General features: G+C 41.6%; 1 non-coding gene across 1 annotated transcript; it reads right to left on the bottom strand.

The window, feature by feature from the left end:
• Positions 1 to 13,821: 13,821 nt before the first annotated feature.
• Positions 13,822 to 13,959, bottom strand: LOC119944879. Its single transcript, XR_005456021.1, has one exon. It is a non-coding gene; the product is annotated as a small nucleolar RNA SNORA7 (small nucleolar RNA).
• Positions 13,960 to 72,089: the final 58,130 nt, after the last annotated feature.

Consider the following 72,089-nt stretch of genomic DNA (forward strand, 5'->3'; position numbering starts at 1 on the left):
GTGAGGGGTGAACGAAAGAGCAGAGTTGAGGATGACACCAAGGTTGCGGGCTTGTGAGATGGGAAGGATGGTAGTGCCTCAACAGTGATGGGAAAGTCAGGGAGAGGGCAGGGTTTGGGAGGGAAGATAAGGAGTTAAGTCTTGGACATATTGAGTTCTAGATGGCGGGCAGACATCCAGATGGAGATGTCTTGAAGGCAGGAGGAGACACGAGCCTGAAGGGAGGGAGAGAGAGCAGGGGCAGGGATCTAATTGTAGATCCAAACTTATTTGTTATTCCTGAGCTTTGGTTTGCTCTGTTTCTGTGGCCCTTTTGATGATCACATGTTTTAATCCACCCGAAGTGGTAAATGATGCCTTTTTTCTCAACTGTATTTTGTGCAAAGCACAGCAAGGACATCTAGAGGTGGCAGAGATGGGAAATGATAGGGAAATCCATCTTTCGAGACCCTCTAAAAATCATATCGAAGGCTTTCCAATATCTTGAAATTGTGTTTCAAGGTACACCGTGAGTACGTTCACATATATGTATGTAGTTACACATAGAGAGGCAAAGCTACACATGTATTCTTGCATTTAGCAAGCAGAGGAGATAATCAGTAAGATCATTTCTTATGGTTTTCTCTTCATTCACTCAATCATATTTATTGATCGCTTACTGTGTGCAGAGCACTGTTTCTCTTGCATTTTAAACCTCTCATTTCACAATACATTGGTTCGATGAAGGTATCGTTGGGTGTATACAGAAGGATTCAGTTTCATCTTCTGTAAAAATGGGGCTAAGACATTTGTTCTCCCTTCTTCAGACTGTGAGCCCCACCTGGGGCAATCAATAAGTCCCATCAATCATATTTATTGAGCGCTTACTGTGTGCAGAGCACTGTACCGGTGCTTGGGACAGGGTCTGTGTCCAATCAGGTTATAGCATATTTACTTCAGTATGTACAACAGTGCTTGGCATACAGTAAATGCTAAACAGATACCAGAATTATTATTAGTGCCATTTATTAGTGCTGTGTGCTAATATCATTAATAATAATAATGATAATAATAATAATTCTGGTATTTGTTTAGCATTTACTGTGTGGCAAGCACTGTACACAGCACTGATATGGATACAAACAAATTGGGTTGGGCACAGTTCCTGTCCCACATGGGGTTTACAATTTTAATCCCCATTTTACAAATGAAGCAATGGAGCCACAGAGGAGTCAAGTGACTTGCCTAGGATCACACAGCAGACAAGTGGTGGAGGTAGGATTGTCTATTGTCAAACATTGTTATTATTAGAGAAACAGCATGGCTTAGTGGCAAGAGCACAGATTTGGGAGTCAGAGGATGTGGGTTCTAATCCTGCCTCTGCTACCTGTCTGCTGTGTGATTTTGGGCAAGCCAATCCACTTCTCTGTGCCTCAGTTCCCTCATCTGTAAAATGGGGATTAAGATTGTGAGCCCCACGTGGGACTACCTCAACACTTAGAACTGTGCTTGGCACATAGTAAGTGCTTAACAATTACCATGATCTATTTTTTTAAAAAAATATTATTAAACTGTGTGTAAATCGATGCATGGCCTGACTCAAGATTACACCAGATCCAGATAACGTATGATCTGGACCCTTCTGGTGAGCAAGTTATGGGGAGTCAGTCAATCAACCAATCAATCAGTGGTATTTATTGAGTCCTTACTGTGTGCAGAGCACTGTATTAAGCCCTTGGGAGAAGGTGAACAAGCAGGAGCCTGAGAGTCAGAGGCCCTGAGTTCTAATCCCAGCTCCTCCACTTTCCTGTTGGGTGACCTTGGGCTAGTCACTTCACTTCTCTGGGCCTCAGTTCCTCATCTGCAAAATGGGAATTCAATACCTTTGCTCCCTCTTACTTAGACTATGAGCCCCAGGTGACCTGATTATCTTGAATCTGCCACAGCGCTTAGTACAGTGCTTGACACATAGTAAGCACTAAGCAGCTACCGCAAATAATGCTATTACTACTACTAACTGCTACTAATGATAATAATGGTATTTGTTAAGTACCTACTATGTGCCAAACACTAACCCCTGGGGTATATGCAAGTTAATCAGGCTGGATACAGTCCCTTTCTTACAGTCCCTTATCCTTATTTTACAGGTAACGATAATAATAATAATTATGGTATTCGTTATGTGCTTACTATGTGGCAGCCACTGTATTAAGCACTGGGGTGGATACGAGCAAATTGAGTTGAGAAGTGAAGTGACATGTCCAAGGCCACACAGCAGACAAGGGGTGGAGCAGATATATGTTGCCGACTTGTACTTCTCAAGCGCTTAGTACAGTGCTCTGCAAACAGTAAGCTCTCAATAAATATGATTGAATGAATGAATGAATTATACTGTTGTGGTGATGGATAGATTATTATTATTATAATTTTTATTATTAAGAGAGTACAATGTAACAGAGTTAGTAGACATGTTCCCTGCCCCCAAGGACTTTATAGTCTAATGCTTAGTAATAATAATAATAATAATAATGGTATTTGTTAAGCACTTAGTACGTGCTACGTGCAAAGCACTGTTCTAAGCACTGGGGAGGTTACAAGGTAATCAGGTTGTCCCACGGGGGGCTCACAGTTTTATTCCCCATTTTACAGATGAGGTAACTGAGGCACAGAGAAGTTAAGTGACTTGCCCAAAGTCACACAGCTGACAGTTGGTGGAGCCAGGATTTGAACCCATAACCTCTGACTCCAAAGCCCGTGCTCTTTCCACTGAGCCACGCTACATTTCTAAGGACTTAGTACAGTGCTCTGCACACAGTAAGTACTCAATAAATATGACTGAATGAATAAATGGAAGCTTTAAGGATCTGCTCGCACTTTGGATCCTCTCCCTTCCTGAACCCCAGCTATATGTAGCACTGGCATCAGTAATGAAAGGCCTATGTGCTAGCTTCCCCTCTCTCCTGGCCCTCTCCAGAAACCACTCTTGATTGTAGATACAACACCCCAGGCACACAGAGAGAGAATGATATCAGGAGCAGGCTTTGCCCAAGGATGGGAGTGGGAAAACCTGAAAATAGACACAATTTTGCATTAAAAACACACTCCTGGTAATGATAATAATAATTGTGGCATTTGTGAAGCGCTATTACGGTTAAGTTCATGCTCTAGACTGTAAACTCGCTACGGGCAGGGACTGTGTCTATTTATTGCTATATTGTACTCTTCCAAGCACTTAGTACAGTGCTCTGCACACAGTAAGCACTCCTTAAATATGATTGAATGAATTGAAAGGATACTATGTGTCAGGCACTCTACTGAGCACTGGGGTGGATACCAGGAATTTGGGTTGGGCACAGTTCTAGTCCCACCTGGGGCTCATATTCTTAATCCCCATTTTGCAGATGAGGGAACTGTAGTCCAGAGAAGTGAAGTGACTAGCCCAAGGTCACAAAGCAGACAAGCGGCAGAGCAGGGATTAGAACCCAGGTCCTTCTGACTCCAGACCATGGCTCAAATGGCACTTTCAAAATCCCAAGGAAACACATTTTGGGGGTTAGTTTTTTTTTTGTTTTAGTCAATGGACTGCATGCGATTCCTTCAGTGAGAACACTCATCTGAGGAGTTCGCTGCCTAGGTTTGGCTGGACTCATACTTTTCAGCTGTAAATGGTTCAATTAGCAGACTCATTTATTAGCCACCGAGATGTGAAACTTCAAAGTGAGGTTAAAGTTTCATCAGGGGTAGCTTCATCACTTCAATATCATTGCCTTAAAAGGCGCTGACCACAAGAAGCAGATGACCTCATTTCAAAATTATTACAGGCCTGAGAACTCGGTTTCCACATTATAATTCATTTTCCTATGGGATATTTCAAATTTACTATCCGTTTCCTGACATAGAATGGCTAATCGTTAAGAAGAGCCACTTTAGCATAATATGAATACACATTTCTCCAGAGGTAATACAACAATTCCTGCATTAGCATTATTGACTAAGGTGCATTTAACATCTTCACTAATACTTAATGGAAGGTTAATGCAGAAGTCAGAAGATTAAATGGCTTTTACTTAAAACAAGTATATTGATTAAAATAACTTAGTGAGGTTTTTAAAGCTGGTGATATAAAAATAGTCACACTTTTAAATATTTTACTCAATATTCAGAGTAAAACGTACTCTGCGACAGACCAAGATTACTGGAAGTTATTGGACTAATTGTACTTTGTGCTAATGATTGCTCCTCATTAGCAAATGGCTATTTCACGTTGAAGGGTAGCAAATTATCCCACTAAAATCTAGGGTGCCCTAAATTAACTCTATTTCCTTACTCCAGAAATTAGCCTGGTTCCTGAAGAAATGCCCTTGAGAAACAACTGTTGGCATTATATATCAGGCACCTTTAAAGGATAGATTGAAAGTTAGGTCTCGCCAGATTGTGACTTCCTAATAGCAGTCTAATAACTACTCTGTTAAGCATTCTAATAACTCTAATAACCCGGAAGAGCCAGGTTCTAATCCCAGCTCTGCCGCTTGTCTTCTGTGTGACCTTGGGCAAATCACTTCACTTCTCCGTGCTTCAGTTACCTCACCTGTAAAATGGGGATTGAGACCGTGAGCCCACATGGGATAGGGACTGTGTCCGACCTGATTTACTTATATCCACCCTAGCACTTAGTACAGTGCCTGGCACATAGTAAGCGCTTAACAAATACCATAATTATCGATATTAATAATGATCATTATTCTACTCCCCCATGTTCTTAGTACTGTGCTCTGTGCCAGTGAGCACTCAGTAAAAAACAGTAATGGATTGATCGACAGAGTAGCATTCCAAGTGGGAAACACCTTTTCAGGGTAAGTGAAATGAAATTCTAGTTTCTCTTTGTGCCTCTTTATTATTTACGGGAACACATTAAATGCACCAAATGCCTTACCGTACTTTCTCTAATGTTACAATGCCACTGATAGATAATTCCACCATAGCCATTTTATTTCTTTGCTTAAAGTCTAATATTCCACCAATGTAGACTATTGCAATCAGGTGACTAAGTGGCCTGAAGCCTTTCAATTCTTTGTTTCTGTTTCATCCTCGGAAAAAACATGCCTCAATCTAAATATTGATCCTCAAGGCAAAATAGTTTCACATGAACTTTACGCCAATCTCTGTGCTGAGTGAATTGGTCTATTCAAGGAGAACATGCTAGTTTATGAGGATTTGCTCATACGACCGGAAAGTTAAGAAAATCTTGGTTATCAACCGGTCACTACAGTGCTCAGAGCTTAAAACAGAGGTGTGGCGTGGCCTAGTGAAAAGACCACTGGCCCGGGAGTCAGAGGGAGAATCCTGGCTCTGCCACTTGCCTGCTGGGAGATCAGTCACTTCACTTCTCTGTGCCTCAGTTTCTTCATCTGTAAAATGGGGACTCAATGCCTGTTCTCCCTCCTACTTAGGCTGTGAGTCCGATGTGGGATGGGGACTGTGTCCGCCCTGATTAACTTGGATCTATCCCAGTGCTCAGAAGTGCTTGATGTGTAGTAAGGACAACAAATTTTTAAAAAAGAAAATTGACAAGCGAGCAGGTGGCCTAGTCAGGCCGATTCTTCACTATACAGATACTGACAAGGTGACACAGAATGTCAAAAGTAACACCGTGAACCGCTACCTCAGGTGGTGGCAAAAATCATGTGACTTCACTGCATTCCACTGATGTCAAGATCCTTACTAGAATCCTTCTGGACTGATCCCAAGGATTATCTTTGACTGCATATACATAGAATTGCAAGAGGCTTCAAACTCTAGCGTAATAATAATAATTACCATTATTATTATTATGGTATTTGTTAAGCACTTACTATGTGCCAAGCACTGTTCTAAGTGCAGGGGTAGATACAAACTAATTAGATTGTCCCACGTGGAGTTCACAGTCTTAATCCCCATTTTCCAGATGAGGTAACTGAGGCACAAATAAGTTAAGTGGCTTGCCCAAGGTCACACAGCAGACAAATGGCGGAGTTCGGGCTCTTTCCACTAAGCCAAGCTGATACTATTAATAATTATGGTAATTTTTAAGTGCTTACTATCTGCTAAGCACTGATCTAAGCACTGGGTTAGATACACAGTAATTAGTTTGGACACAGTCCCTGCCCCCCATGATTCTGTATCAGGGGATAGCATTGAGACCTCTTGGAAATTTTCATAGACTTTCCGAAAAAATTCAAGCTTAACAGTAGAAGTGGACTTCCAGAGCTTAAAAAATTGACTGAGAACTTCATCAGATTCTGCTGCTCTTCCATGACCCTGGTTGCGTCAGAGATGTGTGTGTGTATGGGCAGAGAACATGTCTGCCAATTCTACTGTATTGTATACTTCCAAGTTTTGCACATTAATACTCAATCAACACCACTGATTGAATAAAGTAACACACAGCTCTCGCTCTCTCTCTCTCACTCTCTCTCTCACACACACACACACACACACATGCACGCACACACACGTGTATTATGGAGATAGAGTTGTGAAATTTGGACCCCAAATAACCTCCATAACTGACTCCTAGAGCAGTTAATAATGATAATGATAATAATAATAATGGCATTTATTAAGCGCTTACTATGTGCAAAGCAGTGTTCTAAGCTCTGGGAACGTTGCAAGGTGACCAGTTTGTCCCTCGGAGGGCTCACAGTCTTAATACCCATTTTACAGATGAGGTAACTGAGGCACAGAGAAGTTAAGTGACTTGCCCAAAGTCACACAGCTGACAGTTGGCAGAGCCGGGGTTTGAACCCATGACCTCTGACTCCAAAGCCTGCGCTCTTTCCACTGAGCCACGCTGCTTCTTCCATCTTCATCACTTAAGAAGAATATCCGAAATCAACTGGCAAGATTACAATCCACAAAATCTTGGAAGAAAACAGTCTCCTAGCACTGAAGCTATGATCACATAACATACCCTTTTAGGTTCACTGAACTAAATCAGATGGAGAATGTCCTCCTCTTATATTTTAACTATTACTATCTAGATTACAAAGATAAGGATAATGTTTCTCTGCTTAGTTCTTGATTTTTTAAATCATATTTAATGAGCGCTTACTGTGTGCAGAGCTCTGTACTGAGCGCTTGGGAAGTACAAGCATTAGAGTTAATAAAACAAGTTATGACGTGGTATTCAGATGTTTCAGTTTTTTTTTTCCTTTTTGCTTTTCAGTAACAAAAATTGGGCACAGATATTCATCTTTATTAGGATAGGAAAAGACTCTGTCAAAATGGAGCAAAGAAAATCCTGCTGAAGACTTCATTTACCAAATATAAATATAATATTCAATTTTCTTACTTATTTGAGAATGTTTCATTATTTCAGCATGGAAAAAGGCCATCTTTGTAGCTTTTTAATATGACAAACTGTATTTTTTGAGACCTTTCCCATAGCAATAAAATACACTTTTTGTTGCACTCATGGTAAGCATGGAAAGTTTCAGCAGAAAAGGAAACATGATTGGAAAGTTATGAGTCAAAACTGAATGTTACCTTATTTGCAACCACAAACTCTAATATATTGAAACATCCTGGAGTTTGTCCAGAGGAATTAAAGAAAGAGGAAACAAATACTTTAGGGGAAATTTCAACTCTTATTATAAGATTTAAGGCATCTCAAACCTTCAGTTTTATTCAGCCACAGTGCTTTCTTACAAAGAGCGATTTAAAACCTCTTTAAAGGGTGAAGTTATAAAGTATACAGATGGTTATGCGCTCGACTGCCCTTTTACTCTCTGGACAAAGCTGAACTGAACAGATGCTAGGCTTGAAATAAAGTAGTTCCCAAGATGTGCTCTCCTAATGTTTTAATGGATTATAAAAAGTATTATTCCTTAGTAGGTAATAAGGTCTTAAATCCACAAAAAGTCTTTTATGAAGAGTTTGTGATATAAAGATTTTCCCTCTACAATCAATCAAGCCCTTCTTCACTCCAAGTGTTTACAAGACAGCCATCATGTAATCCTGGGCATAGAAATGGCACTCAGTCAGTCAATCAAATTTATTGAGCACTTACTGTGTGCAGAGCACTGTACTAAACACTTGGGAGAGTACAGTATAACAATTAACAGTCACATTCCCTGCCCACAGTGAGCTTACAGTCTAGATGAGCAGTAAGAGCAAAGGGATCTAAACTTGTGGGCAGATAATGTGTCTGTTCACTGTTATACTGTACTATCCCAAACACTTGGTACAGTGCTCTGCGCACATTAGGCGCTCGATAAATACAACAGAATGAATGAATGAATGAATGAATGAATGAATGGAAAAATGGAAGCTGACAGCAAGTATATCAGTGGGTGGTTTAACCCATGGTTATCCTGGGAGCAACCAGTCTAGATGACCCTAAAAAACACTGGCTCCACCACTTATCAGCTGTGTGACCTTGGGCAAGTCACTTAACTTCTCGGTGCCTCAGTTCCCTCATCTATAAAAGGGGGATTAAGACTGGAAGCCCCATGTGGCACAAGAGACTGTGTATAACCCAATCTGCTTGAATCCACCTCTGAGCTTAGTACGGTGCCTGGCACATAGTAAGTGCTTAACAAATACCATTATTATATTGTTATTATTATTATTATTCTCATCTTTCTACTGCCCAGATTTTTGCTTGAATACTTGAATACCCTACAAACTGTACTGTGCTCTCCCAAGCGCTTAGTACATAGTAGAGTCTTATGCATGTAGTAAGTGCTCAATAAATACCACTGAGTGATTGGATGATTGCCTTAGCTAGTATCAGAGTTCCCTGGAATTCTGTTCTCTGACTGCCTCCACTTCTATGTGGGGAGAGGTCAGTTGTATTTCCTATTTAAATCAATCAATCGGTGGTATTTATTGAACTCCTACTGAGTGTCAAGCAGTGGAGCACCTCCCCCTTCTAGACTGTGAGCCTGTTGTCGGGTAGGGACTGTCTCTATATGTTGATGATTTGTACTTCCCAAGCACTAAGTACAGTGCCCTGCACACAGTAAGTGCTCAATAAATACGATCGAATGAATGAATGAGCTTGAGAGAGTATAACAAGAGTAAAAGACACTTTTTTTATAGTATTTGTTAAGCGCTTACTATTTGTCAGGCACTGTACTAAGCACTGGGGTGGATACAAGCTATCAGGTTGGACACAGTCCCTAACCCACAGGAGACTCACAGTCTTAATCCCCATTTTCCATATGTGGTAACCGAGGCACAAAGAAGTAAAGTGACTTTCCCAAGGTCACCTAGCAGAGGCCCTCAGGGGGCTGACCATCTAATACAGGATGCAGATGGATGCAAATTATTTATAAATAGAGGTGTACTTTGAATAAAAGATATAAAAGGTAGCGTTTGGATGGTAATTCTTGGAAAGTTGGCATTATAGTCTTGTTTGCAAGGGGCTGGCATGCTTGATGAATATACATGTTGGATAAAACAGTGTTCTGGTCTGAAGAAGTCAGCATTAATGTAGTGCTAATGCATTACCTGACTAAGCCCTCCTTTCCTTTCCTTTTCAACTCTCCTCTGCATTACTCTAAGTTGCTCCTTTTATACATCCCCCCCACCAACCCCAGCCCCGCAGCATCTTATGTACAGATCTGTAATTCATTTATTTATATTAATGTCTGTCTGCCCCTCTAGACTGTGAGCTCACCGTGGGCAAGGAATTTGTCTGTTATATTGTTATATTGTACAACATATATTGTTATATTGTACAACAGTTATATTGCACACAGTAAGTGCTTGGCAAATATGATTGATTGACTGACTGATAGCAGGCAATGTGCCAACAATACGGGATCAACCCCATCGAAGCAATTCTTCACTGGTCCTCCCAACTCTGGGAATCTGAGGTTAATACCTTGGTCCGATTTATGTTGATTTCTTGCTCCATTAGAAGCCTTGTGGCCACAGGCCTGGAAGTCAGAAGGTCATGGGTTCTAATCCCTGCTCTGCCACCTGCTGTTTGTGCCACCTTGGGCAAGTCACTTCACTTCTCTGGGCCTCAGTTCCCTCATCTTTAAAGTGGAGATTAAGACTGTGAGCCCTATGTGGGACAGGGACTGAATTCAAGCTGATTATCTAGTATCTACCCCAGCACTTAGAATGGTGCCTGGCACACAGCATGCACTTAACAACAGCCTTTATCACTTGGGCACGTCACAACTTCTCTGGGCCTTAGTTTCCTCATCTGTAAAATGGAGGGTCAGTGCCCATTCTCCCTCTGCCTGGGGACTGTGAACCTCATGTGGGACAAGGACTGTCTCCCTCTCTAGACTGTAAGCTCGCTGTCGGCATGGAATGTGAATGTTATATTGCTGTACTATGCTCTCCCACGTGTTTAGGTCAGTGCTTTGCACACAGTAAGCACTCAATAAATATGATCGACTGACTGACTGAGTCCAGTCTGATTAGCTTCTATCTACCCTGGCTCTTGGCCAATAGTAAACACTTGCCAAATGCACAATTATTAGTATTAATCATTAATTAAGCTTAATTAAGTAGGGTTTTTTCTCAGTTGGTGAATGCTGCTAAACTCCTTGTACAACTTATAAAAGAGTGAGATAATGCTCTCTTAATAGGACATGAATTTACTATCATATCAATGCTTATTTTTCCTCCAAATCAACCAATAAAGATTTGTCTCAGGAAATATCAGCATTTTCATAGGAGATTTAAGCATTTCTAGGGGTCATTTTGTCCCTTGTCATACTTACAAAATGTCCAACGTGATTACCTGGTACTTAAGTAATGTCTGACCTGACTATCTTGTGTCTGCCCAGGATTGAACAAAATGCTTGACACATAGTAAGTGCTTCATGAATACTATCATCATCATTTCTGCCCATTTAAAATACATGTATCGACTCTTTGCAGTTCTTTTTACTTTGACTTGAAGTCTTATCTACCAGGGAAATGAAGACAGTTGAATACAACCAATTGAGAAACAGTGTGGCCTAGTGGAAAGAGCACAGGCCTGAGATTAGAGGGCCTAGGTTCTAATCCCAGTTCTATCACATCTCTGCTGTGTGACCTTGGACAAGTCACTTGAATTCTCTGTGCCTCAGTTACTTCATCTGTAAAATAGGATTTAAAAGACTGTGAGCCCCATGTGAGACATCATGTTCAACCTGATTAGCTTGTGTCTTCCCCTTCAATTACTATAGTACCTGGCACATAGTAAGCACTTAAAGAATACCCTTAAAAAAAAAAACCTTTGGCAATTTTCAATACTTTCTTATTGCCTATAGCCTAACCATAAAAGAATAATAAGGCTACTGCCACTAAAGCTTAATATCAAAAAATTTAACTTAAAAGTCCAACTGAGTCATCTAAAATTGATTTTCATTTCATTAAACTCACGCTCAGCATCTCAACATTTCTTTCAGATATCGTGTCTTTTTCACTTGCTCCAGTAGACCTATATTTCAGGAGCCATTATCACCTTCTAAGAGTATTTGGAAAGGCATTTGCTGAGATTTAGAGGAAAGGATATAATTCTCAGTTTTAATAATTACTTTATGAATAGAACCTTTGCCCCAATTATCATTGAGAGTGTAAGAATACAATATTTTGAGGTCAATTGCATTTATCACCTTGAGTTAGTCATTGTGTTAGGAATCTTTGAACTATATATAAAGCTAAGATAAAGGAAATATATTTCCCCGGAAGGAAGCCTTTTGCTTCAGTGCTAGAGAAATGAAGATAAATAATGACTAAAAGTGGTATTGAAAAGAATTGACTGGTAAATGCTTGAAGGATAGCCACATTTAAAATATGGTAAAGGAAGAGATTTTTAAATTTGTTATACACAGTGAAAATTCCTTAGGAAAAAACTCTGTTTTAGGCTAGTTCCTAAACATTTGAGAAAGTAGTCCAAAACGCTTTGCTAAAAATCAAACTCCACTAGATTGTCCTATCCCAGGGGGTGAAGCACAGATTGCACGTGTTTTATTCCTTCCATGTGGTCTTTCTCCACAGTCAATGGTCTAAGTACAATAAACCTGTCTTAGTGGCAGTCGGAGAGACTAAATTCTGGTTGCCCCTTTCTTTCACTTCTAGGATCCAGTTTTCATGATTAAGTGTGGGATGCTGGTTAGAGGTTACGGTTCTTTTTCAGTGCTGATGCAGAAGAAAGCTATTTCAGGTAAGCGTGGAATTGACAAAGAAAATTACCCAGCCCCAAAGCCATTACAGCATAGAAAAAGGTCTAAGAAACACATGCAAAGACACTCTATTGTCCTAACAGATGGGAGTGAATATGAAACCATGTAAAAACGTCATGAGGGTGTTGGGCTAAGTTTTCTTGCTCAGAATTCTAGCAGGTGGACTTGTTGAACAAAGCATGTCTTAGTGGTTTAGGCACCAGCAATTTTCCTTGTATTGTCTAGTAAATTGAGATCTGAACATAGTGTCCAACAGGAAAGTCAGACAGACAGACAGGCACACACACACACACACAAACACATCATCCTGGATATATCTGTTTATAGTGTTTCAGACTGCTGTTCGGGCATTAGGGAGCATTCTTCTGACAGCCAGCATCTACAAGAAACCCAACACGATGTGGGAAGAAACGGTTGGGCTCAGGTGCATGTTCATATCTACCCCAGCGTAAAGTAAATAAATAAGAGTGACAATCCCTGCCCCCAACGAGCTCACATTCTAAAGCGGGGAAGACAGACATCAATACAAATAAATCATATTACAGATATAAACAAAAGTGCTGTGGGCCTGGCAGTTGGGGGAAGAGAAAAGGGAGCAAGGCAGGGTGACACAGAGGGGAGTGGGAGATGAGGAAAAGAGGGGCTTAGTCTGGGAAGGCCTCTTGGAGGAGATGGGCTTTCAGTAAGGCTTCAAAGTGGCCAGGAGAATAGTTGTCTGGTGGATTTGAGGAGGGAGGGTGTTCCAGACCAGAGGCAGGATGTGGGTCAGGGGTCCTGGCCTCAAGGAGCACTAGAGGAGCTAAGTATGCATGCCGAGTTTCAGAAGGAGAGAAGTGAGATGAGGTAGGAGGGGGCAAGGTGATGGACTGCTTTAAAACCAATGGTGAGGAATTTTTGTTTGATATGGAGGTGGATGGGCAACCACTGGAGATTTTTGAGGAGGGGGGCAACATGTCCTGAATATTTCTGTAGAAAGATGATCCGGGCAGTGGAGTGAAGTATAAACTGCAGTGCGGAGAAGCAGGTGGTTGGGAGGTCAGCAAGGAGGCTGATGTGGTAACCTAGGCTAGGTGGGATGAGTGACTGTATTTACATGGTAGCAGTATGGATGGAGAGGAAAGGGCAGATTTTAGCAATGTCGTGAAGTCGTGAAAGTGAGACCGACAGGATTTGGTGATGGATTGAATATGTGGGTTGAATGAGAGAGAGGAGTCAAGGATAACACTAAGTTTATGGGCTTGTGAGACGGGAATGATGGTGGGCCATCTACAGTGAAGGAAAAGTCCGAGAGAGGACAGGGTTTGGTTGGGAAGATAAGGAGCTCTGTTTTGGACATGTTAAGTTTGAGGTGATGGGAGGATATCCAAGTAGAAATGTCTTGAAAGCAGGAGGAGATGCAAGCTTTGAGAGCCGGAGAGAGATCAGAGGAGGAGATGTAGATTTGGGTATCATCTGCGTAGAGATGGTAGTTAAGCCATGGGAGCAAATGAGTTCTCCAACAGAATGAGTGTAGATGGAGAATAGAAGGGGGCTGAGAACTGGAACTTGAAGGACCCCCACAGTTAGGGGGTGGGAGGACGAGGAGGAGCTTGAGAAGGAGACTGAGACTGAGTGGCCAGAGAGATGGGGAGAACCAGGAGGGGAAAGAATCAGTGACGCCAAAATTGGATAATGTTTCAGATTGCCTCCCACTAGCTAGCCACTGTCCAAGCAAGGAATGGAATGGGTAGGCCTCTGCTTGATTCTCCCTCCTGTTACCGAAACTGGTAGAGTTCTGGAAACTCTCCAGGTGCGATTCTAAGATGGGTAATGGTACTTTTTGAGTGTTTATACTGTTCAGAGCCCTGTACTAAGCACTAAGCACTTAGTAAAAAGTACCATAAATGCAAACATAAATATCTATAAATGTATTATTCATTTGGAAAAAGGGTGGTATTTAAATCCTTTCCAGAATATGCAGTCCAAATCTCCTCTCTGTGGCTCAAAGGGAAGTAAACACTCTCAGGAATTGTGGAATGATGAGCAGATTTCTTTCAGAGTCTTTTTTTTTATGGTACTTGTTAAGCACTTGCTATGTGCCAGGGACTGTTCTCCACGCTGGGGTAGATACAAGGTAATCAGGTTGGACACGTTCCCTGTCTCACCTGGTACTCACAGTCTTAATCCCCATTTTACAAATGAGGGAACTGAAGCTCAGAGAAGTTAAGTGACTTGCCCAAGGTCACAGAGCAGACATGTGGCAGAGCCAGAATTAGAACCCATGCCCTCTGACTCCCAGGCCTGTGTTTTTTTCACTAGGCAACCCTGCTTCTCTGTGTGCATTGCTGGAACATTTCTGGAATTGATCAAACTGGCTCCCAGGTATTTTATCCCCAAACTCTGAGCTTTAAATGCTCGTCTAAACCATCGTTATCTATCGTATTTATCCTCCCAAATTCAGTGTCTCAGTCCTCGCTCCTTAAAATAAGCTTGTCCATTATGTGCACTAACTGAACTCAATAGCAGCTGAATTCACACTTCTAGAGTTAGCTTGAATACCATTTATCAAATGATGTGATTTCCCAGCATGCCGAGCAGTCGCTTTTTGAATTTGAAAAAGTTACCACCTTAGGTCATCTAGGTAGGAAAAAATACCTTAAAACATTCTTCCTCTGAAAGGCATTATTTCATTACGTGACCAGCTGTTCTGAACCAAATCTGAATGAGGGAGCCGGCATCCCAGCCGGTGGCGAAGGTCGTTGGCAGGTTTCTTTTTGCCGGTTCCATGTGGGGAATTGTGAGGAGGGTGGTTAAGGTGCTAGAGTTGGTATGTGATTTGATGTGAGAATGGTGAGGAGGGAATAATTTGGAGGATCTCAGTGGGGAAGCCAAGGGACTATTAGAGCAGGGTCACTCAGGATGCAGGAGAAGAGGGAAATGTCAGGGGGCCTGACATCATGATAAAGGGTAGGAATCAGGCATGAAATTGAGCTTGATTCCTTTTTTTTTCTTTTGCTCTGTTTTTAAATGTTGATACAGACAAAAAGCATTTCTACCCAATTTTCAGGGCCATTGGATTGGGAAGTGGGGTGTCCAAGTGTTCCCATTGCCCCCCACCCCGATCGCCCCTTCCGCCCTACCTCCTTCCCCTCTCCATAGCACTTGTATATATTTGTACATATTTATTACTCTATTTTACTGGTACATATTTACTACTCTATTTTATTAATAATGTGCGTATAGCTATAATTCTATTTATTCTGATGGTTTTGACACCTGTCTACATGTTTTGTTTTGTTGTCTGTCTCCCCTTCTAGACGGTGAGCCCACTGTTGTGTAGGGAGTGTCTCTATATGTTGCCAACTTGTACTTCCCAAGAGCTTAATATAGTGCTCTGCACACAGTAAGTGCTCAATAAATGTGATTGAATGAATGAATGAAAGAGGCCAGGACTGAGAGTCGGTTGACCTGGGTTATTATCCCGGCTCCACCACGTGCCTGCTCTGTGACCTTGGGCATGTCACTTTACTTCTCTATGTCTGTTTCCTCATCTGTAAAATGAGAATTAAGTGCTCATTGTCTCTCCCCCTTAAACTAGTGAGCCCCATTAAATCTACCACATTGCCTAGCAGTGAGTTAGTCAGGAATCAATCATATTTATTGATCACTTACTGTGTGCAGAGCACCGTACTAAGCACTTGGGAGAGTTACACTATAACAATAAACAGAAACATTCCCTGCCCACAATGAACTTATAGTCTAGAGGGGCATACAATAACCTCTCAGTAAAGACCACTACTATTAGGGCATTTTATGCAGCCCCCAAAAGCACTGATGTGTGAAAAAGATACAATCACTGTGTGCATATACAAACACATAATAATAATAATAATAATTATTATTATTATTGTTATAATGGCATTTGTTAAGTGCTTACTATGTGCCAGGCATTGTTCTAAGTGACCACATAGATACAAGCTAATCAGGTTGGACACAGGCCCTGTCCCACTCAGGGGTTATGGTCTTATTCCCCTTTTACAGCTGAGGGAACTGAGACACAGAGAAGTTTAGTGACTTTTTTTTTTTTTTTTTTTTTTTTTTATGGCATTTGTTAAGCGCTTACTATGTGCAGAGCACTGTTCTAAGCGCTGGGGGGGGATACATGGTGATCAAATTGTCCCACGTGGGGCTCACAGTCTTCATCCCCATTTTACAGATGAGGTAACTGAGGCTCAGAGAAGTTAAGTGACTTGCCCAAGGCCACCCAGCAGGCATGTGGCAGAGTCGGAATTCGAACCCATGACCTCTGACTCCAAAGCCCGTGCTCTTTCCACTGAGCCACGCTGCTTCTCTTAGTGACTTGTCCAAGGTCATCCAGCAGACAAGTGGTGGATCAAGATTGGAACCCAGGGCCTTGTGACCCCAGACCCTAGGCTCGTGCTTTACCCCCATGCCATGCTACTTCTTACTAAGCACTGGAGTAGATGCAAGATAATCAGGTTGGAAACAGTCCATATCACACATGGGACTCACAATCCTAATCCCCATTTTACAAATGAGGTAAATGAGGCACAGAAAAGGTAAGTGACTTGCTCAAGGTCACACAGAGGACAGCTGGCAGAACCTGGATTAGAACACAGGTCCTCTGACTCCCACACCTGGGCTCTTTCCACTAGACCTCACTGCTTCTCCTACTTCTCCACTGCTACGGGTGATGTGTTCATTGGTTCCAATCAAGTGCTTAGTACAGTGCTGTGCACACAGTAAGAGCTCAATAAATATGATTGAATGAATGAATGAATGAATCTGTGGGTATGGAGCTTCTAAAATGACTCATTTCAGAGAAATGAAGTGAAGGTGATCTTTAAAAAGCATTCAGAGTTCCAAATACACAACATAACAAAGGGCAAAATGTCATTATTATTTCATGCATGCATATCTAGACAGACAGGAAATTAAAAGCAGAGTGGTCACTGAATAATATTCATTTAAAAAATTGTGATAGCTCTGTTTAACTCTGTGGTCCTAAATGACAGGTTTATAAAAACTTGGTAGTGTTCTTTATGTTAAGTAAAATTTATAATCTCCTTTCTAAAAAAAATACACTTTCCATGCAACCTGAGTCAAAATTATTTCATGTTAATAAAATGGACCTTTGAGGCTTTGCATTTCCTCTTGTAGCATGGCCTAGTGACAAGAGTACAGGCTTGGGAGTCAGAGGACGTGGATTATAATTCTGGCTCCACCACTTGTCTGTTGTGTGACCCTGGGCTAGTCACTTCACTTCTCCATGCCTCAGTTACCTCATCTGGAAAATGGAGATTAAGGCTGTGAGCTCTATGTGGGACAGGGACTTTGTCCAACCTGATTCCCTTGTATCTACCCTAGCACTTAGAGTGCGGCACATAGTTAAGTGCTTAACAAATGCCACAATAATTATTGTAATTATCATTATTACTACTACTACTAGGCATTTTACTTGGGTATGGTTATCAGGGTGGCCAAACTTTGGGAAGAAACATGTACAGAAGAGTTGATTTAACTTGAAATTCCCAATTCCTAACCACAACAGGGAGGGACAGCAGGCCTCCACCCAATTTCTAAGGAGTGTTAGAAATCTTAAAGAATAACTATATTATTGAATTAAAAGTCATCCATATATAGTCCAATTCAGAAAACCGGGAAGCTGAGGATATCTCATGGAAGTAAAAATATAGTCAAATTTGATACACATTCCATTATAAAATAGACATAAAGATGAGGTAAAATTACAATTTAATTTTTGATCTCCTGAAAATGGGGTGATTTTATCTTTCCCCCTCATTAATTCAAAACTAAATACAAAAAATATAGTAAAATATTAAAATTCCACCAAAGTTCTTATTAGTGTGATAAAAAATTCCAAGATAAACTTACCAGTCTGTCTTTAGGTCACATCCCATTCATTCAACTCTTGGTGCTATTTTAAGCTAAATCAGTCTTCATTCATAGAGATTGCATTCTTATCCCCTCAGATTATACTCCATTCATAGATATCACCTCCTTACTCACAAATAATCCACATTTTATGAGTATTAATAATGGACCACTGGGCTTCCAGTCACACTTCCAGATCTACTCTACTGAAGTATGGATGAAAACAATTCAAGCCAAAGGGGTAGAAAAAGCTTTGACTATGTTACTGTGAAGCCTAAAGAAATGACTGTTAATAGAACTTTAACCTAGAAGGATTAGGAATTGATTATTGACTCTCCCTTGGAAATATGTGTAAAGCATAAATAATTAGCACTGAGCAAAACGAGAGATGCCGCTAAAACAAATTGAAACCCAACAGTTCATCCTAGAAAACAGAGGAGACCCAAAGTATAGCAGAGGGTTACTCTATGAGAACACATGCATCAAACGTCCACTTAATTTACAAGAGTTCAGAGGACATTCAGTTTTAACAGAATGACATGGAAAAGGATAGTAAAAATATCTTGTCAAACGGCATTATTGTGGTCTAGCTTTTTAATAGTAGCATAATGTTAACGCTATTAGTGTTTCCACTAAGACTTGCGGAGGTCAAGGATGCAAGAGGGGGAAAATGCTAGATTGAAAAAAGAAAGATTATATGTGCTAATTACATTCCCTGGGGTTTAGCATGGTCATGTGATTCTTTACTACTGAACCATATTAATTCTTGAATTTACAGTTGGGCAATGCCATTTCAAAAGAGGAAAACAATCCAAAGTGAGTAGCTGAACGTGATTTATAGAGGTTCACCCAGGGATCTAACTGGAAAAGCTATGTAGAATTTGAGGTTTTGTGAAATGTCCTTCAAGAAATCTTAGCACGTAGGACAATGTAAGGCAGACAGAGCACAGACTTGGGAGTCAGAAGGACCTGGGTTCTAACCCTGCCCCTGCCCTAGGTCTGCTGTGTGACCTTGGGCAGTTCACTTCACTTCTCTGTCCTCAATTCCTTCAACTGTAAAATGGGAATTAAAACTGTGGCCCTTGTGAGGTGCATTGACTGAGTCCATCCTGATTATCTTGGATCTACCCCAGTGCTTAGTACAGTGCCTGACATAGAAAATCCTTAATAAATACTATCACTATTAATTATTGTTACCATGACTTTTTAAAAATATATTGTTTGTTAAGAACTTACTATGTGCCAGGCACTCGACTAAGCACTGGGGAAGATACAAGGTAATCAGGACGGACACAGTCCATGTCCCACATGGGGCTCACAGTCTTCATCCCCATTTTATAGATGAGGTAACTGAGGCACAGAGAAATTGCCTCAGTCCTAGTGGGAAGATCACTGGAAGCCAGGGTTTTAAACACAGCTCCGCCAATTGACTGCTGTATGTCCTTGGGCAAGTTATTTAGCTTCTCCCTGCCTCCATCTCCTCGTCTCTGAAAATGAGGATTAAATACTCATTTTGTCCTTCCTCTTGAACTGTGAGCTCCATGTGAGGCAGGACTACCCAATTTGATTGCATTGTTTCATTCGTTCAATCCTATTTATTGAGTGCATACTGTGTGCAAAGCAAGTTCTAAGACCTTATCAAATCCACAGTCATTATTAGAGAGCCTGAGCTGTTTTCAGCTCCGCTGGCTGAATTTTCCTAGTGCTCATCCAAAATCGAGATATTTTGCAGAATTCATTTTTTTAATGCTTTTGCTGCTATCTGCTTTATTACCAAGGATCAGTCTGCCAGCCAAAGAGTTGGAGATTGGAGTTTTATGGGGCTTATTGCTTTTCTTTTTTTAACAAATACCATTATTATTATTATTACAAGCAAATCGAGCTGGACACAGTCCCTGTCCCATGTGGGGCTCACAGTCTCAACCCCCATTTTACAGGTGGGATAACTGAGGCACAGAGAAATGGGTTCTAATCCCAGTTTGCCCATCTGCCTGCTCTGGGACCTTGGCCAAGTCTCAACTTCCCTTCCCTTTAATCTGGGAGTCCCATGTGGGACAGGGACTGTTTCTGACCTAATTATTTTTTATCTTCCCCAGCCCTTAGTAGAGTGCTTGGCATATAGTAAAGTGCTTAGCAAATGCAACAATTCTTCCAAGAGTCTACACTCAGGAATCAAAGTCATTAACAGCTCCTGTTAGGGTGTCCTGCTTAGATACCACTTTCTGATGAAAGTTGTCAAAATCCTAAAGACATTTATAACAGCAACAGGAGATGGGTTAACACATGTAAATTATTCTGTTACACAGGTCTGCTTAAGGAAGAGATAACCTTTCCATGTCAAAACCAGAACTCCTTTATCTTCCAACCCTGTCCTCTCCCTGATTTTCCCATCACTGTAGACAGCCCCACCACCTCCTTGTCTCAGAACCTGTAACCTTAGTGTCATGTTCTGCTCATCTCCCACATTCAACCCACATATGAGAAGTAGCATGCCCTAGTGGATAGAGCACAGGCCATGAGTCAAAAGGACCTGGGTTCTAATCCTGGCTCTGCTACTTGTCTGCTGTGTGACCCTGGACAAGTCACTTAACTTCTCTGTACCTCATTTACCTCCTCTGTAAAATGGGGATGAAGACTGTGACCCCATGCGGGACAGGGACTCTGTCCCACCTGATTTGCTTGTAATCCACCTCAGAGCTTAGAACAGTGCCTGGCACAAAATAAGTGCTTAACAAATACCACAATTATCTTAGTCAATCTGTCACCAAATTCTGTTGGTTGAACCTTCACAACATCATTAAAATCTGCCCTTTCCTCTTCACCTGAACTGCTACCACATTAATCCAAGCACTTATCCTATCCTTCCTCCCTTCAAGGCCCTACTGAGAGCTCACCTCCTCCAGGAGGCCTTCTCAGACTGAGCCCCCTCCTTCCTCTCCCCCTTTTTCCCCCTCCATCCCCCCTGCCTTACCTCCTTCCCTTCCCCACAGCACCTGTATATATGTATATATGCTTTTACATATTTATTACTCTATTTATTTATTTTACTTGTACATATTCTATTTATTTTATTTTGTTAATATGTTTTGTTTTGTTCTCTGTCTCCCACTTCTAGACTGTGAGCCCACTGTTGGGTAGGGACCGTCTCTACACTGTTGGGTAGGGACCGTCTCTATATGTTGCCAACTTGTACTTCCCAAGCGCTTAGCACAGTGCTCTGCACACAGTAAGCACTCAATAAATGCGATTGAATGAATGAATGAAAATCCTGCCTTGATTATTTCACCAGCCTCCTCGCTGACCTCCATGCCTCCTGTCTCTCCCCACTCCAATTGGAACTTCACTCTGCTGACCGGCTCATCTTTCTACAAAATCATTCTGTCCATGTTTCCCCACTTTTCAAGAACCTTCAGTGGTTACCCGTCCACCTCTGCATTAAACAGAAACTCCTCACCAACGGCTTTAAAATACTCAGTCACCTTGCCCCCTCCTACTGTACTTTCCAGATTTCTTACTCCAACCCAGCCTGCATATTTCACTCTTCTAATGCCAAGCTACTCACCATACTTTGATCTTGCCTATCTCACCACTGACCTCTCACGCACGACTTGCCTCTAGAATGGAACACCCTCCCTCGTCATATTTGACAGACCCTAAATAAAAACACATCTCATAATAATAATAAAAATGATGGTATTTGTTAAGCGCTTACTATGTGCAAAGCACTGTTCTAAGCGCTGGGGGGGATACAATGTGATCAGGTTGTCCCATGGTGGGGCTCACAGTCAACCCCCACTTTACAGATGAGGGAACTGAGGCCCAGAGAAGTTAAGTGACTTGCCCAAGGTCACACAGCTGACAAGTGGCGGAGCTGGGATTTGAACCCACGACCACTGACTCCAAAGCCCGTGCTCTTTCCACTTAGCCATCTCATCCAAGAGGCCTTCCCTGACTAAGCAGAAGCAGCGTGGCTGCAATGTAGAAAGAGCATGGGCTTGGGAGTCAGAGGTCATGGGTTCAAATTCTGACTCTGCCACTTGTCAGCTATGTGGCTTGGGCAAGCCACTTAACTTCTCTGTGCCTCAGTTACCTCATCTGTAAAATGGGGATGAAGACTGTGAGCCCCACGTGAGACAACCTGATCACTTTGTGCTTAGAACAGTGCTTAGAACAGTGTTTTGCACATAGTAAGTGCTTAACAAATACCATCATTGTTATTATTAGTATTAAGCCCTCATTTCCTCTCTCCCACTTCCTTCTGCACTGCCCCTACACTTGGATTTGCTCCCTTTATTTGCCCCTCCCTCAGCCCCACAACACTTATGTACATATTCATAAATTATTTTTTTATTAGTGTCTATATCTCCTCTAGACTGTTAGCTCAGTGTGGGCAGGGAACTTTGTCTACCAACTTTGATATATTAAACTCTTCCAAGTGCTCAGTACAGAGCTCTGCACACAGTATGTGCTCAATAAATATGATTGATTGATTGATTCCATCATGGTATCTTCTGATTCTCCTCTCTCACCACTGGTCCCTTGAGCCTATTTCAGTCTAGAACCTACCCTAAGAACTCTCCAGTGTAACTAGAGTCTGGCAGTCAAGATGGTGGCTGGAAATCTAGAAATGCTGTCAATCAAATGAAAATTTCAAAATTCTGTTTCCTGGACCAGACTAGTGATAGATTGTTGGACAACAGTTGGCTTTGATTATGAGAGATTCCTGTTAATGCTAACTCACCAGACATCATTCCTAAATACTCCCAAATAAAACTTTTGTTTCCTGCAGACATAGCCACTGTAGTAGTAGTGGCAGCAATGTTACTTTTTGGCCATCTTCTCAATGCAATGCGCAGAACTAAGTGCTTGAGGAATTACCAAAAAAAGCATAAAATATATTTTCTGCTCCCTAGGAGTTTAGATTATCCCAGAGGGAACAGACACAAAAATATTTGTGTCAAATAAATATAGAGAAGCAGCATGACTCAGTGGAAAGAGCCCGGGTTTGAGAGTCAAAGGTCATGGGTTCTAATCCCAGCTCCACCTCTTGTCAGCTGGGTGACTTTGGGCAAGTCACTTAACTTTTCTGTGCCTCAGTTACCCCATCTGTAAAAGGGGGATGAAGACTGTGAGCCCTGCGTGGGACAACCTGATCACCTTGTATCCACCCCAGCACTTAGAACAGTGTTTTGCACATAGTAAGCGCTTAACAAATGCCATTATTATTATTATTATTATCATTTACTATCTACACAGTTCTAAAAATAAATCCTCTGAACTGGAAGCTGTTGAAAAGAGAAATACTTGTCTGGAAAATCTCATTTTCTATTGTTTTCACTAACTCTGGAGGGTTGCCTTCGTCCAGCTAGCTACAAAGAAAATAGTCCAATAAGTGGTGGTGGAAATTCTGATGAAAATCCAATCCTGTGTCACAATTGCTCATGGAAAATAAATACTCGGATGAAGAAAGTTGCTCTTTTGTTGCATTTGTTTCTCTTCAAAGGTGATCCAAATCGAAGTTGATTTATTCAATCGTATTTATTGAGCCCTTACTGTGGGCAGAGCACTGTACTAAGTGCTTAATATCACTTGAAGTGCTTAATATCACTTGAAGTCAGTAATTTAAAGAAGCCTGAAAAACTCCTTATTCTGAGTGATTTTAGCCACATTAATAGCCATATCTGTCCTCAGAGTTATAGATATTTGCGTTTGTTTGGAGCTGATATGGCCTAACAAAATGATCCTGTTGCAAAATGAAGGAAGAATAATTTTAAAATATAAAAGATGTATCTGCATTTCCATAGTTTTCTAAATTTTCATTTTAACCCTCTCTGGCCTGACCCTTGGATATAGGCCAATAATATTTCCAGCCAATAATTTTTTATTGTATTTGTTAAACACTTACTATGTGTCGAGCACTGTTCTAAGCGCTTGGGGTAGGGACGAGTTAATGCAATAATTATTGTTTCTTCTGAACCCCTACAGCAGGTTACATTTTCATCTGTTTCTGTGACTTATGTAATTATGCTAGTTGCTTCTTGCTTCATAGCATCCAAACATTAACAAATAGGGCACCTGGATTCTGAAGAGTATCTTCACCCTACGCTGGGAAATGCATTGAATCTGCCTTTCATCACTCGACTGATCATACAAATTTCAAGGTGTATGTTTACAAACATTTTGTTGTAATTCTTTTGCCATTAGCAATCTGAAGCTTGCCTCTTCCAGGTTTCCATGGCAACCTTTGTACCACACATTCATTAGAAAGAAGTTCTGTTTAATTGATCTACTAATGTATCGCTTAATAGTAACTGTTAAGCAGCCTTTTGTTTCCAGGTCATGTTTAGGGTTCATATATTTGCATAAAAACATTTCGTTAGCTGAAACCAATCATTACTAGTCATTTTCTTTCTTTAGTTTAAAATAACGAAACCCTCATTGAGCTTTTCTGAATAGCAAATATTTATATCTTACTGAACAGGCTTTCCGTATGAGCCTGATTGATTTGTTTCGGTGAGCAGCAAGAAAATTACAGAGCTTGGAAATTTTGATCAGCTAGACAAGAGGAAAGTACCTCTTTCTCTAGCTGAAACTCTGAGACCTAGGAAAGCAGTCTACAGCCAAGCCAATAATGTATAATGTTATACCTTATAATATATAATATGCTACAATATGTCCATATTATAATTATAATATTTATATATATAATATATCAAGGTAAGGAATTTTAAAATTACTTTTGATTTTATGTTCAAATGTATTTGAAGGTTATTTTTGTTTTTTGTTTTTTTATTGAGGAACCTTTCCTGATTGACATTCTAGGGGCAATGCCAATGACAGGGATAGGTTTTGATTTTAAAATACATTAGTGAATAAACCAATGACTGTTGCATTGTGCATGTACACTGAATCTCAGCACGAATTGTTCTGAGTAGAAGAATTCTTTCCAACAATTGTAAAATTAAAGGCAAAAATGATGGGCTGCATTGGCATTCAATTTTAGATCTACCTACATGCCATCATTCTGTCTGCCCCAAATAAAAATAATGTAACAACTGGGGTATGTGTTAACATCAAAACACTTCTCTTGATGTGAAAAATACACATTGAGTTCAGAAAAGATCATACCTAGAAGTCTCTCAAGTTGAGGGAACTCATCCTGGAAGTCAGAAGGTTATGGGTTCTAATTCCAGCTCCACCACTTGTCTGCTGTGTGACCTTGGGTAAGTCACTTCACTTCTCTCGGCCTGTGTTTTCTCATCTGTAAAATGGGGATTGAGACAGTGAGACCCTTGTGGGACAGGGACTGTGTCCAGCCCAATTTGCTTCTATCTACCCCAGTGCTTAGAACAGTACCTGGCACAGAATAAGCATTGAACAAATACCACAATTATTATTATTATTATTATATTATTATTATTTGTAGGCCCCAGCCTGACTCTGCCACTTGTCTGCTGTGTGACTTTGGACAGGTCACTTCACTTCTCTGGGCCTCAGTTGCCTCATCTGTAAAATGGGGGTTAAGAGTGTGAGTCCCATGCGGGACAGGGACTGTGCCCAACCTGATCAACTTGTATCTACCCCAGGACTTAGAACAGTGTTTGACACATAATAAGCACTTAACAAGGATCATAGTTATTACTATTATAATTTCAACCACATGGATTGAAAATATTTATTAGGGTATGTTCCCCTTGTACCCTTCTCAGGTTTCCAGTACTCTACCAGTCTCAGCTACAGGAAGGAGAGTCAAACAGAGGCCCACCCATTCCATTCCCAGCTTGGGCAGTGGCCAATTTGTGGAAGGCAAGCTGATACAACACAAAACTCACCTGTGCTGGGAGACAGGGGAGAGAAGCAAGGGCGGAGGCTCGAGTTGACTGCTCAGAAGGAAACTATGATGAACCATTTCTGAATTTTGACCAAGAAAATTCTATGGATCCACTACCAGAAAAATTGCAGTTGGAGGTGGGGCATTCTGGGAGAGATGTGCCCATGACGTCGCTATGGGTCAGAGAGGACTCGACAGTTTAAGACAAGACATGATCTCCTTGTGGGCAAGGATCAGGCTCTTCATTCTGTATATATTCCCCAAGCATCTAATACAGTGCACCGTACCGTGGGATCACTCAGTGAATGGTACTGCTCCACTGTATTTACATCCAAACAACAGGAAGAAAGTCGTTCTGATAGCTAAGGATTCAAATGGATGTTTAGAGGGACTGCCTAAGGTGAATATCGAAGTAGTGAAAGAACTGATAGAGAAACACAATTAAAGTCTGGATTTCCTTCTGTTCACTTCAATGAGCTGTCATTTTATTTATATAGAAACTTCACTTTGCAGCATGATTAGCTGCTTTTCCACCAGTAGTGGAATGTACTATTTTCTCAGTAGGTGGTAAGAGTAGCACTTGAAGATACTTAGATTCTCTGACTGTGCACAGCCAGAACAAGGGCTGAAGAGTAGAAGAGAAGTTATCAATTACCCAAAAGCCAAATAGAGTCACTATCCCTGACTCCTCCTTACATATTAAAGAAGTTTATACGCTAGTGCTATCGCTGTGATCTACCGAATGGTCAGGTGGCACCTTAATGTCAATCCATTCATTAATTAGAGAAGCAGCTTGGCCTAGTAGATAGAGCATGGGCCTAGGAGTCAGAAGGACCTGGGTTCTAATCCTGCCTCTGCCACTTCTCTGCTGTATGACCTCGGGCAAGCCACTTACCTTCTCTATGCCTCAGTTACCTCAACTGTAAATAGGGGGTTAAGACTGTGAGCCCCATGTGGGACAGGGACTGTGTCCAGCCTGGTTTGTTTAGTACAGTGCCTTGTGCATAGTAAGTGCTCAACAAATACCACAGTTATTATTATTATTGATAATGGCACTTATTGAGCTCTTACTGTGAGAAGAGCACTGTACTAAGCCTTTGGGAGAGTAAAATAGAAAGGTAGACAAGATCCCAATCTGTGAGGAGCTTACCACTAATAATGGTTTTGAGCCCTTACTGTTTGTTTGCAAAGCATCATCATCACCAGTGGTATTTACTGAACACTTATTCTGGACAGATCACAATACTAAAGCTCTGTGATAGGTACAATATAATCAGATTGGACATAGAAGGAAAGGGGAGAGAGTGGACAGGTCTGACTCCTCACCCTGGGCTTCAAGGCTCTCCATCACCTCGCCCCCTCCTACCTCACCTCCCTTCTCTCCTTCTACTGCCCAGCCCGCACCCTCCGCTCCTCCACCACTAATCTCCTCACTGTACCTCGCTCTCGCCTGTCCCGCCATCTACCCCCGGCCCACGTCATCCCCCGGGCCTGGAATGCCCTCCCTCTGCCCATCCGCCAAGCTAGCTCTCTTCCTCCCTTCAAGGCCCTGCTGAGAGCTCACCTCCTCCAGGAGGCCTTCCCAGACTGAGCCCCTTCTTTCCTCTCCCCCTCGTCCCCCTCTCCATCCCCCCGTCTTGCCTCCTTCCCTTCCCCACAGCACCTGTATATATGTATATATGGTTGTACATATTTATTACTCTATTTATTTACTTATTTATTTATTTATTTTACTTGTACATTTCTATCCTACTTATTTTATTTTGTTGGTATGTTTGGTTCTGTTCTCTGTCTCCCCCTTTTAGACTGTGAGCCCACTGTTGGGTAGGGACTGTCTCTATGTGATGCCAATTTGTACTTCCCAAGCGCTTAGTACAGTGCTCTGCACATAGTAAGCGCTCAATAAATACGATTGATTGATTGATTGAGTCTCAGGTTACAGAGTAGGGAACTGAGGCACAGAGAAGTTGAATGACTTGGCAGAAATCACTCAGCAGGCACATAGCAGATAAGGCCTTGGGAGGGATTATTATTCTTAGCCACAGTGATTTTGCAATGCAGAGGGGACGGCAGACATTTATATAAATAAATAAATTATGGATAGGTATGTAAGTGCTGTGGGGCTGAGGGAGGGGTGAATAAAGAGTGCAAATCTAAGTGCCAGACCAACTCTATCCTTTCCTACTCTATTACTGTCTCCTATCTGTGCTCTATTTTAGCATCTTATTACCCTGCTGGGGAATCCTCTACTTGAAAGGGGATTATATCTCCTAATTCTATCGTTTTCTTCCTAGGGTTTAGCACAAAGTAGGTGCTCAATAAATTGTATTGATTGATTGTTTAAAGTGTGGTCACTTGCTCACCCAAAACCATCTGATCCCGGGGCTCAGATTTCCTTCAAGAGGACTTGGACAGCTGAGTGAGTACATACTTGTGATGGAGGGAGGGGAGAGAGATTGGGAAAGTCAGATGTAAAGCCCGCAGCTCCATATAACACTGTTTCCCAGAGTGTGCTCTTTCCTATAATCAATGAATCATATTTACTAATTGTGTGCAGAGCACTGTACTAAGCACTTGGGAGAGTACACCATAACAGAGTTGTTATACACATCCTCCATCCACACGATCTTACAGTCTACAAGGCAGAAGAAAGTTTCCTCATCTGTAAAATGGAGATTAAGACTGTGAGCCCTATGTGGGACAGGGACTGTGTCCAACTGGTTTACCTTGTATCTACTCCAGTGCTTGGAATAGTGCCTGGAACATAGTAAGTGCTTCTCCCTCCATCCAGACTGTGAGCTCATTGTGGGCAGGAACTGTCTCTCTTTATTGATGCATTGTACTTTCCCAAGAGCTTAGTACAGTGCTCTGTACACAGTAAATGTTCAATAAATATGACAGTGACAATGAGTGAATGAATGAAGTGCTTAATAAATACCATCAAAAAAATAAAAAATAAGTGATGGGATGAGAGAAGCTGAGGAAGAAATGAATCAAATATTCAGAGTATAAAAAAGGAGGGGAAACCAACAGTAATTTTTTTGGGCCAGATCAAGGCAGGGAGATGATGTCAGGATAAAGTGAAAGTGATATACATACATACACACACACACATATATGTGTGTGTGTGTGTGTGTGTGTATGTACATATGTATTTTTTTACTTATATTAATGTGTCTCCCCCTCTAGGCTGTGAGCTGGTTGTGGGCAGAAATGTTACATTGTTGTTACATTGTACTCTCCCAAGTGTTTAGTTCAGTGCTTAGCACACAGTAAGTGCTCAATAAATACGATTGAATGAATGAGAAATTTGACTGATCGACAATGAATGAATGAATATAATTTTTGGGAGAAATATATGTATAGCTTATCATTGAACTAGCATCTGATTTAATTTGTCAGTTCCCAAAGCTCGGACGTGGGGAGGGGAAGTCGACGGGGGTGAGATGGGGACTGAGGGAAGAATTTAATGAGATGCCAGGAGGCTCCTTGGTAGACAAAGCCTGGGGGCCTTTGGGTGCCACGAATCAAGCTGATGAGCCGTCAAGACTGACTCAGCCTTGGAACAGTCACCGTCCCCCCGAAGAAACTATCAAAAAAATGGAGATTCCTGTCACTTGTCAGCTTCCAAATTGAGACTTCCTTCCCCCTCCCCCTACTCTTCCTTTCCACAGTCCTTGCATTCTGTTCTTGCAGAGATTGAGAGTACCAGTAGGTACCATTATTACTATTAATAATATTGATAGTAATAATACACCCCATCTCTCTCCTTTTCCAGTCCAATTTCCATGAATGGGATGTATGTTTATGTTGCTGTCTTATGTTGTTGAGGTCTGTCTGACCCATAGCGACACCATGGACACATCTCTCCCAGAATGTCCCATCTCCATCTACAATCGTTCTAGTAGTGGATCCAGAGAGTTTTCTTAGTAAAAATCCATAAGTGGCTTACCATTGTCTTCTTCCTTGCAGTAAACTCGTGTCTCCACCCTTGACTCTCTCCCATGCTGCTGCTGCCCAGCACAGGTGAGATTTGACTTGTGGCAGATTGCCTTCCACTGGTTAGCCACTGCCCAAGCTAGGAATGGAATGGATATGCTTCTGCTTGACTCTCCCTCCCATAGTCGAGACTGGTAGAGGACTGGAAATTCTCCAGGTGAAACCCTGTGAGGTGCAATGAGATGTATATGAGATGTATACACCCACTGAATTCACTCCCTCTCCACTGTCTATTGGACCCATGGCAATCTGGTTTCCTCTCCCTTGACTCACTTAGTTCCATTGACCACCTGGCCAAATGTAATGGGTTTGCTAATCTGTCCTAATCTCGTGACCATTTCTGATTATTCTTGAGATTGTGAGCCCCTTGAGGGAAAGGGTCTGTGTCTAATTCCCACTTGTATACTCTTTCCCAGTGCTTAATACAATGTCTGCACATGGGAAGTACTAAATACTATTACTACTACTCTCTAACACTCTCCAAGCTTAGTCCTGCTGTTATGATACTCTCCATGTCCTCCTCCTACTCATTTGGTCAGTAAGACATATTTATTGAGCCCTTACTGTGTTCAGAGCACTATACTGAGAGCTTGGGACAGTATGATGGAGCAATATAACAGACACGCTCCCTGTCCACAATGAGTTTACAGTCTAGAGGGGAAGACGACTGCAGAGACTTAAGTATTCACTGTGTAGGAGAAGGCAATGGCAAACCACTTCTGTATATTTTACCTAGAAAATGCTATTGATAAAAACACCAGAACGAAGAAGACAGGGTGCTCTGGAGAGGATATGTCCATAAAGTGGATATGAATCGGAAACAACTCAACGGCATCTGAAGAGAAGATGACTCTGCCAAGCACTTAGTACAGCACTATGCACGCAGTAAGTGCTCAATATATATGATTGAACTTCTCTCTGCTTCAGTTACTTCATCTGTAAAATGGGGATTCAATCCTTGGTCTCCCTTTTCCTTAGCTTGTGAGCCCTGTCTGGAACAGGGACTGTGTCTGACCTGATTATCTTGTATCTTTCCCAGCACATACAACAATGATTGATACATAGTAAGTGCTTAACAAATACCATAGTTATAATAATAAGAATAATAATCTAACTCTTTTTCTCCACCTTGCTAATCTCCTACTACAAACCAGCCTGCATACTTTGCTCCTCTAATACCAACCTACTCACTGTACTTCAATCTCATCAATCTCATCTTCAACCTCTCACCCACATCCTGCCTCTGCCCTGGAACACCCGACCTTTTCATATCCGTCAGCAATGACTCTCCCCCGAATTCCAAATCTTATTGAAAGCATATCTCCTCCAAGAGGGCTTCCCTGATTAATCCCTCATTTTCTCTTTTCCATTCCTTTCTGCATCGCCCTGAATCACTCCCTTTATTCACCCTCTATCCCCCCAACCCGTACACATCTGTAATTTATTATTTTATATTAACGTCTGTCTCCCCCTCTAGACTGTAAACTCGTTGTGGGCAGGGGACGTGTCTACTGCATTGTTGTGTTGTACTCTCTCAAGCGATCAGTACAGTGCTTTGCACTTAGTAAGTGCTCCATAAATACGATTGATTGAAGAACAGAGGACACAGGTCCTCATTTCGGCAAGTTTCTCCAAGAGAATGATCTGAGCCAATAAAATTAACCACACGCTTTGGATTTCTTTTTCCAGAGGGCATAGGAAATGTCTAACCCACCTCTAAACTGTTTCTACTGAACTGATTAAACTGTTCTCAGCAGTCGACCCACCCCAGGATTCTTTCTGTATTGGAAGAACACTCTCCCTGCCTCTTCTTCACCTTAATAAAGAAAACACCTCAAATTTTCTGTAGATGACAAAACTAAAATCTTGAGTTAACATGGCAAACCTGATTTAGTTTTAATTCTAAGAGTGCCAACAGGTGTCATATAAAATTACTTGTTTACAATAACAAAATGATCAAGATGTTAAAACTACTGAACAATTACAGTACGGACATCTTCTATGATTTACACTGATACAATTTTAAAAATCTGTTGTCACCTGAAACATGGAAAAATTGTCTTCCAAGGCATATTTATTTGATACTGAATGATAAAAACAGCAAAAAAAATTTGAACTGGGTGACAGTGACTCATATAGCCAGTCATTACATATGTACCCAAGTGCTATACCAAATGCATTTAAATATCCTTAATGCTGCAAAACTTGGAAAGGCAATTAGTGGCAATAAAATTTGTATTGAATTTGGATAAATTTTAGACAATTAGCCTTCGTCTAAATGTGATTTCTGGTCAGGCAATCCACAGGGACATATGACTTATCCACATTTATTACTCATTACAGCAGAGTAATTCCTGTCATAGTTGAACATCAAGGGATTTATCATCATAAATTCCGATCGGCTAATGGACTGGATAACCCTTTTCTCTTAAGCACAATCCCTAGGTAAAATATATGAAATATAAATTGACCGCAGCAGTAATTCTAATTTGTGCTGGCTTTGGGCATGTGCGATACGGGCTGGGCAGCTTCACTCTTGAATAGGCTTTTCTGGTAAATTGCTGGGGTTGGTTGGTCTGTTGAGGATGGATTTCATTTGTCTTTCCTAGAAAAATGGTGAGTCTCTTCTCATTTCAGGTGATGTAACCCTCTTCCCCAAACCCCTCAAGCACTATCTACCAAGTTCTCCTCCTGTTGCTGAGAAAATTACCCATTACACTCAACCCCTGGCAAAGAAAAGTCTCCCTGACAACCTTTGCCAGGATTCTTCTCTTTATTCATACTGCATATCAGAGTTATTCCATTAATAGGTCTGTATTCCTCCCTAAGCCCCTCTCAGGATGTCACCTGGTGAGTTTCCAGGACTCTACCAGTCTATGCTATGGGAGGGAGAGGGTGGCATAGTGGATAGAGCACAGGCCTGGGAGTTAGAGGGTCATGGTTTCTAATCCCAACTCCATCAACTGTCTGATTTGTCACCTTGGGCAAGTCACTTCACTTCTCTGTGTCTCAGTTACTTCACCTGTAAAACGGGGATTGAGATTGTGAGCCTCATGTGGGACAGGGACTGTGTCCAGCTCGATTTGTTTTTATCCACCCCAGAGCTTAGTACAGTGCTTGGAACACAGTAAGTGCTTAACAAATGCCATGATCATTATTATTTTACCCATTCCATTCCTAGCTTGGGCAGTGGCTAGTGAGTGGAAGGCAACTTGCTACAAGTCACAGCTCGCCTGTGCTGGGCAGCAGCAGCACGGGAGAGTCAAGAGTGGAGACTCAAGTTTACTACTCTGGAAGAAGGCAATGGTGAACCACTTCCGGATTTTGACCAAGAAAACTCTATGGATCCACTACCAGAACAATTGCAGATGGAGGTGGGGCATTCTGGGAGAGATGTGTCAGTGGAGTCACCATGGGTAGGAAATGATTCAGCACAAGACAAGACTCTTTCCTAAGGTCTAAAGGATTGCCTTCTTTTTCCTCCCACAACAGAATGTCCTCCAAGCCCAGAAACTTCAAACACGAGAAAAACGTTTCTACATATTCATAGAGCTGAAGGTCACTTTTGTTTATTTGTGAGATTTTATTTTCCTTCAGCCTTGGGGAGTGGGAGAGTGATGAGTGAGAGACAGCAGCTCCCTCCCTTGTTTCCTAGCAATCACATTCCTGTCAGCAACAGGAACATCCCACCAAATTCAAACCAAATCTAAACCGTATCATTTCTGTGTCTGTGGGAGGAAGTCAATTAAACTCTTTCTCTAGTCATTTTCAGTTCTGTGGATTTTTCCCCTCCCTTCTGAGATGGTGAAAACACCCAGAGCAAGACTGCTTTCTAGTTTATCCAAAAATGTCATTCTCTTCGATATAGGAAGAGATGGACAGTTTACTCTGGGGGCTCATTCAAGATGGCAGCCTGATGTACGGTAACTGGAGATCTGGAGATAAATTTCATAAGGTGAAGCGGGTTATTTCTGTTAATAGTCATTCACTGTCCATAGATAGGCTTTTCCTGTAAGCCCTCATTTCCTTTTCTCCCAGTCCCTTCTGCATCATCCTTGGACTTGGATTTGCTCCTTTTATTCACCCATCCCTCAGCCTCACAGCATTTATGTTCATATCCATAAATCATTTATTTACATTAATGCCGTCTCCCCCTCTAGACTGTAACCTCATTGTGGGCAGGGAACTCTGTTATACTGTCCTCTCCCAAGCACTAAGTACAGTGTTCTGCACACAGTAAGAGTTCAATAAATGTAATTATTATTGTTAATAATAATGACATTTGTTAAGCACTTACTATGTGCCAAGCACTGTTCTAAGCACCAGGGTAGATACATGGTAGTCACATAATCCCACCAGGGGGTCCCAGTCTTAATCCCCACTTTACAGATGAGGTAACCGAGGCACAGAGAAGTGAAGTGGCTTGCCCAAGGTCATGCAGCAGACAAGTGGCGGAGCCAGGATTAGAAGCCATGTCCTTTGACTCCCAAGCCTGTGTCCACTAAGCCACAATTGATTGATTAACTGAAATATAGGGAGCCCCCTCCTGTCCCCCACCTTGCCCACTACCAGCTCTGCATTTTGACTTATGGCAGCCTCCCTCGGAGTCTTCATCAGCTTTCCGGCACCTTTTTACCCGGGGTGCATAAGGTCACAATTGTTGCCAGGGCATCAATAGAACACTAACCACTCACGTTTCCCTGAAGAGCAGCAGGTCACATGTCTCCAGCTCTGCCCTCCCTGATAGTAGGGAGGGAGGCTTGGTACCCCTTTCTTTTCCTAGGCCGAGAGGGAGAAACTCACTGTAGAGGTCATGTCTAGGATCGTTGAGCCACTCACTGCTACCTCCTCTTCCCCCTGTCAGATTCCTCTCCTCAGATTACTGCAGGATGGGGAGAGAAGAGTGAATGGAAAGAGAGGGAGATCTTTTCTACTTTCCCCTTCCCTTCTTCACCTACTTCCCTCCTTTCCTCTTTCCTTTCACTCTTTCCCCCTTCTGCTTAGTACAGTAAGCGCTCAATGAATACCATTGATAGATTCTCTTCTTCCCCCTCCCTTCTCTTTTTCTTTCTCCTTCTACTCCTCCTTTTTCTCAATTCTTCCCTCCTCCAACACTCCTTTTATATGGTATTTGTTAAGTGCTTACTATGTGCCAGGCACTGTAATAAACCCTGGGTTAGATACAAACTAATCGAGTTGGACACAGCTCACATCCCATTTGGGGCTCACAGTCTTAATCCCCATATTCCAGATGAGGTAACTGAGGCACAGAGAAGTGAAGTGACTTGCCCAGGGTCACACGGCAGACAGGTGGAAGAGCCGGGATTACCATATACATCCTTCTGACTCCCAGGCCTTTGCTTTATCCACTAGGCCACGAGCTTCCCTCCCTTTTTCCACAACTCCCCATGTACTCTGTCTTCCAGCTCCTGAATGAGTTTGCCTCGGGAAAGGGGGCAGATGTTGATGATGATCATGCTGATGATGATGGCATTTGTTAAGTGCTTACAATGTGCAAAGCACTATTCTAAGCACAGGGGAGGATTCAAGGTAATCAAGGTTGTCCCATGTGGGGCTCACAGTATTAATCCCCACTTAACAGATGAGGGAACTGAGGCACAGAGAAGTGAAGTGACTTGCCCAAAGTGACACAACTGACAATTGGCGGAGCTGGGATTTAAACTCATGACCTCTGACTCCCAAGCCCAAGCTCTTTCCATTGAGCCATGCTGCTTCTCATTGACTGATCAGTCAATCAGTAAATCAGTCAATGGTATTTATTGAATGTTACTGGATGACAAGTATTGTACTAAGCTGTTGGGAGAGTACTGTACAGTTGCTAGTGAGGAGGCAGATAGGATGGGAGAGGGGAGATGTGGGTTTTAGAGAATTTCTAGTAGCTGCAAATGCTTCTCCTGCTCCCAACCCCTCTCCCCTGGGGAATTATGCCCTAATGAGCTCTGCTCCTGTTTACTGAGCCCTTGGCATTGGCTACTACTGATCCAATAAATGCCACAATTCATGACCAGAGGACCTGGGTTCTAAACCCACCTCTGCCACTTGTCTGTTCTTGACAACTAACAATTTCTCTTTACCTCAGTTTTCTCATCTATAAAAATGGGGATGAAAATATCTGTTCTCCCTCCCTCTTAGACTATGAATCCAATGTGTGAGAGGAACTGCATCTGATCTGGTGTGTTTTTTTAATCTATCCCAGTGCTTAGCACATAGCAAGTGCTTGCCAAATACTAGATTATTTTTTTCTCATTACCATTTTTATATTTGGCAAAGTTGCATCAGTGAAAGTTGGTGATTTCATTCAGTCAATCACATTTAGAGCCATCTTCAGTGACAGGGAGATTGGGCAGAGGACAGGGTTTGGGTGGGAAAACAAAGAGTTCTATTTTGGATATATTAAGGTTGAAGTGTTGGTGGGACATTCAATAGAGGTGTCTTGAAGGCAAGACTGCAGAGAGGGAAAGAAATCAGGGCTGAAGATGTGGTTTTGGGAATCATCTTCATAGAGGTGGTAGTTGAGGTACAGATGGAGAGTTGAAGGGGACCTAGAGCTGAACTTTGAGGGGCTCCCACAGTTAAGAGGTGGGAGGCAGAGAAGGCTCAGTGTCCTGCACACGGTTAGCACTCAATAAATGTGATTGAATGAATGAATAATAATAATAATCATAATTTTGGTACTTGTTAAGTGCTTACTAGGTGCAAAGCATGGTTCTAAGCGCTGGGGAGGATACAAGGTGATCAGCTTGTCCCATGTGGGGCTCACAATCTTAACCCCCATTTTACAGATGAGGAAACTGAGGCACAGATAAATTAAATGACTTGCCCAAAGTCACACAGCTGACAAGCAGCGGAGCCAGGATTTGAGCCCATGACCTCTGACTCCCAAGCCTGGGCTCTTTCCACTGAGCCATGCTGCTTCTCAATGAATCTGTGAAAGAGACAGGATGAGCAGCCAGAGAGCTAAGAGAAACAGCATGGCCTAGTGGATTAAGCCCGGGCCTGGAGCCAGAAGGACCTGGGTTCTAATCCCAACTCTGCCACTTGTCTGCTATGTGACCTTGGGCAAGTCACTTCACTTCTTTATGCCTCACTTATCTCATCTGTGAAATGGGGATTAAAACTGTGAGCCCCATGTGGGACAGGGACTATGTTCAATCTGTTCATTTTGTATCTGCCCCAGGGCTTACAACAGTGCTCAACATACAGTAAGCACTTAACAAATACCATCATTAATTAATTAATTAGGAGGGGAATCAGAAGAGGACAGTGTCAGGGAATTTGTATTGATGCTCTTCACAAAAATCATTGTAAATTGTTGGCCACCCTTGCTGGTAAGGGATAGATAAAATGATGAGTTCAGAAATTATTTTTACATCATCTATTTCTATTTCAATAGCAGTTCCCTCCTCTCCCGCTCTTCCCAACTCTGTCCTGTCATATTCACTGACTTTTTTGCCATAGGATTAGGGTAAGAAATCCCTGACTAAGCCCTCTTTTCCTCTTCTCTCACTCCCTTCTGTGTCACCCTGACTTGCTCCCTTTATTCGTCCCCCTTCCCAGCCCCACAGCACTTACCCATACTCTGTCATTTATTCATTTTGAATAATGTCTGTCTCCCCTTCTAGATTATAAACTCCTTGTGGGCAGGGATTGTGTCTTATTTATTGTCATATTTTTCTCTCCCAAGCACTTAGTTCAGTGCTCTGCACACAGTAAGGGTCAGTAAATATGAACGAATGAATGAGGTTTTGGGAAACTGGAATGATGATAATAATAATAATAGCATTTATTAAGCGCTTACTATGTGCAAAGCATTGTTCTAAGTGCTGGGGAGGTTACAAGATGATCAGGTTGTCCCACGTGGGGCTCACCTTGTAACCTCCCCAGCACTTAGAACAGTGCTTTGCACATAGTAAGTGCTTAATAAATGCCATTATTATTATTATTATTATTATTAAGTGGTCACCATTTCTTGACAAGCTGTAGGTTTCTTGATCTTGTCCGAAAAAGGACCTTTCTGATGTATTGTCTCCCTAAATGAAGGAGGATTTTGAATGTTGAAGGAGTCCCCAAGGGCCAAAGGATTAAAGCTTTTCCTCATACTTAGCAAGACATATTGACTCCCCTGCACACACTCAGGGAGAGATTAACCTGTCTGGTTATTTGACAGAAATATGTAGGGATCCTTTGCACTTGTCATATTGAACTCGATCGAAGGTAACATTATGCATTAAGCTGAAAAAAACTAGTAATTTATCACTGAAAGATAAAAAAAAACAAGTTTACTCTTTTGTTGGCTATGTAGCCTTCTTTCTGTGCACTCCTCAGTTGATGAAATGTATCCTTGACTAACTTGGAGGGAAATTAAATCATTGGATTTCATCCGCATAATCACCCCTACTGAGCACAGAGATGCACACGTATATTGAACATGAAAACCGACAATTTTTGTACAGATTCTGTTCACATATCAAAATTAACTTTGAATCACATAATCACAGGTATATTCTGAAACCGCTGTCACCTAATGAATGATTTTAGAGGAAGACGATATATTTTCAATTTTAAAGAGTGAAAATAATCAAATTGTTTCTCATTAAAATGAACCTTTTGACATGGATATGTACTTTCTTATCCACATAAACATTGATATTATAACTAAAGCATTACTCTCCAAAACTTTACCATTTAAAAATGCATTGACTTTTCTTGGAAAGCATATAGAAATTCTCTATATCTATATAGTACTGTTCATATACAGATAAGCAAACCAACCAAGATAATTTTTAATGGTATTTGTTAAGCGCTTATTATGTGCCAGGTACTGTATTAAGCACAGGGGTAGATAAAGGATAATCGGGTTGGACACAGTCCCCATCCCAACCAGGGCTCACAGTCTTAATCTCCATTTTTCAGACGATGTAAATGAGGCACAGATAAATTAAGTGACTTGCCCAAGGTCACACATTCATTCAATCGCATTTATTGATAGCCAAGGTCACGCATTCATTCAATCATATTTATTGATAGCTTACTTTATGCAGAACAACAGACTAGTGTCAGGGCCAGGATTAGAACTCAGGTCCTGTAACTCCCAGGCCCATCCTCTTTCCACTAAGTCATACAGCTTCTCTTAGCAGCGTTGCTCATTGGAAAGAGCACAGGCTTTGGAGTCAGAGATAATGGGTTCAAATCCCAGCTTCACCAATTGTCAGCTGTGTGACTTTGGGCAAGTCACTTAACTTCTCTGTGCCTCAGTTACCTCATCTGTAAAATGGGGATTAAGACAGTGATCCCCCCGTTGGACAACCTGATCACCTTGTAACCTCCCCCGTGCTTAGAACAGTGCTTTGCACATAGTAAGTGCTTAATAAATGCCATCATTATCATTGTCTATTTTTAAGTGCTTTCTGAGCACTATACTAAGCATACAACAATACTATACAATACAACACACGTGTTTCCTACCCACAAAAATAGCTGTGTATATAGTTAGGATTGTAAATGAAGGTTCATTTGTTCATTCAATTGTAATTATGGAGGTCTTACTATGTGTAGAACACTATACTAAGCTCTTGGGGGAGTACAATATAACAAAAAACAGACACATTACCTCCTCACAACAAGCTTAAAGTCTAGAGAGGGAGACAGACATTAATTTGACCTGATATCGATATAGATATGTACATTGATATAGTTATCGATGTGGCAGCGGATGTAGATTTGAATAAGCTCATTAATAATAATAATAATAATAATAATAATTGCATTTCTTAAGTGCTTCCTATATGCCAAGCACTGTTCTAAGCGCTGGGGTAGATACAACATAATCAGGTTGTCCCACATGGGGCTTGCAGTCTTAATCCCCATTTTCCAGATGAGGTAACTGAGGAACAGAGAAGTTAAGTGGCTTGCCCAGGGTCACACAGCAGACCCTGGAGCTGGGATTAGATTGGTGGAACTGGGATTAGAACCCACATCCTCTGACTCCCAAACTCGTGCTCTTTCCACTAAGCCATGCTGCTTGTTGTGGAAAGGGCATGTGTGTGTTGTTATTCTGCTCTCTCCAAGCACTTGGTAAAGTGCTCTGCACACAGTAAGCATTCAATAAATATGACCAAATGAATATAGATATGGAGGTAGGTTGGATATGACATTTAGTGGATACAAATTTGGTGTATCAATTGTCATTTGTTGATTTTTAATCAATCAATCAATCAATCGTATTTATTGAGCGCTTACTATGTGCAGAGCACTGTACTAAGCGCTTGGGAAGTACAAATTGGCATCACATAGAGACAGTCCCTACCCAACAGTGGGCTCACAGTCTAAAAGGGGGAGACAGAGAACAGAACCAAACATACCAACAAAATAAAATAAGTAGGATAGAAATGTACAAGTAAAATAAATAAATAAATAAATAAATAGAGTAATAAATATGTACAACCATATATACATATATACAGGTGCTGTGGGGAAGGGAAGGAGGTAAGACGGGGGGATGGAGAGGGGGACGAGGGGGAGAGGAAAGAAGGGGCTCAGTCTGGGAAGGCCTCCTGGAGGAGGTGAGCTCTCAGCAGGGCCTTGAAGGGAGGAAGAGAGCTAGCTTGGCGGATGGGCAGAGGGAGGGCATTCCAGGCCCGGGGGATGACGTGGGTCGGGGGTCGATGGCAGGACAGGCGAGAGCGAGGTACAGTGAGGAGATTAGTGGTGGAGGAGCGGAGGGTGAGGGCTGGGCAGTAGAAGGAGAGAAGGGAGGTGAGGTAGGAGGGGGCGAGGTGATGGACAGCCTTGAAGCCCAGGGTGAGGAGTTTCTGCCTGATGCGCAGATTGATCGGTAGCCATTGGAGGTTTTTGAGGAGGGGAGTAATATGTCCAGAGCGTTTCTGGACAATGATAATCCGGGCAGCAGCATGAAGTATGGATTGAAGTGGAGAGAGACACGAGGATGGGAGATCAGAGAGAAGGCTAGTGCAGTAGTCCAGACGGGATAGGATGAGAGCTTGAATGAGCAGGGTAGCAGTTTGGATGGAGAGGAAAGGGCGGATCTTGGCAATGTTGCGGAGCTGAGACCGGCAGGTTTTGGTGACGGCTTGGATGCGAGGGGTGAATGAGAGAGCAGAGTCGAGGATGACACCAAGGTTGCGGGCTTGTGAGACGGGAAGGATGGTAGTGCCGTCAACAGAGATGGGAAAGTCAGGGAGAGGACAAGGTTTGGGAGGGAAGACAAGGAGCTCAGTCTTCGACATGTTGAGCTTTAGGTGGCGGGCGGACATCCAGATGGAGATGTCCTGAAGGCAGGAGGAGATGCGAGCCTGGAGGGAGGGGGAGAGAGCAGGGGCAGAGATGTAGATCTGGGTGTCATCAGCGTAGAGATGATAGTTGAAGCCGTGGGAGTGAATGAGGTCACCAAGGGAGTGAGTGTATATTGAGAACAGAAGGGGACCAAGCACTGAACCTTGGGGAACCCCCACCGTAAGAGGATGGGAGGGGGAGGAGGAGCCTGCAAAAGAGACTGAGAAAGAACGACCGGAGAGATAAGAGGAGAACCAGGAGAGGACGGAGTCTGTGAAGCCAAGGTCAGATAACGTGTGGAGGAGAAGGGGGTGGTCCACAGTGTCAAAGGCAGCTGAGAGGTCGAGGAGGATTAGGACAGAGTATGAGCCGTTGGATTTGGCAAGCAGGAGGTCATTGGTGACCTTTGAGAGCGCAGTTTCCGTGGAATGAAGGGGACGGAAGCCAGACTGGAGGGGGTCGAGGAGAGAGTTGTTGTTGAGGAATTCTAGGCAGCGCGTGTAGACAACTCGTTCAAGGAGTTTGGAAAGGAATGGTAGGAGGGATATGGGACGATAACTAGAAGGTGAGGTGGGGTCAAGAGAGGGTTTTTTTAGGATGGGAGAGACATGGGCATGTTTGAAGGCAGAGGGGATTTTTAATGATCCAAATGGAGGACTTCTCATCACTCTGGATAGCTTCACAGACTCAAGCCTTGTGGCCAGACAGAGCCTTAATCCAGGCTTTCTAGAGTAGGGAGACAGTGTGGCCTAATGGATGGAGCACAGGCCTGGGAGTCACAAGACCTGGGTTCGAATACTACTTCTACCACTTGTCTGCTGTGTGAGCCTGGGAAAGTCACTTAAGTTCTCTGTGCCTGTTAGTGGAAAGAGCATGGGCTTTGGAGTCAGAAGTCATTGGTTCGAATCCTGGCTCCGCCACTTGTCAGCTGTGTGACTTTGGGCAAGTCATTTAACTTCTCTGTGCCTCAGTTCCCTCATCTTTAAAATGGGAATGAAGACTGTGAGCCCCACGTGGGACAACCTGATCACCTTGTAAACTCCCCAGTGCTTAGAACAGTGCTTCGCACATAGTAAGCACTTAATAAATGTCATCGTTATTATTATTATTATTATTATTATTATTATTATTATTATTATTATTATTACTTCAGTGGTAAAATGGGACAAAATCCCTGTTCTCCCTTTCTTTTAGATTGGGAGCCCCATATAGGACAGGGTATCAATCCAAGGGCTTAGTTCAGTGCTGTGCATTGAGGGCTAGTAGACATAGCCAACTCTAGTGTATCCTACTCTCCCAAGTGCTTAGTAGAGTGTTTTGCACCTATTAAGCACTCAATAAATACCACTGTTTGATTAAATACCACAATTATCATTAGGGTTGCTAGACACCTCAGATTATTATTGTTATTATTATTGTTATTATTATTGTTATTGAATTTGTTAAGCACTTACTATGTGTCAAACAAAAGTACTGGGGTAGATACAAATAGAGAAGCAGCGTGGCTCAGTGGAAAGAGCATGGACTTTGGAGTCAGAGGTCATGGCTTCAAATCCCAGCTCCTCACTTGTCAGCTGTGTGACTTTGGGCAAGTCACTTAACTTACCTGGGCCTCAGTTACCTCATCTGTAAAATGGGGATGAAGACTGTGAGCCCCCCTTGGGACAACCTGATCACTTTGTAACCTCCCCAGCGCTTAGAACAGTGCTTTGTACATAGTAAGCACTAAATAAATGTCATTATTATTATGATTATTATTATTATTCAGGTCAGAGTACAGCACTTTACACATAGTAAGCGCTCAATAAATACGATTGAATGAATACAGTCCCTGTCCCACATGGGGCTCACAGTCTAAGTAGAAGACAGAACAGGCAATAAACCCCCATTTTACAATTGTATCATCTCTCACTGCTTCTTCCAAATCTTTATAAGGGCAGGGGCAGATTGTTCTATATCTGACTAGTACACGCTGGGTATCAAACTGACATCCCCAATTTCAACGGTTCACTCTGGTGGTGATCCTGATCTGAAAAGGCCCCCAACTGGTAAAGAGAAACAATGTGGCAGAACGAATTCAGGCTTCAAAGTCAGAAGGCCTGACTTCTAATCCTACATCTGACACTTGCCTGCTTTGTGCCCTTGGATAGTTAAGTGACTTGACTCCTCTGTGCCTCAGTTTCCTCATCTGTAAAAATGGGGATTAAATTTCTGTTCTTTGTCCCCCTCTCCTCCCCATATTGTGAGGCCCACGGGATCTGTGTCCAATCTGTTTATATTGAATCCATCCTAGAGCTTAGCACAGAGTAAGCACTTAATACCACAGTTATCATTATTGGTGATTCCTTCGGTAGGGTTTATTTTAAGCAAAATGAAATATGCCACTCCTTCCCCCCCCCTTCCTGCCTGCATAAAGGAACACATGGAAATGCACACTTAGGCCTAATGTAAAGTGGTGGCATTTCATGCCACACTGCCTGTTCTCTTCATTACCTGCTGGGAAGAGCAGCACATATCCCAGCTCGGGCCTGGGAGTCAAAGGTCACAGGTTCTAATCCTGGTTCCGTCACTTGTCTGCTATGTGGACTTGGGCAAGTCACTTCACTTCTCTGGGCCTCAGTTACCTCATCTGTAAAATGGGGATTAAGACTGTGAGCCCCACATGGGACAACCTGATTACCTTTTATCTACCCCAGTGCTTAGAAAAGTGCTTGGCACAGAGGAAACACTTAACAAATACCATAATAATTATTATTGTTATTATTACCAACTCTAGCATATTGTAATAATAATAATAATAATAATAATGGCATTTATTAAGTGCTTACTATGTGCAAAGCACTGTTCTAAGCACTGGGGAGGTTACAAGGTGATCAGGTTGTCCCACAGTAGGCTCACAGTCTTAATCCCCATTTTACAGATGAGGTAACCGAGGCACAGAGAAGTTAAGTGACTTGCCCAAAGTCACACAGCTGACAAGTGGCAGAGCTGGGCTTTGAACCCCTGACCTCTGACTCCAAAGCCCGTGCTCTTTCCACTGAGCCATGCTGCTTCCCCATTGTACTATACCAACTGTTTAGTAACAGGTGGAAACTTACAACTGTAGTATTTCTTACAGGGAGAAAAACATGGATCACAAAACATTTCCTGTGGGGACATGAGTCAGAAGAGCCTGGCTTTTCCACACAGCCCTTGTCCTAGTGCATCTAGGTGAATGGGAAGCGGGGGAGACTGAGGAGACCTTCTGTATGACCTTGGCCACGTCCTTTTCCATGTCTCAATGTCCTTATCGGTAAATTGGAGATTAAACATCTGCTCTCCTCCACTTAAGATGCTGAGCCCCCTGTAGGACAAGGACTGTAGTTGATAATAATGATAGTAATAATAATAATAATGATGGTATTTGTTAAGCGCTTACCACATGTCAAGCACTATTCCAAGTGCTGGGGTAGATACCTGGTTATCAGGTTGTCCCACGTGGAGCTCACAGTCTTAATCCCCATTTTACAGATGAGGTAACTGAGGCACAGAGAAGTTAAGTGGCTTGCCCAAAGTCACACAGCTGACAAGTGATGGAGCTGGGATTAGAACCCATGACCTCTGAGCTGCTCACGTGGTAACTACCTCACGTTGCTTCGCCCAGAGTCAGCGTTTAACACATGCCACAATTATTATTATTATCATTCCCTTTTGCCGTCAAGGGAAGATCTCTGCTGATGCTCTCGAAGGGGAGAATTGAGCCTCTCAGGTCCCAGGGTGATGAAATGAAACTCGGTTACCTTGACAAATGACTTACGTTTTACAATCCTCAGACAGGCCTGCTTCAGGCGTTCAAATTGTTCCTACTTGGGGCTGAATGTCTCTCTGCTATGATACAGAAAGACCACCGTACCCCCAGCACTGGATTAACATCAATAACATTGATGCCATGATTGCTTGAATTTATAGAGCACCTTTATGTCAAGAAACTCAGAGCGCTCCATATCTTATCTCATGGCCTCTCACAGTAGCTCCATGAATTAGAAGGTGTCTGGGAGTGGGGGGGGAGGCTTGTTATTTTAAGTCCTGACTAAATATACAATCTAAATACTGCCTTTCCCAAGTCTGCGGCACCTTTAAATTCAAAGATCAAGCAATTAACATTAATTTATAATGTGACATCCTTCTGGCTGCCTTAAAAAATCCTTTGGAATCCCTACCCCTGCCTCTAGAAGAGTATAACAGTCCAAATTGAATGGGTTAAATCTTGCCTGAAGGAGGATCTCTTTGAAATACACACATTAACAGGACAGTGGCTATGTCCTTTGTGTATGATTTGAAATGAATTTCCCATTCGGGCATATGTGTAGTGGTGTACTGACTAGAACCCAGGCCTGGGAGTCCGAAGGTCATGGATTCTGATCCCGGCTCCATCGTTTGTCTGCTGCATGGCCTTGGGTAAGTCACTTCACGTCTCTGTGACTCAGTTACCTCATCTGTAAAATGGGGATTAATAATAATAATAACAATAATAATGGGATCTGTTAAGCGCTTACTATGTGTCAAGCACTGTTCTCAGGGCTGGAGTAGATACAGAGTAATCAGGTTGTCCTACATGGGGCTCACACTTTTAATCCCCATTTTCCAGATGAGGTAACTGAGGCCCAGAGAAGTTAAGTGACTTGCCCAAGGACACACAGCAGACAAGTGGCAGAGCAGGGATTAGAACACATGTCCTCTGACTCCCAAACCTGCTCTTTCTACTGAGCCACACTGTAAGCCTTATGCAGGATGGGGATGATGTCCAACCCGATTGTCTTATATCCACCATAGTGCTTAGTACAGTGCCTGGAACATAGTAAGCGCTTAACAAATTCCATAATTATTATTATTATCACTACCAACTCTGGTGTATTGTACTCTCACAAGTGCTTAGTAACACTGCTCTGGACACAGAAAGCACTCAATAAATACGATTGTTTGATTGACTCTTTTCTTATTTATGCAGAGGGCAGCTTTTGCCTAATGGCATCCAGAATTTGATGGTATCATCATCATCAACAGAGGTCTTCAGTTCATGAGATGCATAAGGGAATGAAGAAGAAGCTCCCTAGCCTAGTGGAAAGAGCACAGACCTGGAAATAAGATGATCTGAGTTCTAATCCTGTCCTTGCCCCAGCCAGCTATGTGAGTCTGGGCAACTCACTTAACTTCTCTGTGCACCAGTTTTCTAACCTGTAAAATAGGGAATCGGTGCCTATTCTCTTCCCACTCAGACTGTGAGTCTCCTACAGAATCAGTTATATTTTCCAGAAACAAAATGAGCACATTACCCCCCATTTCTCCACGGGTCCACACCATTGCTTCGTCCTGAGCTCTATCAAATGAAAATTCATTCTTGTCTGACCAAACTGCATGGCAGAATTACATCCTCTAGACATTTTACCTAAGATTCTGCTTGAGGAATAATTTTACATCCCCTATCAAAGCCACATATTTTCAGCCATTCATTGAGAGACTGATTATTCGGTTATTTAGTCTTTGCTTTCCCTCACCCAACCCCAGCGAATCAGTAATTACAGAAATTCGATAACAGCATTTTTGTTTATATCTAGCTAAGCACAGAGGAAAACAACGACGATCTATCTACTAATATTCTTTCCAACACAGCCACACTTGTCATATTCTCTGTCATGTAATGTGCCTGGTGACTGGAGTCATTAATCCCATGCTTTGAAAATTATTTAAGATTGAAGGTACCACAGTTGCTCGTATTGGTCAGGTCTAGATCCTTGAAAAAAAAAAGATTTAGTGCCTTTTCAAAAGAATTTTGTAGGTAGGAAGCCCAAATGGATTTTCAACTAGGCCTCAACCTTTATGAAACCTACTGATGTTGAATAGTCTTTTACTGGTTGCCATGCCAACCGATACCAGAGGTACACTTTGCTGTGTGTTCTTTCCCTAGAAAGCTTCACCAGATGTCTTCAACAAATTGCTATGAAAAGACTTTGGTCTGTCAGCCTTGTTAGGAGATAAAAATCAGACTAAAAGACGTCCCTGCTTCCACTTCTGATAAAAGTAACCCATAAAATATGTAAACCCGCAAAATCTCTCACCCCCGCCCCAACTCCTCTTACTTCCTGAAGCAGGATTTTTAAAATATTTATGTTCTTATTTCTACACGAAGCAGAAGCCATTATGCTTTGCAGCTGACATAGTCTGGCAGTGTGAAGCCATAAGCATCTGGCTGGCAGCAAAGAGAACAAGTTGATAAATTATTGATTTGCATAAATCAACACCCTATAAAAATTGGTCTTTTAAAAAAAAAAGCTTTGGTGTTATTTCAAGTTGAGAAGTGTTAAGATGAATTCAGATTTGGTCGCTTCATGATTTTGTATTTCTAATCATTTATATACATGCTCATAAAGACAGCACATAAATATATAGGGTGCACCTATATAGTATTTAAGAGATGAAAAACGGAATTTTGTTTTTTTCCTGACGATTGCACTCATACCTTTATTTCTTACAAAAGAATGTCAAACACCATGAGCTTTGCAGTTTTCCATTTCAATACAGTTAAAATAATTAGTACATGAAGGAAAATGTAAAATCAGTTCTATGTGAGGGATGAGGGTTTTTTTTATATAAACCGGAAAATAATGCACCCATGAAATACAAAATCCCTAATTTGCCTAATCCCTAATGAAAATTGATGTGGCAATTGTGGGGATGGAAGTGCAAATAAACAATTACCCATCAAATGAACCATTTGCATAGGCAGCTATCCAATGTAAATGAAAAATGCATAGAATTTACATAGCCGTTACTGCTTACATACTTGTTCAGCCCTTCATTTAATGAGGAAAGCTAAGTCTTAAAAAGAGAAATCAAGTTCAGTAATGTGAAGTACATGTTTTGACCAATCTGAAAACATTTACCTTCTTGGTGAGCAGAGTGGCTGAGTGGAAAAAGCTCAGGTCTGGACATCAAAGAACCAGGATTCTAACCCCAGCTTGGAAGTCTGCCTACTGTGAGCTACGGCAAGTTTCTCAATGTCTCTGTGCCTCAGTTTCCTTAAAATGGGGATTCAATACCTGTTCTCCTACCTACTTGGATGGTGAACCCCATGTAGGACAGGAACTGTGGCGAACCTGATGAATTTAGACCATCTTCAGTGCTTAGAACAGTGCTTGACACATAGTAATTCCTCCAATGCCATAATTATTGCTATCAAATTAATATTCTGGAAACACCTTAAACACTTCACAGTAGTAGTTACATAGAGAAGCAGCATGGCCTAGTGGATAGAGCACAAGCCTGGGAGTCAAAAAGACCTGGGTTCTACTCCCAGCTCCGCCACTTGTCAGCTGTATGACCTTGGGTATGTCACTTCATTTCTCTGTGCCTCAGTTACCACATCTGTAAAATGGAGATTAAGACTGTGAGCCCCATATGGGACAGGGACTGCGTCCAACCCAATTTGCTTGTATCAACCCCAGCCCTTTGTACAGTGCCTGGCACGGAGTAAGTGCTTAACAGTGGCCATAATTATTATTATACTTAATAATAAGAACATATACAGGAACGCAGAACATAGAATTTTTAAAAGAACAAGCTCTAGAAAAAGGGGAAGAGAAAACAGAACTCAGTGGAAGTTTACACGCAGTGCCCAGGTCTTTAATAAATAATAAAGAAGCAGCGTGCCTAGTGGAAAGAGCTTGAGCCTGGGAGTTAGAGGAACTGGGTTCTAATACTGCCTCCACCACTCGTCTTCTGTGTGACCATAGGCAAGTCACTTCACTTCTCTGTGCCTCAGTTACCTCATCTGGAAAATGGGGATTAAGATTGTGAGACCTACATGAGACAGGAACTGTGTCCAACATGATTATCTTCACAATTGTCTTGTATCTACCCCAGGGCTTAGTACAGCACTGGTTACATGGTAAACACTTAACAAAGACCATTAAAAAAAAAATGGCAAGAAGATGGTTGGCAGAAAGTGAAGGGAAGGGGAAAGGGAAGGCCAAAAGGTGGATTTCAGGATGGGGGAATCCAGGGAACAGAAATAAGTCCTCAATCAATCAATCACTCAATCATATTTATTGAATGCTGTATGGGGAGCACTGTACTAAGCACTTAGGACAGTGTAATTTAGCAATATAACAGAGTCTGTAGGCCTGTTCCTTTCCCACTGGATCTGTTCTGATTGGATTAAGCCTGCATGGAGGTAATAATAGTAATAATGATGATTGTATTTGTTAAATGCTTACTATGTGGCTCAGTGGAAAGAGTACGGGCTTTGGAGTCAGAGGTCATGGGTTCAAATCCTGACTCTGCCAATTGTCAGCTGTGTGACTTTGGGCAAGTCACTTAACTTCTCTTTGCCTCAGTTACCTCAACTGTAAAATGGGTATTAAGACTGTGAGTCCCCTGTGGGACAACCTGATCACCGTGTAACCTCCCCAGCGCTTAGTACGGTGCTATGCACATAGTAAGCACATAATAAATGCCATCATTATTATTATTATGTGCCAGGCACTGTTCTAAGTGCCGGGGTGGTTACAATCAAACTGGGTTGGACACAGCCCCTGTCCCATGTTCCTGTCCCATGTGGGGCACACGTTCTCAATTCTCATTTTAAAGATGAGGTAACTAAGGCCCAGAGAAGTGAAGTGACTTGCCCAAGATCACCCAGCACACAAGAGATGGAGCTGGGATTAGAACCCATGACCTCCCTACTCCCAGGCCCAAGCTCTATCATTCATTCATTCAATCATATTTATTGAGCGCTTACTGTGTGCAGAGAACTGTACTAAGCGCTTGGGAAGTACAAATTGGCAACATATAGAGACGGTTTCTACCCAACAGTGGGCTCACAGTCTAGAAGAGTGGGCTCACAGTCTAGAAGAGTGGGCTCACAGTCTATCTACTATGCCCTGCTGCTTCTTTCTGCTTCTCTCTTTCATTCCTTCCCTCTTCCCCACCAGGACCTCCATTTTTTCTTCCCACATACGATTCTGTCATACACCATAGCAGGGCTGGCTTCCGAGGGCAACGAAGTGAAGCGATCACCTCAGGGATATCAAAGAAATAACAATGGTTAAAAATGAGAAAATACCCAAGTCTACACTAGCACCTGTGTGAAAAGACACCAGGACTGGAGTGAGGAGAGGTATCCAGGGGTATCCAGGTGTCTCTGCATGTCTACAGAGACAGGCTGGACATTTGGAAATTTGAATTGATTTTCAGATTAAATTGTATGGAACAGAGAGGTGGTGCTTTTTTACTTCCTGCTTGAAGCCCCACATAAACCAGAAGGCAAGGCTGTTTCAGCTATCAGCCTGATAGAATGGGCTCTTTCTTCCCTACCCCTCAGATTGGAATTTTCACTTCAAATGTAAACATTGTGTAATTGGGTTGCTTGGTTTTGAAGGCTCTTGATAACATTTATAAACTGAGCTCTTCATAATCAAAGGTATTTCCTTCTGTGCTGGTTATTGCATATGTGGACCAATGGCATTTGTGGAGTCAATGTAGCAGTAAAAATAAAAGTATTTATAATAAGTGCTAAGCTTTTAGTACAGTTCTTTGCACACAGTAAGCGCTCAATCAATTCAACTGAATGAATGGATGATAAAAATGATAATAATTATGGTACTTGTTAAGGCCTTACTATGTGCCACGCACTGGGATAGGTAATAATAATGATAATAATGATGGTATTTGTTAAATGCTTAGTTAACTTATGTACCAGGCACTGTACTAAGGGCTGGAGTGGACACCAGCAAATCGAGTTGGACACAGTCCCTGGCCCACGTGGGGCTCACAGTCTCAATCCTCATTTTACAGATGAGGTAACAGACACAGAGAAGGGAAGTGACTTGGCCAAGGTCACACAGAAGACAAGTGGCAGAGTCAGAATTAGAACCCATGACCTTCTGACTCCTGGGCCCATGCTCTATTGGCTACGCCATGCTGCTTCTCAGATACAAGTTAATCAGGTTGGACATAGTCCCTGTCCCACATGGGGCTCATATTCTCAATCCTCCTTTTACAGATGAGGTAACTGAGGTACAGAGAAGTGAAGTGACTTGCCCAAGGTCACCCAGAAGACAAGTGGCAGAACCAAGATTACAACCCAAGTCCTTCTTAAATCCCAGGCCCGTGCTCTATCCACTAAGTCATGCTGCTTCCCTAAGGATTTATTTAGGATTTATAAAATCCTTACTGTGTTCAGAGCACTGTACTAAGTTCTGTGAGAGAATACATGGTCCCTGTCCCTCTGGGGGCTTTAAATGTCTGTATTCCTTTTTAGAGGAAACTGTCCAGGATGATGCAAACGATATACCTATCTCTGCCTTTCAAATCACTTTCCACCTCCACAGGGGAGCAGTTAAAATAGCCCACCAAATCCTGTTAGCTTACACAAACTGTTCCCTCCTGAAAGTGACAATAAATCTCTTTCAAGGACCGCACTGATATTTGACTATATTTGAGTTCACACTGGGTTCACTATAGAAGTTGGATTTAGCATTGCCGCATCAGTGCAAATTTGGTCTCTACCTCAAGTTAACAACCATTTCAGTACTTTTACTTGCAGTTAACACTCTAAGGACTTCATTCTTGGATCGCTAAACCTTGAATGAGGAAGACCGTGTGATAAATCAGCAGCGCCTTTCGCAAACATTTGTGTCCTTCTTTAAGGTAACAACAAGATCACTTTCCAAAATTCAGATTGTCTCTCTGCATTTTGAAAAGACCTTTGTGTCATTTTAGCTATAAAGATGAGGCCCCAAATGTATAGGCTACTTGTCGATAGCTTCTCACAGCTATGTTTTTGCTGGGATTGTGAATCCCGGGTCTCTAGAATTCAGTTTGGTTGATTTGCCTTACTATTCTAGCCTTTAAAGCTATTTTTGTAAATGCTTTAGGAGGAAAAAAAAGAAGAGTGAGTGAATATCAAAAGCTGAATTGGGTTTCAAGAAGGTTTTGATCCAAATTCAAAGAGGAAGGGTTCATAATGTATTGTTATTAGAGGCACTGTGAGGGTTACTTTTTTTTAAATGGTACTTGTTAAGTATTTACTATGTGCCAGGCACTGTACTAAGTGATGGGGTAGATACAAGCTAATTCATTCAATTGTATTTACTGAGTGCTTACTGTGTGCAGAGCACTGTACTAAGTGCTTGGAAAGTACAATTCGGAAATATGACAATGTGAAGTGATACCTATTATTATTATTATGGCATTTGTTAAGCACTTACTATGTGCCATGCACTATTCTAAGCACTGGGGTAGATACAGGGTAATCAGATTGTCCCATGTGGAGTTCACAGTCTTGAGCCCCATTTTACAGATGAGGTAACTGAGGCAAAGAAAAGTTAAGTGACTTGCCCAGGGTCACACAGCAGACAACTGGAAGAGACAGGATTAGAACCCACATCCTCTGACTCCCAAGCCCGTGCTCTTTCCACTAAACCACGCTGCTTTTAATCAGCTAATCAGGTTGGACAGTCCAAGTCCCACATGGGGCTCAAAGTTTTAATTCCCATTTTACAGATGAGGTGAGGCAGAGAGCAGTGAAGTGACTTGCCCAAGGTCACACAGCAGACAAATGGCAGAGCTGGGGTTAGAACCCAGGTCCTTCAGAGTCCCAGGCCCATGCTCTATCCATTAGGCCACACTGTTTCTCACCTTACTGGTTGAGGTGTCCATTGCATTCATTCATTCAATCATATTTATTGAGTCCTTACTGTGTGTTGAGCACTGTACTAAGCATTTAGGAGAGTACTCAGGTGTTCTTCGTAGTGATATCAGAGATGAATTCAGGGATTCCAGTTCTGTATAGACAAAGACTTGGTGTATAACCAAGAAGCAGCATGCCTTACTGGATAGAGCATAGACCCCGGAGTCAAAAGACCTGGTTCCTAATCTCTGCTTCACCACTTCATTCATCTAACTTCTCTGGGTCTCAGGTTTCTCATCTGTTACAAAAAAAAACGGAGAATAAGACTGTGAGCCCCATGTGGGACATGGATTGGGTCCAACTCGATTAGCTCGTATCTACATCAGCGCTTAGTACAGTGCCTGGCACTTAGTAAACACTAAACAAATACCATCATCATCACCCCAGGATGGAATCTCAGCACTTCTCGTGTCATTAAGAAGTGGGCCGATAATTTGACACTATTGAAATCCTGACCAAACACTAGAATTTGCCAAACCACTTTTCTCTCCATCTTGAAAGCCCTTCTGACAGCTTATCTCTTCCAGAGAATCATTCCCCAACCAATGGCCACCTCTCTAGCTCAACAGCCATGCTAGCACTTATGGCTTTATTTACTAAAGGTAAGTAATAATCTATTTGTATAGGAAAAAATGAATAAACTTTTGTTGTTATAAAGGAATGTTTTTCCTCCTGTTCTCACTGTGTACAGTGTGTATCTGACTGCCTCTCCCATGAGATTCTAAACTCTTTGAGGAGAGGGGCTTAGACTTTAACTCGTATCATACTTTTCCAAGCAAGTATTACAATGCTCCATGCACATAGGCAAAAGAAACTGTAATTGTATTTATTTATATTGATACTGTTGATGCCTGTCTACCTGTTTTGTTTTGTTGTCTGTCACCCCCCTTCTAGACTGTGAGTCCACTGTTGGGTAGGGATTGTCTCTATCTGTTGCCAAACTGGACTTTCCGTGCTCATAGTACAGTGCTCTGCACACAGTAAATGCTCAATAAATATGATTGATTGAATGAATGAAAATGAATAAATGAAAATGCCCAAGTTCCACAACAAAACTCCAAAGTAAATCATTCAAATTATCAATAACCAACAACTACTGATGTCTGGTACTTTTTCCATTTTCCCTGGTTCACTTTATTAACATATTGTTTATATTCTTGGTAAATTTAACATTTTGGTCTAGTTATAATCACCTCTGGATTTTTCCTCACTCTCATGACCCTTTTGTGTATATCCTTAATCTCTTACTGCCCCACTAGATTGTATTGTTAGTATTGTTATATTGTCTTCTCCCAAGCTCTTAGTACAGTGCTCTGCACAAAGTAAATGCTCAATAAGTATGATTGAATAAATGGATAAACTCCTTGGGGGCAGAGCTCATATCTACCAACCCTATTATACAGAGAACTTAGGTTCCTTCATTCATCCACTCAATCATATTTATTGAGTGCTTACTATGTGCAGAGCACAGCACTAAACGCTTGGAAAAGTACAATACAACTGACTTGCCCAAGGTCAGACAGCTTAAGCACTTAGTACAGCGTTCTGCACACAATAAGCATTCAATAAATACCAACTGAATGATTTCAATGGGAGAGAGAGGAAGAGGCCCTGATAGAAATTAGCATCTCAAGCTCAAAGAAGTCAAGGTTTCCTTGGAGAGCAGCACATCGGTTCGATTGTATTTCAAGGAGTGGCCAGAAGGGGGTGCTAAATATAATACTGACAATGTGTCATTAATAGAATAATAATAATGATAATAATTATAATGGTACTTGTTAAGTGCTTACTTTGTGCCAAACACTGTTCTAAGACTTGGGGTAGATGCAAGTTAATCAGGTTGGACACAGTCCCTGTTCCACATGGGACTCACACTCATCCCCATTTTACAGATGAGGTAACTGAGGTGCAGAGAAGTGAAATGACTTGCCCAAGGTCACACAGAAGACATGTGGTGGAGCCAGGATTAGAACCCAGGTCCTTCTGAGTCCCAGGTCTATGCTTTACCCACTAAGCCATGCTGCTTCATTCCAACAATCAATCAGTGGTATTTATTGAGCACTTCCTAAGTGCAGAACACTGTACTAAGTGCTTGGAAGAGTACAACAGAGTTAGCCGACATGTTCCCTGCCCATAATAAGCTTCTGGTCCAGAGGAGGAGACAGGCATTAAGACAAATGAGTAATTTATAACACATAATGAAAAGATACGTATATAAGTGCCGGGGAGTTGAGGATGGTGAGAATATCATTTCCCACCAAAGACTAGAAGTGGGGAGATGTGGAGACAGAGGGGTTTCTGGAACTAGAAATAACTCAGGAATTGTTGTATTTCAAATCTCTCCCAGGCAACATGAGGTCTCTCCTAAGTCAGTTTGTAATTACAAACAGTGATAATCCTTCCCTTCCATTTCTCACATAAAGTTCTATTTCTCCCCCGGCGGACTTGATTTTCATAGAAAGATGACAAGATGCCATCTCCTGTATTCCCGTAAGGGACAATGAACTTCTTCTTGTCAAAGTCAATCAACCAATGGCATATATTGAGTGCTTAATGTGTGCAGAGTACTGTACTAAGCACTTGGGAGAGGACAATACAACAGATTTAGTAGACATGTTCCCTCAAGGAACTTACAGTCCATTTAGTCACCCCTTAGTCAAGGTGCTTTTGCTACCCTAATAATTATAGTGTCATTTGTTAAGCACTTACTATGTGTCGATGACTGTGTTAAACTCTGGAGTAGATGCAAGATAACCCTTGGCTGGGAAGATGAGGAATTCTGTCTTAGACATGTTATATTTGAGGTATCAGCAGGACATCCAAGGAGAGATGTCCTGAAGGCAGGAGGAAATGTGTGACTGGCAAAGCTGGAGACCTAGATTTGGCAATCATCCATGTAGAGATGGCAGTTGAAGCCATGGGAGTGAATGAGTTCTCCAAGGGAGTGGGTGGAGATGAAGAGAAGAGGACCCAGAACTGAGCTTGAGCGACCCCCCCAGAGTTAGGAGATGGGAGGCCGAGGAGGAGCTCATGAAAGAAACTGAAAATGAGTGGCCAGAGAGATACGAGGAGAACCCAGAGAGGACAGAAGTGTCAGTGAAGCCAAGTTAAGATAATGTTTCCAAGAAAATAGGGTGGTTCTTAGTGTTGAAGGGATCTGAGAGATTGAGTTGTAGCCATTAGATTTGGCAAGACGGTCACAGGGGAGGGCAATTTTCCTGGGGCGGAAGGAGCAGAAGCCGGATTTCAGGAGGTTGGAGGAGAGGAAGTGGAAGCACTGTGTATAGACAACCTACTCAAAGAGTTTGGAAACAAATGGTAGTGGGGAAATGGGGCAATAATTGGAGGGAGCCATGGGGTCAAGAGAGGGAGTTTTTAGGCTAGGGAACATATGAGCATTTTTGAAAGCAGTGGGGAAGAAGTCATTGGAAAGTGAAGGGTTGAAAATGGTGGTCAGGGAGGGCAAGTGTTTTGATAAAGTACGAAGGAATGCGGTTGGAGGTGTAGATGGAAGGGGTAGATTTAGCTCTCTCTATCACCCTCCCTTTCCCTGTTCACCTCTTCCTTCTTTCTCTATTTACGGCCTTCATTTTCAAAGATGGTGCTACTAATGCCAGACCCTATCCATGTGCGTGAGAGTGCACTGAAGGCCCGAAACAACAGCTACAACAAAAAGATAACAATAGTAATAAAAAAATGATGACAATAATTGTGGTATTTGTAAAATGCTTACTATATGCCAAGCACTGTAATAAGCACTGGGATAGACACTAGATAATCAGGCCCCACATAAGCTTTCAGTCTAAGTAGGAAGGTATTGAAACCGCATTTTGCAGGAGGTAATGGAAGCACAAAAAAGTTCAGTGACTTGCCCAAGGTCACACGGCAGCTAAGAGGCAGAGCTCGGATTAGAACCCAGGTCCTCTGACTTCCAGGTCTCTCCTCTTTCCACTAGGCCACACTGCTCTTTCCCATATTCATTCATTCATTCATATTTATTGAGCACTTACTGTATGCAGAGCACTGTACTAAGTGCTTGGGAAGTACAAGTTGGCAACATATAGAGACGGTCCCTACCCAACAGTGGGCTCACAGTTTAGAAGGCGGAGACAGACAACAAAACAAAACATGTGGACAGGTGTCAAGTCATCAGAATAAATAGAAATAAAGCTAGATGCACATCATTAACAAAATAAATAGAATAGTAAATATGCACAAGTAAAATGAATAGAGTAATAAACTTGCACAAACACATTTACAGGTGCTATGGGGAGGGGAAGGAGGTAGGGCGGGGGGATGGGGAGGAGGAGAGGAAAAAGGGGGCTCTTTGTTGAGAGGGTCACCAAAAGCTTTAAGTGAACCAGTGGGGTCATCTCACTTCCAGCGATATGAATTTTAGGGCAAAGTATTCTTTATAATCTATCATTTTGTCTATTTCAACAGCAGAGGGAAGCAACGTGGTCTAATGGAAAAAAGCACAGGCCAGGGAGTCGGAGGACCTGGGTTCTAATCCTGACTCCACCTCTTGTCTGCTTTATTAGTGACTTTGGGTAAGTCAGTTCGCTTCTCTGTGCCTCAGTTCCCTCGTCTGCAAGAATGGAGATTCAATTCTTGTTCTCCCTCCTACTCAGACTATGAGCCCCATGTGGGATCTGATTATCTTGAAATAATAATAATAATAATAATAATAATAATAATAATAATAATGATGATGATGGTATTTGTTAAGCACTTACTATGGGCCAATCACTGTTCTAAGCGCTTGGGTAGATACCAGGTAATTAGGTTGTCCCACATGGGGCTCACAGTCTTAATCTCCATTTTACAGATGAGGTCACTGAGGCATAGAGAAGTGAAATGATTTACCCAAAGTCACACAGCTGACAAGTGGCAGAGCCAGGATTAGAACCCATGACCTCTGACTCCCAAGCCCGGGCTCTGCCCAGTAAGCCACACTGCTTCTTCTTGTATCTACTTCACCTCTTAGTACCTTGCTTAGCATATAGTAAGCACAAATATCACAATTATTATTAGTATTTCTGAGCATTGGCCACTAAACACTGCTTTTTTTCCCCCTTAATATCTTCTGCCATTCTTCCTCATGATTACTTAGCCTCTCTGTACATCCTTTTGCAACTTCCACATCAGCATATCTACCAGGTAACTGTTGGGTATCAGATTCGTCACTGAAATCAGCACTATTTTTGCTGACCAGATTTTATAATGCTACCTCTCTGCACTTGGATACCCATTTGGAGTTATGCATTCCAATTAAACTTTAATGTGACAGCTTTGACACTTCTGTTTTGTCTTAAGAAGGGAGGAGAGGTTTGAAAAGCAATACTGCCTTCCACTGATTTCTTTCCTGAGTCATCCCCAACTTTCATATCCACAGTCAAGTGATAAGTAGCTAATCAGGAATGATGTTTTCAGCACACTCTCGTCTAGCTAATGGATTATTGCATATAACAGAAAACCCACAAACCCATTCATGAAATCTCTCTGAGAAAACAAGACCCTGTTAAATTTACCCTTCCTAATAATAATAATTGCGGTATTTGTTAAGCAATTACTCTGTGCCAGGCACTGTCCTAAGCTCTGGGATGGATACAAGCAAATTGGGTTGGACACAGGTCCCTTTCCATTGAGGGGCTCACAGTCTCAATCCCCATTTTACAGATGAGTTAATTGAGGCACAGAGAAGTGAAGTGACTTACCCCAGGTCACCCAGGAGACAAGTGGGAGAGGCAGAATTAGAACCTATGACCTTCTGAGTCCCAGGTCTTTGCTCTAATCACTACTTCCTCAGCAGTTGAAATTGTCCATTCCTCTGGCTTGTCTGTCTCTCATTCCTTAATTTACTCGTTCAGTTAAATTTATTGAGAGCTTAATGCATACAGAGCACTGTACTAAGCGTTTGGGAAAGGACAATGCAACAATAAACGGACACATTCCCTGCCCACAATGAACTTACTGTCTAAAAGAGGGGAAGGAAATGTCTCTTTCTAAGGCTGGAAACAACATCTCTGGTTTGACTGGTTAGTAGACTCATTCCCTTGCCAGCATCTGATTGATTTGGTGTTTTCAGAAGGGAGAAAATTAGCTTGCAAGAGTGGATTTTCCCACAAAGTGAGTGTGTGTATGTGTGCGTGTGAGTGGGTGTCAAAAAGAAACAGAGGGAATCAGAGAGAGAAGGAAAGAATATAGTATAGTCCAGTCCTGTGCTCACAGCAAGCATTCAATAAATACTATTGAGCAATTGAATTATTGGTAGCAGTTGGTGCTTTTCCACTATTTACAAGGTTCTCAGAGCTATATAAAGAGAGGTTCTGGTTGTAGAGCACCGTCTCAAAGCATTCTGACCTAATTAACAATCAGTGATGCATTTCGCTACAAAAATCAATTTCTGTCCTTAGAAGGACAGGCTACCTGAAGAGACTGCAAATAAATTCATGGAGTGTCAACTTTGAACAAAGAAATCTAAATTAGTGGAGTGGGCTCTCCCCTTAATCTTACGGGTAATTAGCAAACCTAGGAGGAGGCCAAGGGTATTGGCAGAGGATGTCAAACAAACTAGACAAATAATTAAGCAGAGTCAGAGAGCAAATGAGGAGAGGCAAGCTGACTCATTGGCTGAATTCAATCACCAAATCATTTGATAATATCCTCTAGGCCATAAGATCGTTATGGGCAGGGAATGTGTCTGCTAAATCTGTTTCACTGTACTCTCCCACATGTCTAGAACAGTGTTCTGCACATAGTAAGCACTCAATAAATACCACTGATTGATTGATTGATTACAGTTACAAAGAATTACCCACCAGCAACAAAATCATATTATCAAGTTCAAACTACTCCAGGGCAAGATCTGGAAAAAGTTGAGAAGCAGTGTGGCCTAGTGGAAAGAGCCCAGGCCTGGGAATCAGAGGTCCTGGGTTCGAATCCCTCCTCTACCACTTGTCTGCTGGGTGACTTTGGGCAAGTTGCTTCACTTCTCTGGGCCTCAGTTACCTCATTTGAAAATTGGGGATTATGACTGTGAGTGCCACGTTGGGATATTGACTGTGTCCAGCCTGATTAGCTTGTAGCTACCATAGCACATAGTACAGTGCCTGAGACATAGTAAGTGCTTAACAAATATCACTGGAAAAAAAATGCTCACAGTTGCTGATATTCTAATATAGATAATAATGGAAACAACTGAGTTAAACTATTGTGCACCCACTGTCTGTCTCAGTATTATTCTCCATTAATAATAATAATAATAATAATAATAATAATAATAATGTATTTGTTAAGTGCTTATTATGTGAAAAGCACTGTACTGAGAACTGGGGTTGATACAAACAAATCGGGTTGGACACAATCCCTGTCACAAGTGGACCTCACAATCTCAATCTCTCCCCATTTTACAGACGAGGTAACTGAGGCACAGAGAAGTGACTTGCCCAAGATCACACTGAAGATATGTGGAGGTTCCGGGATTAGAACCCATGACCCTCTGAATTCTGGGCCGGGGCTCTATCTACTAAGCCATGTTGATTTTTCAGCATAGCCTGTTGTGGGCAGGGAAGGACCTGCCAACCCTGTTCTGTTGTACTCTCCCAAGTGCTTAGTACAGTGCTGTGCACACAAGCACTCAATAAATATGATTAATTAGCACAGAGTATCTGAGGAAGGGGAAGACTGATTTCCAGTTTTCTGCGGTAACAGTCTCTGTAAATCAAGGGATGAATTAGGAGGCAACATATATTTAGCAAAAAAATCTTTTCTGGTAGGATTTGGAGCCTCGCTCCTTAGAATAGAGAAAAGGGGGTAGAGAAAAATTACATGTGAAAGAAATAATGGGTTATATTACAAATATGAATAATGTCAGTGGTTTCCCCCATTTCATTAAGCACTCATTTCAATAAAAATTAAATCTCTTATTGATATTGTTGTTTCTACAGAGGGAAAAGTTTACACCGTTCAAAACCCAATTCATTTTGTGAATAGCTTTTTTTTATTCTATTTGTTAAATGCTCATTCTGCTTAGTTAAAAGAATTGAGTTGTGGTAGCTAAAATCATAAAGTGAAATTTCAAGTGTATAGTTCATCATGACCAACAGGTTGCTATTGGATACTAAACAATATTAAAAATAATATATCTATGAAATGTAGTCTCAGTGTCTTCCATGCAGTGTGGCTTAGTGGAAAGAGCATGGGCTTGGAAGTCAGAAGACATGAGTTCTAATACCAGATCTGCCACTTGACTGCTGTGTGACCTTGGGCAAACCACTTAACTTCTCTGTGCCTCAGTTACCTCATTTGTAAAATGGGGATTAAGACTGTGAGCCCCACGTGGGAAAACCTGATTACCTTGTATCACCGCCCCCCAACCCCATCTTAGAACAGTGCTTGGCACATACCAAGTGCTTAATAAATACCATAATTAATTAATTAATTAAATTCTGTCTGAGCTGATTTTTGTTACTGACCCTTGTCCCCCCATCCTTTCCATAGCTTGGAATCTCTCCCCTTTGATAGCCACCCAAACCACTACTCTCCCACATTCAAAGCCTTATTAAGGCCCCATCTGCTCCAAGAGGCGTTCACTGCTTAAGTCCTCTTTTCCACAGCTTCTTCTCCCTTTCTCCCTCGCCTATGCACTTGGATCTGTGACCTTAGGGAATTTGATATTTGCCCCACTCTCAGCCCCGCAGCACCTGTGTACATATCTATAAATTCTATGTTAGAAATTATTTATATCAATAAATTATATTGCCTCATGGGTTCAAATCCTGGCTCCGCCACTTGTCAGCTATGTGACTTTGGGCAAGTCCCTTAACTTCTCTGTGCCTCAGTTATCTCATCTGTAAAATGGAGATTAAGACTGTGAGCCCCATGTGGGACAAACCGATTACCTTGTAACCTCCCCAGCGCTTAGAACAGTGATTTGCACATAGTAAGTGCTTAATAAATGCCATTATTATTATTACTACTAACTCTGTTGTACTGTCCTCTCCCAAGCACTTAATACAGTGCTGTGCACATAGTAAGCCCTCAATAAATTACCACTCATTGACCAAAGACACTTCCAGGTCTTACCAGGGTCTCTTCTTAGTCCCAGTAACATGATCTGAGTTTAACAAACTTTGGCAAAATCATTTTTAGAAAAAGGTGGCAGTCCCAAAACCCTGGGGTTAATCAGGATAGCAACAAAGGAAAAATTTATCTTAAAAAAACTGAATGAAAACGCTGCTTCGAAAACAGTTGTTAATCAGTGGGTGATAAACACCTCCCTTCTGCGTCTTCTATGGACTTGGTTTGTCTATGCACACAGTAAGTGCTCAATAAATACGACTGAATGAATGGACATTTGAAATGCATCCCAGAAACAACCCCACAGCACTTATGTACATATCTTAAAATTGTGTATTGGAAATTATTTATTTATATTAATGTCTGTCTCCTCCTCTAGAATGTAAGCTTATTATGGACAGGGAAAATACCCACTAATTCTGTTGTATTATACTTTCCCAAGCGCTTAGTATGGTACTCTACACATAGTAAGCACATAGCGCTCTGCCCATAGTAAGTACTCAAGTGCTTGCGAGAGTACAATGCAACAGAATTAGTGGACATGTTCTCTGCCCATAATGAGCTTACAGTCTAGAGGAGTAGACAGATATTAATATAAATAATTCATAATATATAAATCATTGTCCAAGACTCAGGATGGCTAATCTTGTATTTCAGGGGTCTGTCTTATTCCCGGACCTTTGGCTGTTCTAAATTGAAGAAAAGTGAACTACAAAGTGAAGTGCTCAACTAATGTCTGTATACATTCTGGGAGGTGATTAGCATTTTGACAAACCATATTATTATGTGAGTAAACACTTTAGAGCTGAAATGTAGCCTCTGGCTATATTGCTTTTACAAAAACTTTTTTTTTCCTTTTCTGAGTGAAACTTCTAAAAGCAGTTTCATTGTTACTTTTTCTGAAAAACTTCACTTTAGATCGGGGATGTAGACACAATTCTAAATATGGTTTTGTCCATTATGTCCATGACTACCAATTTAAGATAGAAGAACCTTTAAGAAAGAACCATTATAGCTTTATGGCCAGTATTTTTCAACGGCTGAATGATTTACTTTCACTTAATTTAAATTAATGCCCAATGTATTGATCTAATGGATATGTTAGAGCTAGACATCACATTAAGGCCACTTTTATGGCAATGATATAAATTTAACCTGTGTTATTGTTTCCTCAAAGATTTTTTTTTCCTCAAAAGTTATAGTCTAATGCAAATTATTTCTTTGTGGAAAGTCATGATCGCTTTTATAAATTTTAATGAAATTTAAATTCAAGATTCACTACATGAGCACTTTGCTTTAATTTAACGTTTACTGCTGAGTCTTCCAACTGTGATGGATAAAACTAAGTGAAACTTTAAAAAGAGGAGGCAAAGAAACATACCGAGATTAATGATGTCAAAAATTAATGATAGCTAAGTATTTAGTCCTCAATCTAGAGCTATTTTATTAGCAACATTAAGCTGTAAAAATAGTTGTCACTGTAGCTTTCAAACTAAATGGAGTCACCTTATTTGTCAGAAAGCTAGCATCAAACAAAAAGTACCTCAGTATAAGACATGATTTTGGGGAGGAAAAAGTATTGAATTACCATACAATAGCATCATGAAAGCAAATATAACAAAGTATTCTTCTGGGTAAGATTCATGAAGAAATCTTTATCTAGATAGTCCCTGTCCACTATTTGACTTGGACATAGTATTTTTTTTTACAATTACTTAAGATGGAAACTCAGATCAGTATTTCCTAAAAATAAAGTCAAAGTTGATTTATTTTAACAAAGAGTCCAGCAGTAAACTATTTGAGGTCAGTTCCACTCTCTGGAAAATGGTCATAAGTGTGATTTTTCTGAGAGTGGTGTCTGTTTTTAAAGGTGATGCAGAGAACATCTAAGCCAATAAAATATGATGGTCCTTTTCTGTTTGGTTTTTTTTTTAAATAGTAGCCTCTAAAGGACAGAACACTTACTTCTCCGTGCTCTGATGACAAAACCTTCCAACAAGTTAATAATGATGAGTAAGGAAAATGACTGTCATTTTGCTTTGATCCTGATCACTGAATGCAACAAACCAATAGCAATCCAAACCATATCAATCACAGACTTGATTCAGGAAGGAGATGATACGATAGGCTGCAAAAAAATTGTTCCAAAAACAGTTTGAGCCTTCCTCAGTTTACCTATCTGATCCACGATAAGGACTCTTAAAGTGTCTTCACTGGGGAAGGAAAAAGGACACAGAGAAGAGTTTTGAGATTCTGTTGGACAACATTAAGCGTGAGCAGCTGTATTTAGTTATGATTTCATTTTCCCTCCAGTCATCTTTGGTTGCCTGCCATGACCACATAAGCATTGGGAGTTGTGGCTCTCCAATAGCCTCATCCCGTTACAAAGGACAACAGAGCAAATGACTTTGATAAATGTTAAAAATGTTCTTTGGAAAGCTGTTAAGATCAGATTAGTCATTGAGCAACTGGTCAGTAAATTGAGGACTATGCAATTCATTGATCAAAATAAGAGCTCCAGCATATATTAAGTTACTTTAAAAACAAACAAACAAAAATGTGAGGTTTCCAGTTTTATTTGCAAGGTGTTTATAGTGCAAAGGATAGTGAGTAAATCCTGTCAAATGGGTATGGAGTTCAGTCCAGATAAAGAATCCTGCACAAACTCTGAATTCAGGGATGCTTCAACAAGGCATAAGGAAGTTATGAGCTCCTATTCTATCTCACCAGAGTGGACCAGATTTTCTAATTCCCAAGGTGGAAAGTCTTGATCATGTGCTTTTTAGTCATGTCTCTTATTTATATCAACACTTACTAGGTGAAGAGAAATTGATCATAAAAAGCTATAGGATATATTTGTTCTAGTACTTTAGTTTATACTTACTGCAACCTTTTTTTTTTCCTTCTTTCAGTCTTTGCTTTAGAAAAGATGACCGTTTTATAGTTTGGATTGTTTCCCTTGCTAATATCTACGAATTCCTCTCCAGATTTCCATTCATTGCAAAATGGTGCAAAGTACTGGGAAGCAGTGGATTGAGACAGGAATGCTAATTTATAGCAAGCTGCAGCAGCAGGAAAAGGGGACTTTCCACTGGTGCTCAGTGTAATTGCAACAGTGATGGGATTCAAACTGCCCTCCCTGTGAAATCTGTCTTCCACCCAATCAACGAAAACAACTAATGCACTGCAAGGTGTATTCTAGCCGATCCACTTCTCGATAAAGTCAGTGGTGTCTAATCAGACACCTATTGTTAGAAGGAAACCTGAAATGGATACAATCATCACATTGATCCAAAGTTGTCAGTCTTCCCAGTGCTTAACTTTCTTCTTTCTCTTCTTTAAAAATGTAGCCATCCCTCAACCAGTATTCTTCCTAATTACACTGAGTTTCACAAACTGCTAATTGCAGGTGCTTGGGGTTGGAAATGGAAAATCTGAAACTCAATCAGAGCCAATTCTACGGTGACTTCCAACTGAGGATCTCCTTCTCCTTAGTAACTGTTTATGTCACTGGAAATGGACAGTTTTCATTTCAAAGCATTGTTTCCATTTAATTTTTTTAAAAGAAAACAACAACACCCTGTCTTGAGATAAAACATGAAATATCTTGAAATAAAACTAATGCCATTTATACATGTTCATCAGATTTGTCTGCTCTGTGGTTCATGGCTCATCACTGATACATCATCACACTGGGTGTGTCTTTCATCTCAGACACCTAAGGCACCTGATGGAATATACTTTAAGTGCAAAACAGCAAGGGAATATATTAAAGCCATATGTTTTGCAGCTACTAACTCAAATTGATCCGACTAAACAGATGACAGCATGACAACATAACATACTGATTTAGAGAGTATACTATTACGGAACTTATTCAGGTACCCATCTTTCTATTCTTATATTATAACCAGTTGTACCTTTCCTAGTGCTCTGCACATAGTAAGTGCTCAATAAATATGAATAATCAATTTTACCTCCGAACTATAATAAAATAATTTGGTACCTCTCTGCATATGCAGAAAGGGTTATCTTTATACTCTGTTGTTTCCCCTATCTGTCATTTATTTTAGGATGCCTCCCCTCTGTTGGACTGTAAACTCCTTGAGGGCAGAATTAATGTCTGGTTCACTGGGCAAGGAATGTGTCTGTTTATTGTTGTATTGTACTCTCCCAAGTGCTTAGTACTGTGCTCGGCACAAAGTAACACTCAATGAATGCAATTGAATGAATGTCTACCAATTCTGTTTACTCTCCCAAGTGCTTAGTATAGTACATCTAGAGAGAACTCAATAAATACCATTGATTGAAAATAAGAGGGTGGGAACATGAATCAATAATAATAATAATAATAATGACACTTATTAAGCACTTACTACATGCAAAGCACTGTTCTAGGCGCTGGGGAGGTTACAAGTTGATCCGGTTGTCACACATGGGGCTCACACTCTTAATCCCCATTTTACAGATGAGGTAACTGAGGCACAGAGAAGTGAAGTGACTTGCCCAAAGTCACACAGCTGACAAATGGCACAGTTGGGATTTGAACCCATGACCTCTGACTCCAAAGCCCGTGCTCTTTCCACTGAGCCACGCTGCTTCTCAAGCAACCAATAATATTTATTGAGAACTTATTCTGTGCAGAACACTGTACTAAGAGATCGGGAGAGTGTAACACAAGAAAATAACAGACATCATACCACGACTGCCATTAGGAAGCTTTTGTCTATGCTCCAACTGAGTTAATCCAATCAGAAGTTTCTCTCAGAAAGACTACCTTCCACAGAGCAAAATTCAAAGGCTAAAATGATGTGAAACCAGCACGTTTACTTCTGCCCACAATTTTCTACCATGACGTGAAAACATCCCTTCCCACACCTACATTTACAGTCTTGGAGTGACACGAGGGAGCTGGGGGACATGTGTTTTCTGGAGTTCAGGTGGCAAACAGCAAAGCTGCTTGACTAATGCAATGGACGTGGGCGTGGGGGTAAGATAACTTGGGTTCTACTACAGGCTCTGCCATTTACCTCTCTTTCCCTTAGACTTTGAGCCCCACATGGGACAATCTCTCTGTCTAACAGTAGTGCTAAGCACTAGCTTAGCACAGTGCTTAGCACAGTGCTGGAAACCCAGCACTTAAATGCCACAAATGTTACTTGAAGGAATGAAACAGATGCAAGTGATAGAGAGAGGAATGGGGAGATGCCATTATTTATTTATTTATTTTACTTGTACATATCTATTCTCTTTATTTTATTTTGTTAATATGTTTGGTTTTGTTCTCTGTCTCCCCCTTCTAGACTGTGAGCCCACTGTTGGGTAGGGACTGTCCCTATATGTTGCCAACTTGTACTTCCCAAGTGCTTAGTACAGTGTTCTACACACAGTAAGCACTCAATAAATACGATTGATTGATTGATTGATTGGTATTTGTTAAACACTGAAACTAAGCTCTGGGGTAGATACAAGATAATCAGACTGGACACAGTCCCTGTCCCACATGGAGCTCACAGTCTAATCCCCATTTACAAACGTGGAAACTGAGGCACAGGGAAGTAAAGTGATTTTCCCGAGGCCAGATGCTAGATTCTCTGACTCTCAGGCCCATGGTCTTTCCACTAGGACATGCTTCTTTCCATTGAAAAATATTGGGAGTATTTATTGGTTAGGGGAAATCGATCAATCAAGCATATTTGTTGAACATTTACTGTGTACAGTTCTAAACACTTGGGAGAGTACAATAGAACAGTGTTGGTAGACAATAGAGAGATGAATGACATTCCAGCTAAGAGCCTTTGGTATATCCCAAATGACCCAAGTAGAACAACGTGAATTTTGGACACGGGTTTCGGGTTGTCTTTCAGTAACATACCTACAAAAGAGTAAGGTTGTTTTGAAATTAGATACAGATTTAGCGACATACTTTTCCACACCTTGTTATAAAGTATGAAAAACATGATTCAGGGCATCATTTAACATGTCTGTGCTTCAGGTGGGTCATCTATAAAATGGAGATTAAGACCGTGAGCTCCATGTGGGACAGGGGATGTGCCCAAGCATGTATTTACCCCAGCCAGAGTCTGGCACATAGTAAGGACTTAACAAATACTGTTAAAACTAAACTATCTCAGTTGGGATAGAAATAGCCCATCAGTCACCTGAACACAGAGATATCTTTCCTGCTACTTGGCTTCAGTTTCTGAGCTCTCTTTACAATAGATTATGTCCCTTGTCAATTAGACCATCCATTGAAAGGAATCCTAACCCTGCTTTCTCCAAATACAATTGTTTAAGGATAGAGAGAGGATGTTTGAGGTTTAGCTTTGATGCCGTTTACCTTAATTTGAATTTCTGTTTTAAGATGTTTTTCTCCCCCTCCCCTGCTGCCACCCCCCATTAATTTCCATTCACGGTCATCATGTTACAAGGAATCTAGATAAATGAAACCTTCTGGGTGCCAGTGATACCGTTTTCTGAACTTTACTAACCAGCAAGCCCCGTCAGAGAATGCCTCAGGTTTCTTCAGTATTATTTTCACCACGTATCGATTTAGGCTGAAGCAACAGAACTGAGTAGCAGGGATAGAATCAGTCTTTCCAGGTAACTACATGGAAGATAGCCCTTCTGTTGGCATTAGCTGATGGCATTAAGCTCCTAGTATAGTGCTTTGCACTCAGTAAGCGCTCAATAAATACTACTGAATGAATGAATCAAAACCTCAGATGACACTCACGGGCTTGTATCGCTAATGTTATTTTGAGGATGGCCACTATAAACCCTGGAGCCCAGAAACCCAGCCCTAAACACTGCCTCAATTCAGGGGGAATTACTATCCCCCCCGCCTTCAGACGCCATTCTTCCTCACATTCTCTCTGAAGGAACTGCATCTCTGCCAGTCCCCTTTCCTCAAATCTGACAGACAACAACTCTCCCCCATTTCAGAGCCTTACTGAAGGCCTATCTCCTCCAAGAAGCCTTCCCTGACTAAGCCCCCCTTTCGTCTTCTCCCACTCCCTTCTGCGTCGCCTTGATTTGCTCCCTTTGTTCACCCCCACTCCCGGCCCCACGATACTTAGTACATATCTGTAATTTACTTATTTATATTAATATCTGTCTCCCCCTCTAGACTGTAAGCTCATTGTGGGCAGGGAAGGTGTCTGTTAATTGTTGTAATGTACTCTCCCAACCGCTTAGTACAGTGCTCTGCAGGCAGCAGGTGCTCAATAAATACGATTGAATAAATGAATGAATTAATTAATCAACCAATGGTCTTTATTGAGCACTTAGTGTGCAGAGCCCTGTACTAAGGGCTTGGGAGAGTACAACAGAGTTTGTGGACACATTTGCTGCCCACAGTGAGTTTACAGTCTACTGGGGGAGATAGACATTAAAATCAGTCGATCAATCAATTGTATTTATGGAGTTCTTAAATGTGTGCAGAACACTGTACTAAGTACTTGGGAGAGTACTACACAACATAAAACAGAGACACCCCACAATGAGCTGACAGTCTAGAGGGGGATAGAGACATTAATATAAATAAATTATGGATGGGTACATAAGTGCTTGGGTCTGGTGGGATGGTGATGAGTAAAGGGAGTAAAGTATAATCAGGGTGACACAGGAAGGATGAAGTAAATTATAAATTTGGATCAGGAACAGAAAGTTTTCCCCAGTAGTTTGAGAAAGAGGGATCTGGGTGGAATCTTTCACTGACTATTGAGAAGCAACATGGCATTGTGGAAAGAACTTGGGCCTAGGGGTCCAAGGTCCTCTCGTCTGCTGTGTGACTTTGGGTGATTCACTTAACTTCTGTGTGCCTCAGTTACCTCATCCATAAAATAGGGATTAAGACTGTGAGCCCCATGTGGGACATAGACTGTGACCATCCTGATTAGATTTAATCTGTCCCAAGCACTCAGTAAAGTGCTTGGAACATAGCAATACCATAGTAATACCATCAAAAAAGAAAAGTTTTGTAGGATTGTGCTTAGAAAATGTATATACACCTGATCAGTATATTGTGACAGTGAGCTCAATACAGTGATAAGAGTAATGATGGTATTCCTTAAGAGCTTACTGTGTGTTGTCAGCTGTGTGACTTTGGGCAAGTCACTTAACTTCTCTGTGCCTCAGTTACCTCATCTGTAAAATAGGGATTAAGACTGTGAGCCCCCCTTGGGACAACCTGATCACCTTGTAACCTCCCCAGCACTTAGAACAGTGTTTTGCACATAGTAAGCGCTTAATAAATGCCATCATCATTATTATTATTATTACTAAGCGCTGGGGTAAATAACCAGATCATCAGCTTGGGCATAGTCTCTGCCCACATGGGGCTCACAATCTAAGTAAGAGGGAGTAGGATATAATTGCCATTTTACAAAATAGGAAACTGAGGCATAGAGAATTTAAGTGACTTGCTCCCTGTGGTCACACAGCAGACAAGTGGAGGAGCCTGGATTAAAACCCAGGTTCTCTGACTCCCGGGCCTGTGCTTTTTCTATAGCTTCATTGTTTCTCATGGACTGGGACTCAGGGAATTGTCTGACCTGATTATTTCTTACTTACTCCACCTTGGATTGTATTAAGTGCTTAGCAAATACCAAAGTTAGGTGGTTTTGGCAGAATGGAATTCAACCACCCATAGTGAAATGAAATCATACAGTCTTTAGACTGTAAGCTCATTGTGGACAGGGAACATGTTTACCAATTCTGCAACTCTGACTAAGCCTTGAGGCCTTGATGGGCAAAGCCTCCCTTTCCTCTTCTCCCACTCCCTTCTATGTCACCTTGACTTGCTCCCTTTGTTCATCCCCCCTCTCAACTCCAAGGCACTTACATCTAAATCTGTCATTTATTGATTTATATTAATGTCTGTCTCCCCCTCTGGACTTTAAGCTCACTGTGGGGAGGGAATGTGTCAGTTTATTGTTGTATTGTACTCTCCCTGAACTTAGTGCAGTGCTCTGCCCACAGTAAGTGGTCAATAAATACAGTGAATAAATGAATCAGTACAGTGCTCTGCACAAAGCAAGCACTCAATGAAAACCATTGATTGATTAATTGATTGATCGTGTTGGAAGCTGCACAAAACATTCTAAAATGTATATCCCATATCCTCCCCCATTTTCCTTCCCTTCCTCGCACTGAAGCATCCATACCCTAGACTGTGGGCCAGGAATGTGTTTACCAACTCTGTTCATTCATTCAATCATATTTATTGAGCACTTACTGTGTGCAGAGCACTGTACTAAGCACTTGGGAAGAACAAGCTGGCAACATATAGAGACCCAACAACCCAAATGCTTAATATAGTGCTCTGCACACAGAAGAGCACAGGTCTGGATGTCAGAAGGATCTGGGTTCTATTCTAGACCCCACCCCATGTCTGCTGTGTGACCTTGGGTAAATCACTTAGCTTCTCTGGGTTTCAGTTTCCTCATCTGTGAAATGGGGATTAAGAGTGTTAGCCCCATGTGGGACAAGGGACTGTGTCCAACCTGATTAATTTGTATCTACCCTGGCTCTTAGAACAGTGCTCGGCACATAGTGAGTGCTTAATAAGTACTATTATTATTATTATTGTTAATAAGCACATTTGACTGATTAGAGATTCACACCATCCCCTCCCCGCACTGTACTTGTGTACATTTCTTTTTATGTAGATGTTTACTTTGTAAATTATTTTAGTGTCTGTCTTCCCCCATTAAATTCTAATAATAATGATAATTATAGTATTTGTTAAGCATTTACTATATGTCAAGCACTGTTTTAAGCACTAGCATAGATCCAAGCTAATCAGATTGTCCACAAGGGCTCACAGTCTTAAATCCCCATTTTATAGATGAGGTAACTGAGGCACAGAGAAGTGAAGTGGCTTACCCAAGGTCGCTCAGCAGACAAGTGGGGGAGCTGGGATTAGAACCCATGTCCTGTGATTCCCAAGCCCAAGTACTTGCCACTAAGCCTTGATGGCAGAAATCATGCCTAGTGACACTAGTTTACACTCCTAATCATTTAGTACAGTGCACAAAACAGAGAAAGCACTGAATAAATATTACTGATTGACTACTGCTTGAAACAT

This window comes from Tachyglossus aculeatus, chromosome 23 (genome assembly GCF_015852505.1).
Source record: "Tachyglossus aculeatus isolate mTacAcu1 chromosome 23, mTacAcu1.pri, whole genome shotgun sequence".
Taxonomy (NCBI): domain Eukaryota; kingdom Metazoa; phylum Chordata; class Mammalia; order Monotremata; family Tachyglossidae; genus Tachyglossus; species Tachyglossus aculeatus.